This window comes from Leopardus geoffroyi, chromosome D1 (assembly GCF_018350155.1).
Source record: "Leopardus geoffroyi isolate Oge1 chromosome D1, O.geoffroyi_Oge1_pat1.0, whole genome shotgun sequence".
NCBI classification, from domain to species: domain Eukaryota; kingdom Metazoa; phylum Chordata; class Mammalia; order Carnivora; family Felidae; genus Leopardus; species Leopardus geoffroyi.
Genome location: NC_059329.1, coordinates 62556126 through 62628214, shown reverse-complemented (window position 1 = coordinate 62628214; position 72089 = coordinate 62556126). Strand labels below are relative to the sequence as shown.

At 36.7% G+C, this 72089-nt stretch overlaps 6 protein-coding genes across 6 annotated transcripts; all 6 read right to left on the bottom strand.

Moving 5' to 3' along the window:
* Window positions 1–3268: 3268 nt before the first annotated feature.
* On the bottom strand, window positions 3269–4234 carry LOC123600455 (olfactory receptor 52N4-like). Its single transcript, XM_045482509.1, has one exon. It carries the CDS (start codon window positions 4232–4234, stop codon window positions 3269–3271), a length of 966 nt encoding a protein of 321 aa, XP_045338465.1.
* Window positions 4235–15104: 10870 nt separating this feature from the next.
* LOC123602533 (olfactory receptor 52N4) lies at window positions 15105–16070 on the bottom strand. The gene has a single exon (XM_045487019.1). It carries the CDS (start codon window positions 16068–16070, stop codon window positions 15105–15107), a length of 966 nt encoding a protein of 321 aa, XP_045342975.1.
* Window positions 16071–25861: 9791 nt separating this feature from the next.
* LOC123600454 (olfactory receptor 56B1-like) lies at window positions 25862–26845 on the bottom strand. Its single transcript, XM_045482508.1, has one exon. The coding sequence runs from the start codon at window positions 26843–26845 to the stop codon at window positions 25862–25864; it is 984 nt and encodes a 327-aa protein (XP_045338464.1).
* A 12644-nt stretch (window positions 26846–39489) lies between these two features.
* Window positions 39490–40473, bottom strand: LOC123600453 (olfactory receptor 56B1-like). The gene has a single exon (XM_045482507.1). It carries the CDS (start codon window positions 40471–40473, stop codon window positions 39490–39492), a length of 984 nt encoding a protein of 327 aa, XP_045338463.1.
* Window positions 40474–51379: 10906 nt separating this feature from the next.
* LOC123602532 (olfactory receptor 52N4-like) lies at window positions 51380–52345 on the bottom strand. The gene has a single exon (XM_045487018.1). The coding sequence runs from the start codon at window positions 52343–52345 to the stop codon at window positions 51380–51382; it is 966 nt and encodes a 321-aa protein (XP_045342974.1).
* Window positions 52346–65230: 12885 nt separating this feature from the next.
* On the bottom strand, window positions 65231–66214 carry LOC123602531 (putative olfactory receptor 52P1). Its single transcript, XM_045487017.1, has one exon. It carries the CDS (start codon window positions 66194–66196, stop codon window positions 65231–65233), a length of 966 nt encoding a protein of 321 aa, XP_045342973.1. The 5' UTR covers window positions 66197–66214.
* Window positions 66215–72089: the final 5875 nt, after the last annotated feature.

Sequence of the window (72089 nt, the reverse complement as noted above, 5' to 3'; positions counted from 1 at the left end):
AAAAGGCCATCAGAATTTCTAGTCATTCATTCGTATGAGGACTTTAAGAGACAAAACAGATGAACCTAAGGGAAGGGAAACAAAAATAATATAAAAACAGGGAGGGGACAATACAGAAGAGACTCATAAATATGGAGAACAAACTGAGGGTTACAGGAGGGGTTGTGGGAGGGGGGATGGGCTAAATGGGTAAGGGACACTAAGGAATCTACTCCTGAAATCATTGTTGCACTATATGCTAACTAATTTGGATGTAAATTTTTAAAAACTAAAAATAAATTTTTAAAAAATTAATTACTTAATTTAAAAAAAAAGAATTTCTAGTCAGATGGTCAGTGAAGACCTTTCACTATACAAAGAAAATTCATGAAGACTAGGAAAAGTGGTTGCTTTTTCAAATGCGCAAATCACAACAACAACAACAACAACAACAAAAACAAAGCACAAGAACAAAATAAATCTTCAAAATCTGACCCTAAAGAAATGGAGATCTATGAATTACCTGACAAAGTATTCAAATTAATCATTGAAAGTAAACTCAATGCACTTCAAAAGAAGAGAAACACAACCAAACAAAATCAGGAAAAATGTGAAAATACAATAATATCAACAAAAAGAAACTATAAAAAAGAACCACAAAATATTGTGGAGTTGAAGAATACAATAATACAATTTAAAAACTCTATTACAAAGCATAAACATCAGTTTTGATCAATCAGAGAAAAGAAAGTGATCCCGAAGACAGGTCATTTGCTGTTATTAAGCCAGAAAAGAACAAAAAAGAAAAAGCAATAGGAAAAAAAGTAAGGAAAACCTCAGATATTTATAGGGAATAAGCAAGATAATCAGGGAGTCCTAGCAGGAGAAGAGGGAGAAAAAGGGACAGTGAGTTTGTTTGAAGAAATAATGGCCCAAATTTCCCAAATCTGAGGAAGAAAACAAAAACCTCTAACTTCAAGAAGCTTAAAGGACTCCAACTAAGATAAACCCAAAAGGGTCCAAAGACACATTACAAACAAATTTCCAGAAACCAAGACAAAGAGAAAATCTTAAAAGTGGCAAGAGAATCCATCATGTTCAAGTGAGCTTCCATAAAATTATCAGTTGATTTTCAGCAGAAATGTTATAGATCATAAAGGAGTCGGATGATATATCCAAAGTGCTGAAAGGAAAAAAAAACTGCTATCCGAGAATACTACCTGGCAAAGCTCTTTCAAAAATGAAATAGTAATAAAGACCTTCACAGATAAATGAAAGCTAAAGAAGTTCATCAATACTAGATCTCTCTTGCTAAGAATTGCTACAGGAACCCGAAGTTAAAAGGACACTAGACAGCAACATGAAATTATATGAAAATATAAAGCTCTTTGGTAAAGCATAGATAAATACAGAATCCTGTAATACTGTAGTAGCAGCACATAAATTACTTTTGATTCCAGTGTAGAATTTAAAAGATAAAAGCACAAAAAATAACTATGAGACTGTGCTAATGGTACAAAGTATAAAATAATGTAATCTGTGACATCAGTAACAGAAATTGGGGGTAGGAAAGATGTATAACAGTAACATTTGAATAGATTATTATAACAATATGTAATTTTATGCAGTTCCCCAATAGCCTCAAAGAAAATATCTATATAAGGTGCACAACAGAAATAGGAAAGAAATCAAAACATGCCACAACAAAGAAATTAATGAGACACAAAGAAAGGAAATAAGAGAGGAAAAGAACTAATTAAGGGACAAACAGAAAATAATTAACAAAATAAAAACGCTAAGTCCTTTCTACCATTAATACTTTAAATGTAAATGGAATAAATAAACATAATGACAAGACATGGAGTAATTGAATAGATTAAAAATGCAAGATCCAACTATATGCTGTATACAAAAGACTTTAGATATAAAGATATAAACAGGTTGAAGGGAAAAGGATGGTAAAAGATACTTTTGCAAATGGTAACCAAAAGAGAGCAATGAAGTCCATACTTGTATCTGACAAAATAAACTTTAAGTAAAACTGTCATAAAAGACAAAGAAAGATGTTAGATGATGATAACAGGGTCAAATAATCAGAAGGATCTAACATTTCTGCCATTTTGTAGGTCCTGAAAGTATTTTTAGAAGTCCATTTTTATTTATGTATAACGTTTTTACAGTGTATCTCTTTGCATAGATTCTTTAACGGTTATTCCACATTTTATATTTATATACATAGCATCTCAGCCTCCTGATGTCCTCATTTGACCAGTTTAAATGAAGTATAAAAACTTTACCTCCCTTTAAATTCTTTTGCCCCCCTGAAAAAAACTGTTAGAGAGGGAGGGAGCCAAACCATAAGAGACTCTTAAAAACTGAGAATAAACTGAGAGTTGATGGGGGGTATGAGGGAGGGGAAAGTGGGTGATGGGCACCTGTTGGGATGAGTACTGGGTGTTGTATGGAAACCAATTTGACAATAAATTTCATATTAAATAAATAAATAAATAATAAATTCGTTTGCCCAATATCATTTGTAATTACCATAAATATTTCTTTAACATAAATTTAGAACCATATCAACAAGGTTATAATTTCCCTCCAATACTCTAACATAATTTAGAAATTGAAGATGAGAATAAAAGATTACTGTATTTATCTTTTTTTCCCCCTTACTATGTGTTTTCTTCTTTCCAGATCCCGAGGTTTCTTCTTTTATGTAAATACTAGATTCTATAGGAGACATAGTCAGATGACTAACTTATTTCTGAATTACAGTCCAGAGGTTGAAATCTCATCAGACTAATGACATCATAGTATATTTACTAGTTTCTCCATCAGGAGGACAATACCAAGAAAATAGAGAAATTTTGGTAATGATGAGAAAAACATATCACATATTTTCCAGAGGAAAGTAACAAATGTCCTTCAAACTAGAAATTCCAATCACTATTTGAAAACAAGACAAAATGGCACCTGTCAGCAGAATATCTCTATGATTTATTCATTTCTTTTGATAATTTACTCAGCTTCCCATTGTTTTTTGCTCACGGGAACTTGGGTTAATGATGAGACTACTTCTTCACTGGGGTGAGAAGGTGAAAAATTCAGAGTGTGCAGGGCCATATCAGTGACTTTGGGATTCTGAAAACATTTACTGTCCTTCTCAGGTCCTACCCTGGTCAAGAACAAAATAGTATTCTTAAAAAGGCATCTTTAGACCATGACTACACAGCCAACAGAGTATTGTTTTCCTTCCCCTTAACCTCTTCTGTGAAAAATATCCCCTCTATGTGCTGTAGGATTTGATTTTCTTTGAACCTGAAAAGATCCTTATGACACAGTCTCGTATCTGCTTGGTTTTCACTCCATAGACAATAGGGTTCATAGTGGGAGGCAGGAGCAGATAAATATTGGCCACAATGATGTGGCAAGATGGAGGAATTGTGTGGCTCCCAAAACGATTAAAAAAGAAGCAGAAGAAGGCTGGACTGTAGGAGAAAACGATGGCACAGATGTGGGCAGTGCAGGTGCTGAAGGCCTTCTGCCGAGCATCTGCTGAGGAGAGGCTGACTACTGCCCGGAGGATCATGGTGTAGGAGACTGTGATGCACAGGATGTCAAAGCCCCCAATCAGGAAGGCAGCCACCAGACCATATATAACATTGGCCTTGATATTTCCACAGGATAACTTTGCTACCGATAGCTGGTCACAATAGGTATGGTGTATGATATTACCCTTGCAATAGGGTAGTCTCTTGGTGAGGAAAATCAAGGGAATGATGAGGAACACCGCTCTCAGGAAAGTAGCAAGCCCAACCTTTGCAATGACAGGATTGGTGAGGATAGTTGAATAGCGCAGAGGGTAACAGATGGCCACATAGCGATCCAGGGCCATAAGCATGAGCACCCCAGACTCCATCCCTGTGAAGGTATGGATGAAGAACATCTGGACTAGGCATTCTTCAAATCTAATTTCCTTGAGATGACACCAGAAGATGCTGAGAGCTTTAGGGATTGTACTAGAGCACATGACAAGGTCAGTAAGGGAAAGCATTGCCAAAAAATAATACATGGATCTATGCAGGGAGTCCTCATAGTAGATGAGGTAGAGGAGCCCACAATTCCCTACCATTGCCACAGCATACATGGAGCAGAATGGGAAGGAAATCCACATGTGCATGTCCTCCAGTCCTGGGATCCCATTAAGAATGAATGAGGCCGGTGTCACATCTGTTTGGTTCAGAATTATCATAATTAGGCTGGTATGATCATTAAGATGCTTGTAAGGTTGTAATTTGATTTTTGTTTTGTTTTGTTTTTTGACCCTCCAAGATTTGGAAAAAATAGAAAAAAAAAATCTTGGTTGTGCTCTCTCTCTCTGTCTCTTCTCTCTGTTAAATATTGTATTTTAATAACAAGAAAACACACATTTGGAATGTCAGGAACTGTTTGTTTAAACATTGTCTAAACTCGTTTAAGCCATTGTTAATTCATTAATTTATCAGTTCATTGAAAATACATACTTAACACCCACTATGCATCAGGTTTTATCACAGATATTGCATCTACATTACTTTAAAACAAAAGGGTATAGATACAATCCCTCTAAACTTATAATCAAGTGTAATTGTGTTACACTCATGATCTATGTCATTATGATCTTTCTGATTGATATCTGATATAATATCTCATTTGAATGTTAATTACTATACCCTCTCCAGTTTAGGTTATTTTCTTAAAGTAGAACTCATTGAATACCTTACCAATAACACAACGGATATGATTAAGATGCATTGTTATTCTTTCTTTTATATTTTCTTGTTTTATTTTTAATAATAATTTATATTTATGCCTACTATGTACCAGGTAAAGTTCTAAGAAGTTTATAAATATATTAACTCATTTTATCCTCATTAAAAGCCTAGAATGCATTTTTATTAATCTGCACGTTATTATTAAGTAAATGGTGGGTCTTTGTGGATGAGGTTTCTAAGGTCTGAATTTCAAAGACATTCTCAATCTCCTAGCTTACGGTATAGATAGTAAGAGGACCACTGATACTTTTTTACGTGAACTATTCTTTGCTTTTCTTCATTTATTTGTTTTTTGGTTCCGAAATATTTAAGAACATTTTTAAACTTCTATGCTTTCAAATTCAGTGGTAGAAGTTATGATGATAGAGATGTCCGTGTGCATGTCTTTTATTGTGCAGGCACTTTTTGGGCTTTTTGTGTCTGGAAATCTGCAACCTTTGGTTTTGGAAATTTTCTTGCATTAATTTTTGATATTATCTTCACAACCACATCCTTGTTATTTTACTACGGTTACTTTTAGTTAGATCTTCTGGGCTTATTCTCTTTTCTTTTTTCTCTCTTAAAACGTTTATATTGGGGCACCTGGGTGGCTCAGTAGGTTAAACATCCAACTTCAGGTCAGGTCATGATTTCACAGATTGTGGGTTTGAGCCCCACATCTGGCTCTATCCTGACAGCACAGAGCCTAGAGCCTGCTGCAGATTCTGTGTCTCCCTCTCTCTCTCTGTCCCTCCCTCACTCCTGTTCTGTCTCTCTCCTTCAAAAATTAATGTTTATATTGGATATATCTTTATAATCCATTTTCTAGAAAAATTCCTGAACTCTATATCCCAAATATCTTGGCATTGTTTGTTGTTGTCTAATATTACAAATTTCCAATATCACATTTTCTTCTGAATCTTGTGTATCTGGTGGTAATAAATATATATTTGAAGGTATACACATTACATATAATTTCCATATCATTTAAGTTTCAATTATTTATTTTTATATAGCTTTTTTACATTGGAGAAGTTTCTCACATATCTGGTAAATTTTGAATATTAAATCATACTGAAGAAAGAGGCTATAGAGGGGAGCACAGGTGACTGGCTCAGTTGGCTGAGTGTGGGCCTCTTGATTTCAGCTCAGGTCATGATTGCACAACTCATGAGATCAAGCCCTGCATCAGGCTCTGCACTGACAGCACAGAGCCTGCTTGGGATTTTCTTTCTCCGTCTCTCTTTGTCCTTCTGCCTCAAAATAAATAAACATTAAAACAAAAGAAGGAATGAGAATGAAGTTAACTTTGAGGCATATCAGAAAAGCTGCTAAGAGGAATGGGCAAATGTTTTTAAACATGAAGTGTGGTTAGGTTTATGACAGGCCAGATGGGCAGAGCAGTGTTCTCTCTTGTGCTTATAATTTCCTACTCAAATCATACTGATATTTTTAGCTTCATGATTTTGCAATCTTCTCTCCTTTTTGTGTTCTCCCATAACAGCCTCTAGTATAACACATTCCAGGAAGATTCAGCTCTCTCTTGGACAGTTTAGAAAGCCAACCTCTAAAGCCTCTTAATACAGTGTAATTAGCAAAATACCAGGCTTACAGTAAGGAATGGATATGTTGATGGAATCAATGTCTTTCACTATTTCAATATCATGGTATTATAAAAATCTTATTCTATTCTTGAATCATCCACAATTTAATAAAACCTTCACATTAAGACAGATTGTATTTTACACCTGCAGTCTATAGCAAGATGCTTAGTACATATTAAATGTCAATAATTTTGGAATAAATGAGCAGATTAATGAATTAATGAATCATAGTCTGTACTTGATTTTAAGCATTATTAAATTAAATGCTGTAATATAAATATTATTACTTGGAAAACAGAAAGGAACTACCAGAGGAAAAAAGCTCATAAATCACCAGAAACCATTAAGTTTAAATGAAATAGAGAAAACAAAGGAAATCCCAAGGAAGCAGGAAAAAAATAACGTCCTAAGTAAAATAAATATATTGGTTTGAAAAACAAAGATCAACTATTTGAACTACGCTACGAATTAGTCCTAATTCAGAGTGATTTTTAAAAACAATATTGTATAGTTTTGAAGAAGAGGTATATCGGAAAGTAGACCACACACAAAGTATGCACAAAGTTTTTGCTTTTTTGCTTGTTTGTTTTGTAAACATGAAACATACCAAGAAACAAAATATACCAAAAAATTTTGGATAAAATATTACTTTGAGATAATGCAGAAACAAAAACAAGAAAATATTGAGTCAATATCACTTTCGAGTAAAATAAAAGGCTTGACATGGGGAAATTAAAGCTGGTACACCAAAGTGTGTCACCCACCTCTAGCTCTGGCAAAGTTTTTCCACAACCAAACATTGTACAGTACTGAAATAATTCTCTGGTTCACTCTGTTAGTACACAGAAGTTTTAAATCGAGACACTGAAAAATAAAGAAGTGAAAAATAAAATGAGACACTTTAATTATATCACAGCTTATTAGCTCATCCTCCACTATTCATTTCAGGGTCATTCGTTTGGCCTTCAAGCGGGCTAACAAAAGCCTTACAATTTGCATTTTGGAAAAAGGAAAACTGTGGGTTCACAATATAAGTGTTGTGTTTCCACGAGTAACAAACTGCTATCAAGTTTCATTCTATCAGGCTTGTAAATGTGTACTTTACGCTTGAATAAAAAATATTTTTATGATTATTTTCACAGCTATCATTAAAGGATATTTTTTAAAGTATAAAATTCTTATGTATGTATGTAAGTGCATATATGTTTATCCATATATGCGCATGTTTGCCATTAAAATAGATATTGAAATTTATTTTTTATAAATACGTGGCTAGGGTATAATAAATTGTCATAAGTTGTTGAAAAAATAATATCACTACTTATTCCTCCTTAATACATTCAAATGTCAACTCAACTCTATGCAACAGAAGGAGATGCATTTAGGAAAAGTATCGGTACATGTAATTTAAAAATAGGCAATATATTTTGGAGATTACTTTTGCTGTGTTCTAGAGACTATCTTTCCTAAATATGAAGTAAATATCCTGCTTATATCTTGTGCTTTCTTTCTATAGATGTATCTTTAATTACTAAAAGTGACTTTCATGTTACACAATAATTTTAGGTCCCATGTTTAATATATTTGCAAAACTGTCAGAGATCCACACTTATACACAGGTAGTATACTATTAACCACAAAATAAGTAAGGAAATGTCCAAAACAGGTTTAAAATGATTTCGATATATCATAATCCAATTTTTCTAGCAAGGAAAATTAACTAATACTATGTCGTGGGTGTGGACAGGTATATTGGAAGAGTAACACAAGCACATATATGTTATTTTTAAAGTACAACTTTGATATCAACTTTTGTCTATTACCATTCCCAAACCCCATACACAATAAATTTGCTCTCTCGTTATGATAGTGGGTCCCTCTCAGCAAGTGTTGTTATCTAAAATGGATGAAATTCAGTCTCAACTAAGTGTCGCTAGATAATTAACAAGAAAAATTAGATTCTCTTTCTGAGAACAAGGGGAGGGCAGGTAAGAAGCAAGAGTGTTCTCACCATGACTGAGAACTCTTCTCTAGATGTCCCCCATTTCTTCTTGCCATAAGCATGATTCATACCTGACTTCCACTACAACAGAAACAATGATTCCTATTTGGTTATGGAAATGGCCTAGATATTCATAATCATGATGCAAAGTTATGCTGAATTGCAATCTGAGCATTGGGTAAACATTTTCTAACCTCCCAGCCTTCCACAACACTCTTGCCTGCAAACATGATGAATGAACTCAAATCTGTATTTCTGAGAATATCATAAACAATTCATATGCATTCAAAACCTCTACTTTATCTTTCTGCCTAAAAAATAATAATAAATCCTCTAGTCCCACTTTTATGTTCCTTTAATACCTTAGGTTCTAAAGAACAGACAGTGAGCTGAATGCAATCTGGTCCAGGTGTTCAGGATCGTAGTCAAAAAACATATGATATATATACATGCACAGCATTCAATTTCTGAATCCCATGGTATCTGTACTAGTGAAATGGGTCTTTAAGAAAAATGTCCTATCTATCCTAAAGGGATACTTCAAAACATTAGAGACACAGGTGTTTGTGTGGCAGTCAAGCTAACCTTTATGAGAGGAGGAAAAGAATGGAAGGTTTCCATTCTTACTGTATATGATGATACTGAATAAGTAAATTTTTCATGTGCATGTATGTTTGTGCACACCCATGTATTTAATGGAGAGGAATTAAAATGAGCACAAGTTTTAATAAAAGTGAGTTATTTTAATACTACTGCAGTGGTCTTTCTTTTTGTATGAGGTCTTGTAGATACATGGTAAAAGCACTTAGCACAGAATGTTTGTCACTCACATATCCATCCGTTTATTTCATTCACTTATTCGTTAATGTCTCTAATTAAACGACATCATTGAGTACTTAGACATCCCCAAGTCAGAGTAGTAGGTCTTAAAAAGGGGTCAAACAACATGAACCTTGGAAATTTTATGTTAGGTCAAAGATTTCAGAGACAGCCACATATTGTGTTATTCCCTTTATATGAAATATTAAGAATAGGCAAATCCATAGAATAGAAAGTAAATTTTTGGATACCAGCGGTATGGGGAAGGAGGTGGCTGCTTAAAATGTATAGGCTTTTTTGGGGAGATGACTAAAATATTCTGGAATTAGTGGTGATGGTTGCACAACACTAGGAATGTACTAAAAGCCACTGAATTGTACCTTTAACATAATTAAAATGGTAAATTTTGCATTATGTGACTTTTACCACAATTTTTAAAAAAGTCACAAAGCTTTCTTAGATTCTTCTACTTTTTAGGCTTAATTTATTATTATTTATTTTGGGGCACAGTGTAGTTTTAAAGAGTTTAGCATAAATCTATTCCCACAGGCTTCTACACATAAGTTTACAAACATTTATATCTTAATGAATGATGATGTTACTTGAAAGACACATTATACCCAATGTAGGTTCAGTGAGTTAAAAACAGGCTATTCCCATATGCTTCAACACATAAGTTTATATACACTTAGACCTTAATGAAAAAAGATGCTGGTTGAAAGATGGTTTATACACAGTATAGTTTAATGAGTTAAGCATATAGCTATTCCCATATACTTCTACACATATGTGTGCAAATGATTTATTTTTTATTTCTTTTTAATTTTTTAATTTGAATACAGTTGACACACAATGTTATATTAGTCTCAGGTGTACAACATAGTGATTCAACATCTCTATACATTATGCTATGCTCACCACAGATGTAGTTACCCTCTGTCACCATACATCAATTACAATATCATTGACTGTATTCCCTATGTTGTACCATTTACTCCCTATGTTGTCCCATGACTTACTCATTCCATAACTAGAAGACTATATCTCCCACTCTCCTTTACCCATTTGGTCCATCCTCCCACCTTCCTACCTTCTGGCAACTACCAATTTCTTTTCTGTATTTACGGGTCTGATTTTGCTTTTTGTTTGTTTATTCATTTGTTTTGTTTTGTTTTGTTTAAAGATTCCACACACGAGTGAAATCATACGTATTTGCCTTTCTCAGTCTGATTTATTTTACTTACCATAATACTGCCTAGATCCATCCATATGTCTCAAACGGCAAGACTTCATCCTTTTAATGGCTGCATATCTTATTGTGTGTATATACCACATCTTTATCTATTCACCTGTCAATGGGCACTGAGATTGCTTCCATATTTTGGCTATTGTAAATAATGCTGCAATAAACAGAGGAATGCATATACCTTTTCAAATTAGTGTTTCTGTTTTCATTGGATAAATACCCAGAAATGGAATTAATGGATCATATATTTTTATTTTTAATATTTTGAGGAAATTCCATACTGTTTTGCACAGTGGCCCAGCTATTTTTTTTATTAAGCATTCCCCTAATTGCTGAAAACTTTTAATTAGCATCAAGAAGGTGAGAAAGTTGATTTTAACAGGGTTTTTTTTTTTTTTGTAGTTTATCCATTGCTTGTATTAGGGACAAACTTTTAATGTTGTCATTTTGCCATTTTGATTCATGTCGCTCACAGTTTACTGCTTTTTTGTGTGTGAACCCAAGTATTTCTCTGGGATAAATGCTCAGGAGTGTAACTGCTAAGTTGTATGATAGCTCCAGTACTGTGTTTTTAAGACATTGTCAAAATGTTTTCCAGAATAGCTGCCCTTTTTTATATTGCTACCATCACTGTATTTGTGATTCTGTTTTTCCATATTCTTACCAGAATTTCATGTTTTTAGTATGCTTTATTTTATCTTATGTCATGGTTGTATAGTGATATTCTATTCCAATTTTAATTTTTATTTGTATATGGCTAATGATATCGAACATTTTTTTATATGTCTATTTGCCATTTGTATATCCTTATCAATGAAGTGTCTGGGCTTTTTTTGTTGTTGTTTGTTTTTTTTGTCTTTTCTAATTGGATTTTTTTTACCATTGAGTGTGTGTGTGTGTGTGTGTTGGATATGTCCTGAAAGTATTTTTCACAGTCTGTAGCTTGTCTTTTCATCCTCTTAGTAGGGTCTTTTGCAGAGCAAAATTAAAAAAAAATTATAATGTGGTTTAATTTTCATTTATTTTTTTTCTATTTTGAGTTGTGTTTTGGTGTCAAGTCTAAGAATTCTGCCTAGTTAGTCCTGGATCTTAAAGTTTTATCCTATAGTTTTTTTTTAAGTGTTTTAGAGCTTCAAATTTTACATTTAAGTTTATAATGCATTATTTTGAGTTAATTTGTGTATAAGGTATAATCAAGGTACAATCTTGATTTAGGTCAAGAGTGTTTTGGTTTTGTTTGCCTATCAATGCCTAATTATTCTAACAGACATTTTTTGAAAGGCCACATTTCCTTTATGGATTTCTTTTGTTTATTTGTCAAAAATCATTTGGGCGTATTTGTGGGGTTCTATTTCTAGGTACTCTATACTGTTCCATTGATCTATGTTCTATGATCTGCTAATACCACAGTCTTGATTATTGTAGCTATGTAAGTCTTGAAATTACAAAGACTACTTCCTCATTTCATTATATATTTTCAATTTTTTTAAGCTACTGTCATTCCTTTGATATTCCAAATAAATTTTAGAAAACAATTGTCTATATCAACAGAAAATTTTGCTGGGATTTTCATAGGAATTGCATCACACCTGTGTATCACTTTAGGAAAAACTGGTATCTTCTCATCCATGAACATTGTTTGTCTCTTCATTTAATTGGGTTTTTAAACATTTATTTTATTGGCAATGTGTAGTTTTATTAGTATATATTAATTATTATATTATCATAATATATCTTATTATAATATATAAAGATAATTACCATTCAACCTTCTACTTCTATAAGCTTAATTACATTAAAATGCCTATTTTAAATGGAATCATAAAACATTTGTTTTATGTCCTTGTGTGGTTGACTTATTTCACTTAGTATAATATATTCAAGGGCCATCCATGATATAGCATATGACAGCTTCCTTGTGTTTATGCCTGAATAATATTACACTATATGTATATACTATATTTCTTTACCTATTCATCTATTCATGGACCTTTAGGTTACTTGTATATCTTGGATGTTGTGAGTAATGCTGCAGTGAACATGAGAGTACATATATCTCATTGAGATCTTATTTTCAGTCCTTTTGGGTAAACTCTCAGAAGTGAGATTTTTGGATTATATGGTAATTCTATTTTTAACTTCTTGAGGAATTTCTATACTGTTTTTTATTGTGGCTGAACAAATTTGCATTTCCTCTGGCAGTGGGCATGGGTTCTAATTTTTCCACATCCTCACCAACAACTTTTTGTTTGATTTATTCTATAATTGACATCTTAATAGGATGTGAGATGATATCTCATTTTGGACTTGATTTGCATTTCTCTAATGATTAATGATATCGAGCATCTTTTCCTACCTGTTGGCCATTTAGTACATCTTCTTATTAAATAGGAGTGAAGAAAATCATACAATGTGTCATGCTTCTGAAGTAAAATAATGGAAATGTTTCAAGATATCATAAATACAGAATTTCATTTCATATTCCTAAGTCATACAGTTATATGAGCCCAGAGAGAGGCCTATTTAATTTCTTAAAATGGAAGACACGGGTGAAATTGCAAAAGCAATTTCAGGTGATGGATGTGATGACCAAAAGGCAAATTAGTGGGAAAATTATTTCAAGTTGAGAAAGTAAAAGGAAAGAAGATGACAACTTGTTCTTTGACTAGGTCTTCAAGATGGCATGACCCCAGGTTGATCTGAGCACTGGACCTAGGAAATTGTAGGCTCCTCATGCTCTTCCCTGTCCTTGGACTGTGCATTGTACTTGCCTTACCCACACCAGAAGCTCCCTTAAAGACATAGCCTCAATATGTAGCAATATGTTGTTGAGACTATCTGGATGGTATATGTGACTGAACCTAGTTAAGGTTTCCATATAAACTCTTAAGATTCTGGCAGGCAGGTGTGGAGACCTACTCATCTTGCAACCACCCAAGACAAGACTTGTGTGTATGATACCTTCTTATTAACCCTGTTGCCTACCAATCTGGAGTGGTCTGCCTCTCTCTTCAGTCTCTCTTTGCCCTCTGTTTACAAAAGCCACTCTATAACCAACACTTGTTAGTTATAACAAGTTGGTTACAACTTTTGAAATCAAGGTAAGCAAAGAAATAGGGTTAAAAAATGGAAGATGGTTATATATTAGGGGGTGGTGTGGTCTGTAAGATTTTAAAAAGTGAGATTGTATCTCATTATGGTTTTGGTTTGTATTTCCCTGATGATGAGTGATGTTGAGCATTTTTTCATGTGTCAGTTGGCCATCTGGATGTCTTCCTTGGAGAAGTGTCTATTCATGTCTTTCGCCCATTTCTTCATTGGGTTATTTGGTTTTTGGGTGTTGAGTTTGATAAGTTCTTTATATATTTTTGATACTAACCCTTTATCTGATATGTCATTTGCAAATATCTTCTCCCATTCTGTCAGTTGCCTTTTAGTTTTGCTGATTGTTTCCATCGCTGTGCAGAAGCTTTTTATTTTGATGAGGTCCCAGTAGTTCATTTTTGCTTTTGTTTCCCTTGCCTCTAACTAATTCAGATGTAAATTTTATAAATAAAAAATAAAAAAAATTTAATAAAAAATAAAAGAAAAAGAAAAAAAATAAAATGTGAAATTGTAAAAGACTAATTAAATCATTAAATGCAATTTGATTGGTATAGTTACCAAAATTGGGCAGAGACAATATGTCTTCTTTTAAATTGAACAAAAAGATATAAGAATAATAATTCAGTTTATTCTATATCCCTTAAATAATTGGCTTAGATCATGACACATTAATATAAAAACACCATTTCCACCAGTCTTTAATTTGTTCGTTAATTTAAAAGAATCTTGAATATTAGACAGAGATATTTCATTGTATTTATTAGATTCACAATTGCAGATAACAGGAAACAAGTTGATTTTGACCCCCTCTCATGCTGTTCTTATCAAAAATTATATTGTTTGTTACATTTGGTTAGAGAGATCTATCTACCCCAACCTCCAGATTGTGTGCTTTCAAAAGTCCTGTTGAAGAAAACTGCATCACAGATTAGTCTGTAGTGAAATAATGTGCCTGTCCTAGCTAGGAGAGATCTATGCAGCCACATTCTCTCAGATGCCCAGAGACTTAAAATTTATTACCTTAATGACTCCATACAAAGGATACTTTATAACTTCTCTTTCAGAAAGAAGTCATTGAAAAAGCATATTAAGCAGTGATTAAAAATATATAGCACATATTTTCCAGGGAAAAGCAACAACTGGCTCTCAACCTAGAAATCATAATAGGTATTCAGAATCAGAATCACCTACTTCTACTTTATTATTTATTTATTTATTTATTTATTTATTTATTTATTATTTTAAAATATAATTTATTGTCAAATTACTTCTACTTTGTTTTTTAATGAAATGGGCTAATCAGGCTTTGCTCAAGGATATGTATTAATTATTAGACTCATACTTCACAAGACTGAGAAGGAAAAAAATTCATGGAAATCTCAGTTGGCAGGCCAGTTGAGATTCTCAAAACATGTATTTAGAAATGCACCAATCAACAAGCTCCGTTTCCATGACCAAAATAGTACTTCCCAAAACATTTTACACCTCTTGACTAAACAGGAGCTCCTCTCTGTCATGAAAAATGTATTTTTTTTTTTTTTGGTAACTGTCCTTTATATGCTGTGGGATTTGATGTCCTTAGAACCTGAAAAGATCCTTATGACACAGTCGCGTATCTGTTTGGTTTTCACTCCATAGACAATAGGGTTCATAGTGGGAGGCAGGAGAAGATAAATATTGGCCACAATGATGTGGCAAGATGAAGGAATTGTGTGGCCCCCAAAGCGGTGGGAAAAGAAGGAGAAGAAGGCTGGACTGTAGGAGAAAACAATGGCACAGATGTGGGCAGTGCAGGTGCTGAAGGCCTTCTGCCGAGCATCTGCTGAGGAGAGGCTCACCACTGCCCGGAGGATCATGGTATAGGAGACTGTGATGCACAAGATATCAAAGCCCCCAATCAGGAGGGCAACCATCAGACCATAGATGACATTGACCTTGATATTTCCACAGGATAACTTGGCTACAGACATGTGGTCACAGTAGGTGTGAGGAATTATATTCCCTCTGCAGTAGGGCAGGCGCTTGGTAAGGAAAGTGAAGGGAATGATGAGGAACACCCCTCTCAGGAAAGTAGCAAGCCCAACCTTTGCAATGACAGGATTGGTGAGGATAGTTGAATAGCGCAGAGGGTAGCAGATGGCCACATAACGGTCCAGGGCCATAAGCATGAGCACCCCAGACTCCATCCCTGTGAAGGTGTGGACAAAGAACATCTGTACCAGACATTCATCAAAGCCAATTTCTTTGAGATGACACCAGAAGATGCTGAGAGCTTTAGGGATTGTACTAGAGCACATGACAATATCAGTTAGGGAAAGCATAGCTAAAAAGTAATACATGGGCCTGTGCAGGGAGTCCTCTAAGTGGATGAGGTAGAGGAGCCCACAATTCCCTACCATTGCCACAGCATACATGGAGCAGAATGGGAAAGAAATCCACAGGTGCATGTCTTCCAGTCCTGGGACTCCATTAAGAATGAATGAGGCTGGAGTCCAGTTTGTTTTATTCAGCATTAGCATGATCAATTAGGCTTAACATTCATGTGTGCTTTCCTAGAGTAGGCAAAAAAGAGAAGAAAAATATAGCTTATATATACTGCCTCCCTCTCACCTCAACATTTTAAAATTCCACAGTGCATTTTAATGATCAGTCAAAATTTCTAAGGTCCAAGGATTAGTTTTTATTGTCTATTTGTTTTGCATTGATTAAGTCACCTGTTCATCTAACAATTTCTTATTAAGCAACTCAAGTTCTCATCACCGACACTGAATCTTCATTATTTTTTAAATATTTCCATCCTCATAGATTTATAATTGAGTATAACTCTGTTAATGACTTCTCTAAAGAAATTTTTGTTAGAATACCTTACTTACCTATTAATAACTATATGCATCTCCCTATTTTTTCCTAACTTTTCCCCATTTTTTCCTAACTTTAGTAATGGGACACATTTCAGTTGGGTTCTAGTGGGAGACAACATAAATGGAAATTTAATATTTCTAATCACACATCAAATTCATTTCTCATCCAAGAGAAAAATTAATTAATCCAAATTCCCTACTTACAATTAAACTTCATTTTCAAGTTAACTAAATATTTGGGGTAGATAAATGGCATCTCCTTCTTTCATTAATCTCTTCATTTCTCATAAATATTTACTGAGCTCTTACAATGTGATCCTGTGGAGAATAAGACACAATTTCATCCTTTAAAGAATTGAGAGTTTAATGGAGAGACCAACTGCACAGAAATAATCACAGTAAACGTAATAATTACAGTAAACATAAAAAACTGAAATAGAAGTATGTACATTGTCTTAAATAAGCAGTATATTATTAAAATGGATGTGTGTTTTTGTTGGTGGGGTGTTCGGAGGAGGGATTGGTGATTGTCAAGAAGGACCATGTTGAAGAGAAGGCGTTTGGTATGTATTTTGAAGGAAGACAAGTTGTAAGGGAGATACATTTGTAAAAGAAATTCCAGAGGAAAAAGTCAATAAGTACAAGTATAGAAATCAAAACAAACACATAAAGAAATCAATAAAAAGAAATCAAAACGATCAAGTCTATGAGAATTCACTTGTATGAAAGGAACAAATGATAACCTGGACATTTGCCCAGGAGCTAGATCATAAAGAATCTTGTAATAATAATACCGAATTCCTTGATAATGGAAAGTAAATACTAAAGAACTCACAAGAATCCAAAGGGTCAGGAATTTACTCCAAGGTGCTTTAAAAACTTATTAAGCAACGAGAAAATCAGAATCTTCCTCCTACCCCTCATGTGAATACTCTCTACCTCTACCACCACCACCCTATCCCCAGCAATGAGGGCAGAAGAAGGATATGAAAAACTTTGAGATATTGTGGTCTTTGCTCAATAGGTAAGCAAAATAAGAATTAATGGAAGATTGAAGCTGATTAAACTTGCAGGTAATCATTTATTTAGCAGACTCCACAAACAAGCAATTTATGTAAAATTTCTGTTTCCTGAAAGGAAAGGACCTCTGGCCAAAGTTGCCAAACAACCTGATTGGTTTTCTTTAATCACCTTCCCAGTAACTCTATAATAACTAGAAATAGGAAAAGGTGCATATGATTTTCTATAGAAAATTGTCAACTAATATGGTAGAAATTTCACCAATTTATTAGGCAGAACACTTGGACCCCAGAGCTGATTTTTGTAATTCACTTAATCTCCTTGAGGTGTTTTTGATCTTTCAATGTCTCTAAGATCATGTCAGTACAATAAAAGTAGGGTCTTGGTGAAATACATGGATTTTAACCCCATCTTTCCAATGGGTATACCTTTGGAATACCCATTTGTGGGTATTCCACAAATGTGGAATATACTTTACACATGTAAAGGTATACATGTGGACAATTTATGTAACTTCCTTACAAATAGATTACCTATCCTTTTAAATACTGATAAAAATATTATTGTAAGAAATACAGAGTCCAGAAACCAAATACTGAAACACACATTAAGCCACCTAATTAATGACAGAGGAAACAGATTAAGAACAAAAATGGCATTTTCAAGGGTCATCTGGCTAGCTCAGTCGGTAGAGGTTGAGAGTCTTGATCTCAGAGTCGAGAGTTCAAGCCCCATGGTGGGACTAGAACTTACTTTAAAAAAAGGTATTTTCAGTATTATATTTTCAATATTATTGAGTCAATGGATGTGTGTTGAGAGAAAAAAGAAACACACCTTGTTCCCTAAATCATGTCATACACAAAAACAGGTTTAGAAAAATATAAGAGCTAAATGTGAAATGTAAAATACACATCCTCTTTGGTATTTGGAGTAGGGAAAAATTTGAAAACAACACAGCTGACCACTGCCAGCATGAAGCCTGCTTGGGATTTTCTCTTTCCCTCTCTCTGCCCCTCCCTCTCTTTCTCAAAATAAATAAATAAACATTAAAAAAAATATGTACCACTAAATTGAAAACTGAAAATATTTTTATGGGATTACAATTGCACTTTTTGGAAAGATGTATTTTTAAAAAATAGTAGATAAGCATTCCTTTGATAAGCATTCCTTTTATACTCCTCAATCTCCTTTTTATCTGTATAGCTGTAGTCACTAAAACTGGCTTTATACTCACACAATAACTAGTTCCCATTTTCAATATATTTGCAAAACTCTTCAAGATCCAAATTAAATACTTAAGTATTAACTACAAATTTAAGCAGCTTTATTATTCAATCAAAATAATTTTGATACAACCGAATTCAGTTTCTTCCACAAGGAAATTTGACTTATGCTGGCTTATAGACAGGATTACTGGAATAGTAATATTAATACATGACTATCACCAAACTCATAAAATGTAGTTGATATTACCTGTAGTATATCCTCATTCTTCAACCCTATAGGTAAGAAAATTTGTTTTTATATCCATGTTTTTCTTTTCATATGAGAGTTGTTTGCTCCATGTGGCTTTTACTACCCGGACACAATGGAATAAAGTCATAGCTCAGTCTCACTAGAAAATAATAAAAGAAAATTGCACTCTGATTTTGAGAAACAGGGGCAGGACAGGTAAGAAGCAGGAGCAATCTGGTCATTGATCTAATGGTGGAGAACTATTTTCTAACTGTTCTTCCATTTCTCATTGTCATGAGAGTGATTCATGCCCAACTTCCACCACCACTGAAATAAAGATTCCTATTTATATAGAGATATAACACAGAAAATCATAATCACAATAGCATTATGCTGAATCTTAATGCCATAGTTTGAAAAATACATATTTAATAAAAACATCCAATCCCACACAATATTTCTGCATTCAAATTGTGTGAATGAAATCAAAGATTTATTTCTGGAAAAATAATAAGCAGTTGATATATACACAAACCCTTCTCCACTTTATCTTACTGACAATCAGAAAGACAGAAACAAATACGGACAGGAAGAAAAAAAGAAAGAAAGACAAAAGGAAGGAAAGAAAGAAAGAAAGAAAGAGGAATGAAAGAAAGAAAGAAAGAAAGAAAGAAAGAAAGAAAGAAAGAAATCTTGTTACTAGCCCCTCTTTTGTATGTCTTAAATACCTTAGTTCCTGGATAGCGAAACAATGGGCTGAATGCAGTCTAGTCCAGGCATTTAAGATCTTGTTAAAATAAATCGCAATCCTAGAATGACTGTGCATGTGCAGCAGCCTATCTTCAACTTCCTTGATATCTGTACTATTGAACCAACACTTTAAAGGAAAATGTGTGTTATGTGTCCCAAGGGACCATGTCAGAGTATTGGAGACACAAGTGTTGGTGTGGGGATCAAGCCATCCTCTGTGGGAGGAAGAAAAAGAGCTATAACTTTCCATTATTAGTGCCCAAATATTGATACATAAATAAGTGAATAATCTCATATGTGTGTGTTTGTGTGTTAGCATGTATGTACAGGAAGGTAGAGACTGAAAATGAGCACGTTATTTTTACATAAAACTAGGACTTGATATTTATCACACATTTATATTTTCTTTTCCCCCCTCATTGTCCTATGGAAAAATAGATCAAAAGCACTTAAGCAGAGAAGTTTTTCATTCACACACTAATTCATTTTATAATTTCTTCTTTTATTCATGTATTATTTCATCTTTCCTTTTGATGACTGTTTATTGAAAACTTTCTATTTTCTAAGCTATGGTAGGAAATATGTAAACATGATCCCTGGTTTATTTTTTGTTTGTTTCAAGATTTTATTTAAACTCTAGTTAGTTAACATATAGTGTAATATTGGCTTCAGGAATAGAATTTACTGATTCATCACTTACATATAAGTGATGGCCCCTGGTTTAAAAGCTTACTTTTAAGGGAGACAAATGATGACTGTTATGGCAATATAAAAAAGAAAGTCACCAAAAGATTAGGCTTATTACACCCACATATTAAGTTAGGAAAATTAGATCAATATAAAACCCTGAAATAATCATGACGGTAGTGATAATTTTTAAAAACATAACTAGTTTTAATTTTTTATCTATTTAAAATAGATAAAAGTGGGGCGCCTGGGTGGCGCAGTCGGTTAAGCGTCCGACTTCAGCCAGGTCACGATCTCGCGGTCCGTGAGTTCGAGCCCCGCGTCGGGCTCTGGGCTGATGGCTCGGAGCCTGGAGCCTGTTTCCGATTCTGTGTCTCCCTCTCTCTCTGCCCCTCCCCCGTTCATGCTCTGTCTCTCTCTGTCCCAAAAATAAATAAACGTTGAAAAAAAAAAATAGATAAAAGTAATAACAGCATACATTGAATAATTTGGCAAAATCGAAGGTGTTTTAAAGGAGATCAAAAAGCACTTATAGTTCGACAACCTAGATGAATCTGGTATATTTTTATCCTGATTTTAAAACTACATATATGTAAATGTATTGATATGCATGTATTATGTATGTTTTAACAAAAAAATGATGATAATATACTATAACATAGGCTGGTATTTTTATCTAATATTATATAATTAGTCATTCCAAAATTGAGTTATTTTGATTTAATAAAAGGTCATCCAACAAAACTAAAAGGCAACCACAGAATGAGAGAAGATATTTGCAAATGATGTAACTGATAAGGGTTAGTATCCAAAGTCTATAAAGGACTTTTCAAACTCAACCCCCAAAAAACAAATAATCCTGTAAAAAAAAATGGAAAGAATTGGACTTTCTGGTGGTGTTCTCTGGTCCTTTCTAGTCTTTGTTGCTTTTGGTCTTTTTTTATATTGTTTTGTCTGTTCTCCCGTCACAGAGTCCCCCTTAAAATTTGTAGCAGGACTGGTTTAGTGGTCATGAGCTCTTTTAGTTTCTGTTTGTCTGGGAAACTCTGATCTTTCCTTCTATTTTGAATGACGGCCTTGCTGGATAAAGAATTCTTGGTTGCAGATTTTTCTGATTCAGCACGTTGAATATATCCTGCCACTCCTACAGCTTAAGTTTCTGTGGACACATCTGCTGCTAACCTGATCTGTCTTCCCTTATAGGGTAAGGACTTTTTTTTCTCTTGCTGTTTTCATGATTCTTTCCTTGTCTGTGTATTTTGTGAATTTGACTATAATATCCCTTGTTGATGGTCGGTTTTTGTTGAATCTAATGGGAGTTCTCTGAACTTCTTGGATTTTGATGTCTGTGTCCTTCCCCAGATTAGGACATTTTTTCCACTATAATTTGCTCATATAAACCTTCCCCCTTTTTTTTCTCTCTTCATCTTCTGGGACTCCTATGATTCAGATACTATGCCTTTTTATAGGTAACTGAGTTCTCTAAGTCTTGTATCATGCTCTTTTGTTTTTCTTTCCCTCTTTTTTTTTCTGCTTCATTATTCTTCATAATTTTGTCTTCTATATTTCTCATTCACTGCTCTGCTTCATCCTTCCTTGCCATCATGGCATACATTTGAGATTGCATCTCGGTATAGCATTTTTAATTCTTTTAACTCTGTAGAAAGAGATTTAATGCTTTTTTCAACTGTAGCTAATATTCTTATTATCATGGTTCTAAATTCTAATTCATACATTTTGCTTACATCTGTGTTGATTAAGCTGCTGGCTGTCATTTGTTCCTGTTCTTTCTTTTGGAGTGAATTCCTTCATTTTGTAGGAAGAAAAAATTAACAAAATAAAAAAATACAATTAAAAAATTAAAAATAGGGCACCTGGGTGGCTCAGTTGGTTGGGTATCCGACTTTAGCTCAGGTCATGATCTCATGGTTTGTGGGTTCAGGCCCCACAAGGGCTGTTCTGACAGCTCAGAGCCTGGAGCCTGCTTCAGGTTCTGTGTCTCCCTCTCTCTCTGCCCTTGCCCTGCTCATGCTCTGTCTCTCTATCTCAAAAATAAAATAAACATTAAAAAAGTAAAAACAAACCATAACATCAAATAAAGGAAGCTACATCCTAGTAGCGTTTTGGTTTTCTTGTTGAAAGAAGCTTGATAGAATAGAGAAAAAGGGGAAAGAGAAGGAAGAAAGGAAAAAAAGAAAAAAATTTTAATTAAAAAATTGTATAATAAAATAGAATAAAATGGGGCTCCTGGGTGGCTCAGTTGATTAAGCGACCAACTTCGGCTCAGGTCACAATCTTGCAGTTTGTGAGTTTGAGCCCCATGTCAGGCTCTGTGCTGACAGCTCGGAGCCTGGAGCCTACTTCAGATTCTATTTCTACCCCTCTCTCTCTACTCCTCCCCTGCTCACGCTCTGTGTCTCTCTCTCAATAATAAATAAATGTTTAAAAAAATAGAATAAAATGAAATAAAGAAAATGAAATGGAATAAAAAATTCAAAAAATAAAAATAAAGTAAAAAATAATAAAAAATTAAAATTTAAAAAAGAAAATAAAAATAAAATTTTCTATTTCTGTATCCAAGAAAAAGAAAAGAAAGGGAAAAAACAATTTAAACCAAAACAGAAGCAAAAAAAAAAAAACCCAAGAAAACAAATGAACCAGCAAACAGAATGAAACCTAAATAAAGTTAAATTCAGTTTCCCCTAGAATTGAAACTATGAAGCTCTCTATAGTTCATATATCAAGCAGGTGGAGGGACTTGTGCATGTTTTCTGGATGTCTTGGAGGGCACAGTTGGATGGGGCTTGGATAAACAGCTCAGTTCTCCACTAGATGGTTCTGCTTAGCTTCCTGGGATAGATCAGTGTGGTGCACATGCCCATGCATGTGCATGTGCGTGCATGTGTACATGGGAAAGGTGGAAGTGGCTTCTCCCAACTCCCTAGTCTCTGGCATGGGAACTTCCTGCTCTCATCAACCCACCATAAAGCAGCCCTTCTTTGTGTCAGGACTCCATCCACTCCCCAACTCTATCCTATTCCTGTCCAAGCCATCTGCCTACCAGGTGGCACCTCCAGAGTTTTATCTCAGATGGTGTTGTGTTTCAAAACTCCATACTTCAGAGACCCCTGCAGCTTAGACCCATGCTGGTTCTCCAGGGGAGGGTCTTGCTGAGCAATGTCTTGTGCTGTTGCCCAGTGGTAAAGGGTCAGAGATTATGGCATAGCACAACACACAGTCGGTGCCTGGTTTCACCACACTCTGGCTTCTTCGTCCCAATTCCAGCAAACCTGGCTGCTTTCAGGGGTGCCCTGGGACTTTTGCCTGTGGGGAGGCCATATGGCCTCAACCAAATTCACTCCAAGCAGGAAAACCACTCCTCCCTTCATGGCAAGTGGACCCCTCACACCACACAAACTGGAACCTGAGGATTCACCCTACTTCCTCACCAGAGCACTGCCAGACACTGAATTCTAAAACTTCAGACTCTGCACTCCTGGGAGAAGTGAAATCCCCTCCTTTCTCCCCATCAGTGGCTTTGGGGAACAGATCTCTTGTTCAATCACCTGCAAGTGTTTTCACTTGTTCTCTTTCTTTCTCTCCAACTAATTTCAGGGAGTGTTTTTTCTACACTCTCCTGATGCACCACACTCTTCCCCATTCTCTGTCCTCTCTTCCCCAAAACACCTCCCTACCTCTGTGGCTTTTCTCTCCCTCAGTTTGCCTCTCCACACCATGCACTTCCAAGCTCTGTGGCTCAAGTTATGCAGATTTTTGTGCTATCCTCAGATCAATTTCCTAGGTGTACAAAATTGTTTTGTGTGAATCTAGGTAATTTTCAGGGACAAAACAACCTGAGGGTCTCCATGCTGCTCTGTCATCTTAACCATAAAGAAAGTAGTTTTATGAGTCCTCTGGAAATTGGGTATTTTTTTCCATCAGCATTTAAATGAAAATAAATAAATTCAAGTTTATGTGGGAAGCCAGAATTTACTTTTAATATTTAACTGTAAGATGAGTGACAGTATATGGTATGGAATAGAAATATTAACAGGTGGTAGGCCTGTGCCCCAAACTAATCCTCAATTTTTATGAGATAATCCATAAAATATGCCAGGTACTTAATGATACTCTAATAACAGGATCAGTGGAAACAAGCCCAGATCATAATGAGATTCATGACATATTAAGGTAAGCCTTATTTTTGCTCTTCATTGGTTTTAGCATCATGGAAAAGAGAAGAATATTTCCAGGGAAAGGTTTTTCACTGGGATAAATATCCTGCACCTGCCTGTTGCCTTACAGACTTCTTTATTTCTATCTGTAGATCTGCTTCTCACCTCCTTATGCTGCCTACATCCTATTAGTCATGGCAGAGGAGTAGTTGCAGTAGATGTGGTGGTGGTTTAAGTAAAGCTCATGAGTCATTCAGAGTCTCAGCAAGAGACAAAAGGTACACACAAATGAGAGTCTCAGGAGAATTAAATGAAGTTGCCATTAACTGGCTTGTAGTTGGGGTGAAGGAAACAAAAATGGATGTTGAAAAAAATAGTGGAGACCAACATAATGACTTGATTGTGTTCTTGTCCAACATAAGGGAGAGAAGATTTTAAAAATATTCTTGGGTAAAACCATACAAGTTATAGCTATTGCAGATGGGCTACGTGGCAAATGCTTCATTGGCACATCCAGCCAGAACCCCAATGTCAAAGTGGGCTAGGAGAAGAATAAATAACTGAAACTCTCTTCTTGCACTCAAATCTCCTGCCAGTGATTCCCATTGGTACAACCTAAACTGGTGCTGGGAAAAAAGGAGCCCAGGTTACACAGTATATGAGCTTAAGACCTTTAGGGTATAGAACACTGCAGAAAGGGTGGATAGATATGGAAAGGCAAATGGAACAAAAGATAGATTCTTGTGTGCATCTATATTTCTCTTTCTCTCACTCTCTCTCTGTCTCTCATTCTCTCTCTCTGTCTCTGTCTCTGTCTGTCTCTGTCTGTCTCTCTCTCTCTCCTCCTCATATCTGCCTACTCATCTGTATCCTTTGAGTTATGTTTATCCAGGTTTGGTCATATGGCCCTGTTCTATCCCAAGCCGCATCATAGACTGATTGGGCTTTGCTCATCTGAAGTATTTTCTATTCCTCCCTCTGCAGGCACATTCTTGGAATGACACCTGTTCACACAGACAGACGTTGCTCCTAAGGAATGGTTATCAATAAACAAACATGATCTATAACTCAAGTTATAGATCATTTATTTCTTTGGTTGTGTGTGAGTGTGCTTTTGTTATTATATTACATTTTAATTTAGGAGAGAGATATAAATATTCTAGTTTTTATTCCATTTGATTGTTTTGGTAGAAAGTCTTTCCTATTCTCAAATTTATCCAGCTCTTATCAATATTTTGGAGCTACTGTGAATATTTTTGTTGTTGTTGTTGTTGTTTTCAGATGGTTTTACAATGTGAAAAAGATATCTTAAAGGCATTCACTTTTCCCATCATATTTGAAATTAGCTGAAGTTCATGTACATCATGGAGAAGGTCTCTGGTGCTTTGTTTTCTTTTCTAAGCTCAAACAAAACACCTTTTGGAAGCCTGCCCTAAGTTCTTTAGTCCTAAGTGCATAAACCATAGGGTTGAGGGAAGGGGGGATGATGTTGTGCAGCACATTGAGTAGAACTGGAACCAAAGGGACCTTAGTTTCTGCCAGATGAGTTACTGAAATCACTACAACAACAGTGTAGAAGAATAGGATAAGGATCAGATGGGAGCTACAAGTGCTCAGAGCTTTGGAGGCAGCTTCAGCAGAATTCAGTTTAAGTACAGAGCGCAGAATCAAAGTGTATGACAATATTATAAGAACTAGGTCACTCCCCATTACAAGCCATGCCACAACCAATTGGCAGATGCTGTTTGGCCTCCAGTCGTCACAAGCCAGGCTGGTGACCCCAAGGTTAGAGCACAGGCAGTGCTCAATCTCGTTCCTGGAACAATAATTACGCTGGGCTGCTAGCACTGGCACTGGAAGGGAAAACAAACAGTTTCTTAGTACCATGAGCACAGTAGCTCTTAAGATTAAGGCCTTGGTGACAATTGATGGGTAGCGAAGAGGGTGACAAATAGCTATGTATCTATCAAAAGCCATGCAGAGGAAGATACCGGACTCCATGCTCACAAAGCAGTGAATGGCATAGATCTGAGCAAAACACTCAGGAAGGCTGATGACCTTGGCATCAAACCAGAAGATGGCCAGGATCTTGGGCATGATGGTGGTGGCCAGGCCCATGTCCACCACAGAGAGGATGCCTAGGAAAGAGTACATAGGCTGCTGAAGAGCAGGGTCCTGGCAGATGGTGACGAGGATGAGGACATTAGCACCAATTGCTGAGAGGTAGAGTATTGCCAATGGTAAGGAGAGCCAGTGTTGCCAGCTGTGAATGCCTGGGAGTCCCATCAGGATGAACTCAGACACCTGGAACTTGGAGCTATTAGAGCCTTTCAGAGATGCAGACATTGTTTCCTAAGAGAAAAAAAAAGATGGGTTTCAACGTTGCTTTCTTTGAGCCATATTATCATCAAACATTATTTTTAATCTATCTCCACGTAGCTTGGTTGGTGCTGTAACCAAATGAACTCTGTTGTACATCCCTTACTGTAATTTAAGGTAAAGTGCCATGAAGTTCTGGGGGTTTTATAGTAGAAATTAAACTTATAAGGAGCAATTATCACGGTTGACTATTGAGGGACAATTCAGCATGCATCTCAAATCTCTATTTGCCTTATCCTTATTTATTTCAATTCGGGACCATCACAGCATTAAGGAGGGCACTTGTTGGGATGAGCACTGGAGGTTATATGTAAGTAATGAATTACTAAATTCTACTCATGAAACCATAGTTACACTATGTTAACTAATCTGGATTTAAATAAAATTAAAAGAAAAGAGAAGAAAAGAAAAAAAAAAAGAAAAGAAAAGGAAGGAAAGGCAAGGAAAAGAAAAGGAAAGAGAAAAGAAAAAGAAAAGAAAATGGGACCATCACATAAATAAGATTCTAGTTTTTTTTCTTTTGAACTTTCTTCATCTCTTCAGAAATTTTGTGGAATCAAGTGGATATGTGTTGTCTTCCTATTGTCTCAATACTACTTCAGATTTTTATTAACTGACAACAAGGAGACTTTTTAAATGCAGAATGATCGAAGATAAAATTTTGTAGTTTCAACATTCCTAGTTGTTATAGATGTCCATTAAGGTTTTATGTAGCCTCCACAAATTTTATATCACAGACTTCAAGGATTTTCAAACATAAGTATGATGCAAATTAGAAGAGGAATAACTTTTTTTAATATTTGACTTTATATCGACTTCTAAGAAGATCACAAAAGACTAGCTTGAAAAATTAAGTGATCATGACTGAATTTGTTGATTTAAAGAGTGATTTAATAGAGACAAATCTTAGAAATTTGTTTCTAGTTTAGTCCTAGAGAATCTACAAAGGCATATAAATACAGGAATTAGACACAGGTAGTATAATTTTGATTTTATTAACAAACAAGAATTACTTGCCCATATATTGAAGAAACTGTCATTGTATATTCAGATTCATCATGGTCGAAACTAGACTCATCTTTCTTCCTGCTGGTGTTTTTCATGTACTTTTTATTCTATTCAGGATCCCAACCAGCCAAGCCTGAAAATAACAAACCAGCCTTTTCTTTTGGCCAACAATTGCTCCCTTCTCCTGTGGTTTCTTCCTCTTACTTCATCATGCAGCCCGTCTCCTGAGTGTTGCTGCTTCTGAGTCTTACCTGCTCACTCGTGCCTCATGCTTCTTTCCTTTGCTCAGCCATCTGAAATTTCTAAAACTGGTATTCTCTTGCTTAGAATAATCCATGCCCTCACCCTTTCTTTCAAATAGTTTAAATTCCTTATAGCACATAAGGCAGTTATGGATTTATTTTGGATATAATTACTTTTAAATATAGAAAAACAAATCTGAAGAAATATTAAAATTCTCTCATATTATCACCAACCAAAGAAGATTCATGTTAACAACTAGATGTATTTTTTTTCTCAGAAATGTCTTGCCTCCTGTTTAGATAAACATGTACCGCCTAATTATGGGGAAATCATCCTTCTTTAACGGTAATGTAATTTGGTGAACACGAAAATTATCTGTATGTATTCGCAAGAGATTTTAACCAAACAGACAGAAAGAGGCTTGGAGGTGAAACTAGTTTGACTCTGGACTTTTAGGTCCGAACTCCTGAGGAGTTCAACTTCACAGCTCCATCTCGAGAACTTGGACGTATGTGACCCACTTGACTGTATGGGGTCTGGTATATTTGTCAAATACTCACTTATTATTATATATCATCATATCAAAGACACAGCCTTGTATCTTTGATGTTTTCTCTTGGTTGATATTAGTGTGATACAGTTAAGAGAAGGAGCAGATTTGAGTTCACAGAAAAGAAATAAGTGTTTTCCATTTTTTTTTAGCACTTAAAGGTTGGCAAGACATGGAGTGTGATCCTGCTATGTAAGACAGTTAATATATTCATCCTGAAGACAATCTAGCAGCTGTTTTAAAAATGAGGTCACTTCTAAATCACCACACAAACCCTATCTTCTCTAATTCTAGCCCCAATCCCTTTGAAAAGCTTCTCCAAGCCTTTATTTCCTCCTAGGACAGAGAAAAGAGTAAATCCCTTGTACAAAATATTGCCAAAACAACATAAGAAAAGATTAAGGATGAGCCATTGGAATAAACTTAAAAACATTTTTTTAAAAAAAGGGTACCAGGGTGGCTTAATTGGTTCAGCATCTGACTCGGTTTCAGCTCAGGTCATGATCTCATGGTTTCATGGGTTCAAACCCCGCCCCCCCATTGGGTTCTGTGCTGGCAGCACATATCCTGCTTCAGATTCTCTCACTTCCTTTCTCTCTGCCCCGCCCCCCATCATGATGTCTCTGTCTCTCTCAAAATTAATAAATAAATTTAAAAATAAGTTGTTGTTTTTTAAAAAGATTTTCCATGGGATGCTTTGGGATTTAGCCAGTGTGAACATGCCAAGGTTTTAGTACTTAACTATGGTCAGGGGCAGAGACTCATAGTCTGATGTCCTGGCAATGGCAGGAGTTTTTCACTGGGAAAGGTTTCCTACCTGGAGCCTGCTTGAGATTCTCTGTGTCCCTTTTCTCTGTCCCTACCCCATCATTCTCTCTCTCTCTCTCTCTCTCTCTCCCTCTTTCTCTCTCTCTCTCCATCCTCAAAATAAATAAATAAACATTAAAAAATGATTAAGATATTACTGGGATGCCTGGGTGGCTCAGTTGGTTAAGCATCCTACTCTTGATTTCGACTCAGGTCATGATCTCATGGTTCATGAGATCGAGCCCTGTGTTGGGATCTGTGTTGACAGTGCAGAGCTTGCTCAGGATTCTCTCTCTCTACTCATCCCCCACTTGTGCACTCTCTCTCTTTCTCTCTCTCTCTTAGAAACTAATACACATTTAAAAAATGAATAATAGATGGACAAATGAATGCACAAATAAATAAACAAATAACATTTACACTTGCATTTTATAATTAGTAGCTATAATCTAAATATTATTACTTGGAAGGCATAAAAGTAACTACTATAGGAAAAGCAATAAAGAACAACTTACTGAAGACTATTAGGAAAGACAAATAAATAAAGCATTCCCATGATAAACTATGGAAATAAAGGAAATACAAAGAATGTGCAAAGAAAAAAAAAGATGACAAAAGTGGAAGAGACATATTGGTTTGTCAGTAAATATAAATTATTTGAATTACCCATTAATTTAATTATAACTCTAATTAACTTTAAAACTTATATATGCATTACAAAAAAGTATATCAGAATGAAAGCTATACACAAAAGTTTAAAATCTGTATTCTTTTTAGGTAAACAAGATACCAAAGAATTGCGGAGAATATATTAATGTCAGTAAAAGAGAATTCAAAGCAAAACATGTTGGTCAATATCACTTTGGGAAAATAGAAATCTTGACAGTGTGTAATTAAAGTTAATTGTATCAGATTATTTCATTTCCAGGTTTGATAAGGTTTCTTTACAACCCACACCATAAAAACAATTAAATTCACTTTCTCAGTTTATTAATACAAAGGGAAAGTTTTAAAATGAGGGCTTCTCAAACTTACACTTAAATCATATGTCAGCTTGTTAAAGTGACTTTCAATTTTCTGTTTAAGAGAAATGTTTTGTTCATCATTTAAAATTTTAGCTTTGGAATTTCAAGGAATGTATTAATTTTCGTTTGTATAAAAACCAATAACGACTTTTGCAATTTAAAAAAACGTTTCTCTGAAGAACAGAACTGCCAAGAAGCTTTTATCTTTAGACTTAGTAAATTTATAATTTATATTTATAGTTAACATTATATACTCCAAGTTTTGTTACACATATGTCATTAAGAAAAATATAAATTTAATTTTTTAATGTTTATTTATTTTTGAGAGAGAGTGAGACAGAGTGTGAGTAGGGGAGTGGCAGAGTGAGAGGGAGACACAGAATCTGAAGCAGGCTCCAGGTTCCGAGCTGTCAGCACAGAGCCCAACACCAGGCTCAAAACCAGGTACCATGAGATCATGACCTGAGCCAAATTCAGACACTTAACCACTTGAGTCACCCAGATGCCCCAAGAAAAATATAAATTTAAAACAAATTATACACACACAATTACACTTGTAATCAAAAAAAGATTTATAAAATTATCTTTGAATAACTTATTAAAATTGAGTGTAAACTAGTCTATAAGGATCACTATTCTTTTCTCCCTCTATCCCATTTTAATACATTGGACAGTCTCTCTTGAATGATTGAACTGTGATGTTCAGTCATTGGTTACTATACTTGTATTGTAAATAGCAGGTGCACAATGCAATATTACAGCTTTTGAAGTTAGAGTCTCATAACAAGAGTGAACGATATTAGTTCAGTGTCTTGATTTCTACCCAGAAAGAACTGCTTGGGTTGGAGAAAAAGTTACTATGTTTTTTTATCCAAGTATATTTCCTTACATCTATTGCATTTTAACTATGTATCTGTGTATAAGAGGCAGGTAGAGAAAACAAGAAAAACATAAGTACCACTAGGTCTATCTGGGTGGCTCAGTAGGTTGAGCGTCCAACCTTTGATATCAGCTCAAGTCCTAAACTCTCAGTCCTGAGGTCAGGCTGGAAGAGAGGGTCTGCACTGATGGCTGATTGCTCACAGCATGAAGGCTGGTTGGGATTTTCTCTCCCTGCCTCTCTCTCTCTCTCTCTCTGTCTCGCTGTCTCTCAAAATAAATAAATATTTTAAAAACTCATAAGTAACACTAAGTTGAAAACTAACAATATTTTTCTGGGATTACAGATGCACTCTTTGGAAGGATGTATTTTATAAAAAATGCTAAACATTCTCTTTACACTCCTCAATTTCCTTTTTATCTGCATAGCTTTAGTCACTAAAACTGGCTTTATGCTTACACAATAATTTGGGTCCCAACTTCAATATATTTGCAAAACTCTCCAAGATCTAAGTTAAAGAACTAAGTATTAACTACAAATTTAAGCAGTTTTCTTTTCTCTAAACAAATTTAAAAAATTTTTGATACATCAGAATTCAACTTCTTCCACAAGGACATTTGACTTATATTATGCTGGCCTGTAGACAGGGTTACTGGAATGGTAATATTAACACATGACTCTCACCAAACTTACAAAATGTAGTTTTGATATCACCTGCTGTCTCATTCTTCAACCCTAGGTAAGAAAATTTGTTTTTCCACGAGACCATCTTTAATTCTTACATCCATGTTTTTCTTTGTCTATGAGGGTGTGGCAAAGGCACACCCATGTGCTTTTTGCTACCCAAAAACAATGAAGTAAAGCCATAGCTCAGTCTCTCTAGAAAATAATAAAGGAAAATTGCACTCTGATTTTGAGGAACAGCGGCAGGACAGGTAAGAAGCCAGAGTGAGCGGGTCATTGATCTAATGGTGGAGAACTATGTTCTAACTGTTCTTCCATTTCTCCTTGTCATGAGAGTGATTCATGTCCAACTTCCACGACCACTGACATAAAGATTCCTATTTAGATAGAGATGTAACATAGATGACCATAATCAATAGTTGTACTGAATTTTAATGCCATATTTGGAAAAACACATATTTAATAAAAACACTCAAATCCACACAATATTTCTGCATTCAAATTATGTGAATGAAATTGAAGATTTATTTCTGGAAAAATAATAAGCAATTGATATATACCCAAACCCCTCTCTGCCTTATCTTACTGCCTATTGAAAAAAAAAAGGAAAGAAATAGAGAGAGAGAGAGAGAGAGAGAAAGAAAATTCTGTCACTAGCCCCTCTTTTGTATGTCTTAATACCTTAGTTCCTGGATAGCAAAACAGTGGGCTGAATGCAGTCTAGTCCAGGTATTTAGGATCTTGTTAAAAAAATCACAATCCTAGAATGACTGTGCATGTGTAGCAGCCAATCTTCAACTTCCTTGATATCTGTACTATTGAACCAACACTTTAAAGGAAAATGTGTGTCATGTGTCCCAAGGGACCATGTCAGAATATTGGAGACACAAGTGTTGGTGTGGGGATCAAGCTAAACCTCTGCGGGAGGAAGAAAAAGAGCTATAACTGTCCATTCTTAGTGCCCAAATATTTATACATAAATAAGTGAATAATTTCATATGGGTGTGTTTGTGTGTTAGCATATATGTACAGGAAAGTAGAGAATGAAATTGAACCCAAGTTATTTTTTTAATTTATTTTTTAATGTGTATTCTTGCCAGAGAGGGAGACAGAGCACAAGTGGGGGAGGGTCAGAGAGAGGGAGACACAGAATCTGAAGCAGGCTCCAGGCTCTGATCTGTCAGCCCAGAGCCCAACGCAGGGCTCTAACTCATGAACTGTGAAATAATGACCTGAGCTGAAGTCAAAGCTTAACCAACTGAACCACCCAGGCACCCCAAACACAAGTTATTTTTAATTAAAACTAGGACTCGATGTTCAGCACACATTTATGTTTCCTTTTTCTCCCCTGTCCAGTGGAAAAATAGATCAAAAGCACTTAAGCAGAGAAGTTTTTTTCTCATTCACACACAAATTCTTTTTCTAATTTCTTCTTTTATTCGTGTATTATTTCATCTTTCCATTTGATGGCTATTTATTTAAAACTTTCTACTCTCTAAGCTATGCTAAGAAAGATGTAAACATGGTCCTTAGTTTAGTTTTATTTTTGTTTCAAGAATTTATTTAAACTCTAGTTAGTTAACACATAGTGTAATATTGGTTTCAAGAGTAGATTTTAAGAGAAGAAAAGACGACAATTATGTCAATCTAAAAAATACGGGGAACAAAAGTTTAGACTTATTACACCTACATATTAAGTTAGGAAAAAAATAGATCAATATAAAACCCTGAAATAATCATGATGATAGCAATAATTTTTGAAAAATTACTGATTTTAATTTTTTATCTGTTTAAAACAGGAAAAAAAGTAATACCATCATACGTTAAAAACCTGAGAAAAAAGAATGGAGATCAAAAAGCACTTATAGTTCTCCAATTCAGAAGGAATCTGTTATATTTTTATCCTGATTTTAGAATTACATATATGTAAATGTGCTGATATGCATGTATTATATATGTTTTAACGAAAATGATGATAATGTACTGCAACATATACTGATATTTTCATCTAATATTATATAATTAATCATTCCAAAATAGGGTTATTATGATTGAATAAAACGTCATTCAATGAAACTAAAAGCAAAGAATGGAATGAAAGAAAATATTTGCAAATGACGTGTTGGATAAAGGGTTAGTATCCAATGTCTGTAAAGAACTTATGAAACTCAGCACCCATAAAACAAATAATCCAGTGAAGAAATGGGCAGAAGAGATGAATAGACACTTTTCTACGGAAGACATCCATATGACCAACAGACACATGAAAAGATGCTCAACATCACTCCTCATCAGGGAAATACAAATCAAAACCACAAAGATACCACTTCACAGCTGTCAGAATGGCTAAAATGAACAACTCAGGAAACAACAGATGTTGGTAAAGATGTGGAGAAAGGAGAACCCTTTTGCACTGCTGGTGGAAATACAAACTGGTGCAGCCACTGTGGAAAACAGCATGCAGGTTTCTCAAAAAATTAAAAGTAGAACTACCCTACAGCCCAGCAATTGCACTACTATGTATTTAGTAGGATACAAAAATGCTGATTCGAAGGGGCATATGCACCCCAATGTTTATAGCACCCCTATCAACAATAGAAAATTTATGGAAATAGACCAAATGTCCATCAACTGATGAATGGATAAAGATGAGGTGGTATACTACTCAGCGATGAAAAAGAATGAAATATTGCCATTTGGAACAACATGGGTGGAACCAGGGTATGTTATGCTAGCCAAATAAATCAGTCAGAGAAAGACAAATATCATATGAATTTACTCACAGGTGGAATTTAAGAAACAAAACAGATGAACACAGGGGAAGGGAAGGACAAATAAGATAAAAACAGAGAGGGAGCAAACCATCAGAAACTCTTAAATACAGAGAACAAACTGAGGGTTACTAGAGGGGAAGTGGGTGGGGGATGGCCTAAATGGGTGATGGGTATTAAGGAGGGCACTTGTTGGGATGAGCACTGGGTGTTATATGTAAGTGATGAATCGCTGGGTTCTACTTCGGAAGCCAAGACTGTACTTTATGCTAACTAACTTGAATTTCATTAAAAAATAAATAAATAAATGAACTGTGAGATCATGACCTGAGCCCAAATCAAGAGCCAGATCCTTAACCGAATGAGCTATCCAGATGCCCCTTCTCCTATGCTCTCATGTCTTATGTTCTGGTTTCCTCGATCAAGCACCCTTAAATTCCAATATCTTGACTCCTGTTAAGACATACTATCTTTCCCTTGCAACTCACTCATAGTATAATCACAACGAGATTTAACCTTAGTTACCAGCTTGGAAACCTTGAGAAGGTAATAACCGTACCAGGAGACACACATCTTCATTGAGGTGTCTTTGTTCACCTTCCCGCATTAAGGTAGCACTAGCTCTTACAAATAAAGGGGTAGACCAAACTCTTTAACGATTCAGAGATATGCAGAGCCAAATCCTCAATGGGCATCCATCCAGAATCCACATCCCATTTTTCAGAATCCCAGGTTTTCCAGACCAAGAACAAGTCCTTAGTATAAGATGCCTGTCTTGCTGAGCATTAAATGACTATTGAGTTTTGCAATTCCATTTTCAAGGCCAAATTTACTCCTCAGCTATGTTCTTTTTTTTAAATATTTTTTTAAGTGTATTCATTTATTTTGAGAGAAAGAACACAAGCAGGGAGGAACACAGAGAGAGGGAGAGAGAAAGGATCTCAAGCAAGGTCTGCACTGTCAGCACAGAGCCCAAGGTCAGGCTCAAACTCACAAACTGTGAGATCATGACTTTAGCCAAAATCAGGAGTTGGACGCTTAACTACTTGAGCCCCCCAGGCACCCCAGCTGTGTTCTTTTTAATTCAGGGTATAAGAGTCTCTGCAAACACTTTGAAATCTATCACACTCAAATTTACCCTCTGTTAACTGTCTTTGTCTTCTCATCATTGCTTAACACGGTCTTCAACTTCTACAATAATAATAAATGGGGTGGGATGGGACAGATTACTTACACTTTTCACAAAAGAGGAGCAAAAAGGTACCACTAAACATGGAAATAGGCACCAACTTCTCTGGTCATTAGGAAAATGAATGGAAATTGAGTCTCTCATGACATAGCAATGCATATCAAACTAAATCACTGAGATGAAAAAAGACTAATAATACCAAGCATTGATGAAAACATGGAACAACTGTGGGTAGGAGTGTAGATTTAAATTATTTTTGGCCTATCTGCTAATGATGAATATATGTATGACCATCAGGTCCATTCCTGACAAAAATGCGTACGTAGTTTTATGAAAACACATCCATAAGAATGTTCTTTGTAGCATAATTGTAATATATTAGTAATCTAAAACTGGAAAATGCGTAAATGTCCATTATTGCTAGAATGGGTAAATAAAACCCCACAATGAAATTCTAGATAACAATGAGAATAAATCATCTACAACCACCTGCACATATGGCTAATGTAGAGAGCTCTTGTGAAGTGCTGTGAATATTCTTTTTCCATATATAGTCAACAGGTATGTGAATTCCGGGTTGTTAAGATTCCTCAAACTGCAACTGTGAAATTGTACCTGTATGTTATAATTTATCAAGAACAAAATGAAATATATTGCTGAGAAAATGAAGGAGATAGTATGGTAAAACATGCTACAACATTTCAAATACTCAATACCTATATTTGTATATTCTTTCAGACTGACTGCAATTTTGGCATGTTTTCAAAAGTAAATGCCATGGAAAGCAACTGAGTTTGCCACTAAACAAATTCTCTTCTATGTGCCATCAGAGGAAATATTAATTCTACCCTCCATCAAAAAAATCTGACTATTTTAAGATCATCAAATAGGGGAAATAGTCACATGGAAATTCTGCATCATGTATGATGCCAAGAGAGGACAGATGAGATTTGCCAAAGATAACATGATTTGGAATAGCAAGGAAACACAAGTTGGACATGTGATGAGTATGGTCTTCAAGGGCCTCTTCTCATGTCGTTGCAATCTTGAAGTTATACTTGGTGGCATAGGAGCACGTGGGTATCCAGGCTCATCTCAGGAGAAGCTTCTAAGAGAAAAGAACAAGTACTCTTAGACCTGAAGCATTAACAGGATTCTGAAGGATTGAAACGAAAATGACAGTGTTGCCTCTTGTTGCTATTTACTATTTCCTACTCACATCTCACTGATACCCTTGGTTTTGGGACACAAGGTCCTCTGTCCTTTTGTTGCTCCCTGCCGGTCCCCCTTCAATGTAGGTAATTCCTATTCATTCTTCAAGGAAAACCTTCAGAAAGACTCAAATGTCCCTTGGATGTGATAATAGTGACACATCCTCTAAATCATCTTTAAATAATGTAGTTACAAAAACAGCCATGATTAGAGGTAAGGAATTGATTTGTTTGAAGAATTATTCTTTCATCTTATTTACCTCATGATACTACAAAAATCAATATAAATGTAGAGATTTCCAAGATTCAATGAAACTTGATATTGAGGGCATTTTGTACTTATAATTACATCCTCAGTGTCTAGCAAACCATATTGAACATATAAGATACTCAATACATTTTTTAAAATAAATAATAGATGGAGGGCACAGGGTGGCTCAATTGGTTAAGTGAGTGACTCTTGAATTCAGCTCAGGTCAAGATCTCATGGTTGTGAGATCCAGTCCCGCCATCAGTCTCTGCCATGAGCATGGAGCCTGCTTGGGATACTCTCTCTCTCTCTCTCTCTCGCTCTCTCTCTGCCCCTCCTCCGTTCATTCTCTCTGACTCTCTCTCCCTCTCTCGAAATAAATAAATAAATAAACACAAATTAAAAGATTCAGATATTACTGGGGTGCATGGGTAACTCAGTTAAGCATCCTACTCCCGATTTTGACTCAGGTCATGATCTCATGGTTCATGAGATCGAGCCCCTCATGGGCAGGGTAGAGCCTGCTTGGGATTCTCTCTCTCCTTCTCTTTCTGCCCCTGCTCCACTCTCTGTCTCTTAAAAATAAGTACATAAACATTAAAAAAATAACTAATAGATGGATAAATAAATAAATAAATAAATGACATTTTAAACTTGAATTTTATAACTAGTAAATTATCACCAAAATATTATTACTTGGAAGGCATAAAAAAACTATTACAGGAAAAAGCAATACAGGACATCTACCTCAAGATTACTAGAATAGAAAAATGAATAAAGAATTCCAATGATAAAGTAGGTAAGAAAATGCAAAGAAAGTGCAAAGAAACAGTAAGATGACAAAAGTGGAACAAATATATTGATTTGTCAGTAAATATAAATGATATAAAGTGCACATTATTTTAAATATAATTCTAATTAAGTTCTAAAATATATATGTAGTACACAAGAGTATATCAGAATGAAAACTATATACAAAAGTTTAAAAACTGCCACACACACACACACACTCATTTATTTTAGGTAAACAGAATACCAAACAATTGGGGAAAATATATTAAGATCAGAAAAAGAGAATTCTAACAAAACTCTTAGGTCAAGATCACTCTGGGGAAATAAAAAGCTTGATAGTGTGTACTAAGCTAATTGTGTCATATTGTTTCATTTCCAGCTTTGATAAGGTGTCTTTACAACACAAACCATAAAAACAATTATTCACTTTCTCAGTTTATTAATACAAAAGGAAAGTTTTAAAATGAGAGTTTCTCAAATTTACACTTAAATCATATGGCAACTAGCTAAAATGACTTTTCCATTTTCTGTTTAAAGTAAATGGTTTATTCATAATTTAAAATTTTAGCTTTGGAATTTCAAGGAGCGTATTAATATTCAGTGTGTATAAAAGCATCAAATATGACCTTAGAATTTAAAAAACATTTTTCATTGAAAGCCAGAATTGCCAGTAGGCTTTTATCTTTAGACTTAGTAAATCTATCTGTATCTTTTGGGTTTTCTGTTTATCGAAGTCTGGTCATCTTGCCCTATTCCATCCCAAGCGCCATCATAGACTGATTTGGCTTTGTTCATCTGAAGTATTTTCTATTCCTCCCTCTGTAGACACATTACTGGAATGACACTTGTTCAGTCAGACAGACATTGTTCCCAAGGTACAGCTATCTATAAACAAGCATGATCTATAACTCATGTCCCAATCACTTATTTCTTGGTTGTGTTTTTGTTATGTTAATTTTTATTTGCGGGGAGAGATATAAATCATAAATTCTAGGTTTTATTCCATTTGGTTTGGTAGAAAATACTTCTCCTCCAATATATTCAGCTCTTGTCAATATTTTGGAGCTAATTGGAATGTTTTTGTGGTTGTTGTCTCCAGATGCTTTTACAATGTGAAAAAGATATCTCAAAGGCAATTCACTTCCCCCTTCATATTTGAAATTCTACTATCCGTCTTAGAAGGAACTGAAGTTCATGTACATCATGGAGAAGGTCTCTGGTGCTTTGTTTTCTTTTCTAAGCTCAAACAAAACACCTTTTGGAAGCCTGCCCTAAGTTCTTTAGTCCTAAGTGCATAAACCATAGGGTTGAGGGAAGGGGGGATGGTGTTGTGCAACACATTGAGTAGAACTGGAACCAAAGGGACCTTAGTTTCTGCCAGATGAGTTACTGAAATCACTACAACAACAGTGTAGAAGAATAGGATAAGGATCAGATGGGAGCTACAAGTGCTCAGAGCTTTGGAGGCAGCTTCAGCAGAATTCAGTTTAAGTACAGAGCGCAGAATCAAAATGTATGACAATATTATAAGACCTAGGTCACTCCCCATTACAAGCCATGCCAGAACCAATTGGCAGATGCTGTTTGGCCTCCTGTCATCACAAGCCAGGCTGGTGACCCCAAGATTAGAGCACAGGCAGTGCTCAATCTCGTTCCTGGAACAATAATTACGCTGGGCTGCTAGCACTGGCACTGGAAGGGAAAGCAAACCGTTTCTTAGTACCACGAGCACAGTAGCTCTTAAGATTAAGGCCTTGGTGACAATTGATGGGTAGCGAAGAGGGTGACAAATAGCTATGTATCTATCAAAAGCCATGCAGAGGAAGATACCAGACTCCATGCCCACAAAGCAGTGGATGGCATAGATCTGAGCAAAACACTCAGGAAGGCTGATGACCTTGGCATCAAACCAGAAGATGGCCAGGATCTTGGGCATGATGGTGGTGGCCAGGCCCATGTCCACCACAGAGAGGATGCCTAGGAAAGAGTACATAGGCTGCTGAAGAGCAGGGTCCTGGCAGATGGTGACGAGGATGAGGATATTAGCACCAATTGCTGAGAGGTAGAGTATTGCCAATGGTAAGGAGAGCCAGTGTTGCCAGCTGTGAATGCCTGGGAGTCCCATCAGGATGAACTCAGACACCTGGAACTTGGAGCTATTAGAGCCTTTCAGAGATGCAGACATTGTTTCCTAAGAGAAAAAAAAAAGATGGGTTTCAACGTTGCTTTCTTTGAGCCATATTATCATCAAACATTTTTTTTAACCTATCTCCACGTAGCATAGTTGGTGCTGTAACCAAATGAACTCTGTTGTACATCCCTTACTGTAATTTACGATAAAGTACCATGAAGTTCTGGGGGTTTTATAGTAGAAATTAAACTTATAAGGAGCAATTATCACGGTTGACTATTGAGGGACAATGCAGCATGCGTCTCACGTCTCCACTTGCCTTATCCCCAGTTATCTCAATTTGGGACCATCACATACATAGGATTCTACTTTTTTTCTTTTTGAATTTTCTTTATTTCTTCAAAAATTTTGTGGGATCAAGTGAATGTGTTTGTTTTCTTCATATTTGTCTCAATATTACTTCAGGTTTTTATTAATTAACAACACGGAAAATTTTTAAAATACAGAAATTTGGAGATGAAATTTTCTAGCTGTACTATTCAGGTTGTTATAGAAGTCCATTTATGTTTTATATAGCCTCCTCAAATTTTATACCACAGACTATAAAGATTTTCACGTGTAAGTATGGTGCAAATTGGAAGAGAAATAACTTTAAAAACTTTTTAATGTTTATTGATTATTTTGAGAAAGACAGACAGAGTGTGAGCAGGGAAGGGGCAGAGAGAGAGTGAGACAGAGAATCCGAAGAAGGCTCCAGACTCTGAACTGTCAGCACAGAGTCCAATGCTGGGCCCGGACTCACTACCCGCAAGATCCTGACCTGAGCTGAAGTTGGATGCTTAACCGACTGAGACACCCAGGCACCCCTAACTATTTTTTTATATTCTGATTTGTATGGACTTCTGAAAAATTCAGAAAAGGATAGCTTGGAAAGTTAAATGATCATGACTGAATTTGTTGATTTAAGGAGTAACTTAATAGAGACAAACCATAGATTCTTTTTCTAGTGTAGTCCTAAAGAATCTATAAAGGCATATAAATACAAGAGTTAGGCACTGGTAGTAAGATGATTTTGATATTATTAACAAACAAGAATTACTTGCCCATATGTTGAAGAAACTGCCATTGTATATTCAGATTCATGTTCAAAACTAGACTCATCTTTCTTCAGAAGCTCGTGTTTTTCACGTACTTTTTATTCTGTTCAGAAGCCCAACCAGACAAGCCTTAAAATAACAAGCAAGCCTTTCCTTTTGGCCAACAATTGCTCCCTTGTCCTGTGGTTTCTTCCCCTACTTCATCATGCAGCCTTTCTCCTCAGCAATGCTACTTCTGAGTCTTACCTGGTCACTTGTGCCTCTACTCATGCTTCCTTCTTTTGCTCAGCCATCTGATCTTCCTAAAACTGGTATTCCCTTGCTTAGAATGATCCATGCCTTCACCCTTTCTTTCAAATAGTTTAAATTCCTTTATAGCACAAAAGGCAGTTGTGGATTTATTCTTCATATAATTACCTTTAAATATAGAAGGACATATCTGAAAGAAATTAAAATTCTCTTGTGTTAACACCAACAAGAGAAGATCATGTCAGCAACTAGATGTATTTTTTCTTCAGAAATGTGTTGCCACCTGTAAGTTTGGGTAAACATGTACCCCTTAATCTTGGGGAAAATCTTCCTTCTTTAACAGTAACGTAATTTGGTGAACACTAAAATCATCTACATGTGTTCACAGCAAATTTTAACCAAACAAACACAAAAGAGGCTTGAAGACGAAGGTACTTTGACTCTGGACTTTTAGATCAGAACTCCTGAGGAGTTCAGCTTCACAGCTCCATCTTGAGAATTTGGACGTGTGACCCACTTGACTGTATGGGGTCTGGTATTTTTGCCAAATATTTATTATTATATATCCTCATATCAAAGACACAGCCTTGTATCTTTGATGTTTTCTCCTGATAGATATTAGTGTGATACAGTTAAGAGAAGGAGCAGATTTGAGTTTACAGAAAGGAAATAAGTGTTTTCAATTTCTTTTAGCACTTAAAGGTTAGCAGGACATGGAGTGTGATCCTGGTACGTAAGACAGTTAATATATTCATCCTGAAGACAATCCAGCAGTTGTTTTATAAATGAGATCACTTCTGGATCGTCACACAAACCTTACATTCTCTAATTCTAGCCTTAATCCCCTTGAACAGCTTCTCTAAGCCTTCATTTCCTCATAGCACAGAAGAAAGAGTTGATCTATCGTGCAAAACAACATAAGAAAAGGTTAAGGATCAGCCTCCATTGGATGCTCTGGGATTTAGCCAATGTGACCATGCCAAGGTTTTAGTACTTAACTGTGGTTAGGAGCAGAGTCTCACAGTCTGAGGTCCTGGCAATGGCAGGGGTTTCCTACCCGGAAAGAAGACACAACTCTTTGAGAATGAAGCTTTCACATGAGGTGAGGATGTGTTTTCAGCTCACACATGGCATAGAAATTATGAGATTCTGGATTTTATGGGGAGTAGTAAACAGCTCAGTGATCTAAAGATAATAGATTTCCCTTGGAGACATGAAGAGAGAACAGCCCATAGAGAAAGCAGAATTCCTAAGATATTAAATCCCAAAAGGTTGGAAGGGAGATTGATTCAGAGACACACTTCCTATTGATGTAAACTGAGAACTTACATAAGCAGAAAAATGTCTTCATTTATGAAATCAAAATAGCCCTATACAAAGTGGGCAACTTTATTAGTGTTTAAATTGTTCTTAAGCACAAAATTTCAGGGGATTTTAAATTCTGTGGTTATGTTGTTATGCTTAAAAATTAAACTGTTAAAAGAGAAAGTATTTATTCACCCCATATATATCTATTCCTACTGTGTTTACAAAATATGGCAGGCATAAAATCGTCAATAAAACTGCCATGGTCCCTGTTCTCATGGAAACAGTGGCCTAGTTGGGGCAAGGGGGTAAAACACTAAATAAAGAATCTAGGGGCGCCTGGGTGGCTCAGTTGGTTGGGCGTCCGACTTCAGCTCAGGTCACGATCTCAGGGTTCATGAGTTCGAGCCCCGCATCAGGCTCTGTGCTGATGGCTCAGAGCCTGGAGCCTGCTTCCAATTCTGTGTCTCCCTCTCTCTCTGCCCCTCCCCCGTTCATGCTCTGTCTCTCTCTGTCCCAAAAATAAATAAACGTTAAAAAAAAATTTTAAAAAGAATCTAACAAATCTACGTATAGACTGGGAGAAGTGCTTTGAAGCAAAAGCCCCCAGAAATATGAGAGCATATAATGGGGAGAATTAATTTAGTCTTGGTGTCAGAGAGGGATTTCCAGAAGAAACACCGGTTTGTGTCAAGGCCACGTGTTTGAGAAGGACTTAACTATGGTGTGGATTTGGTAATGGGGAGGAGGGGGAGGCAAAGGAGCCCAAGAACTTTAAGCTGCTGAAGTGAGGGGATCATGTGAAATTCAAGTAATAAAAGAGGATAAATGTGGCTGAAGCACTAAGAAGTGACAGAAATGAGATATGGTGTGAAACAGAGTTGAGCTGACAGAGGCCAGAGACTTGTAAGCAAATTTATGCAGGGTTATAAGAGACCACTGAAAACTTTTAAGGAGAATTAAGACCTCGCAGCAATGTGGACACCAGATTAAGTGTGGCAAGGGTAAATATAAGTAAATCAGTTGAGTAACAGTAATCCCAAAGGAGAGATGACTTTATCTTGCACTAGGATAGGGGCAGGGAAGATAGAGAAAAGTGAATAGATTTAGAAGGTATGTTGAAGATAAAATTGATCACTTTTATGACCAAAGAACAATTTTTTTATTTTTTTTTAACTTTTTTCTTTAAAAATTTTTTTTCTCTCTTTTTTTCCTTGAGTATAGTTGATAGAAATGTTACATTAGGCTCAAGTGTACAACATAATGATTCAACAAGTTTATACATTGTATTATGCTCACCAGAGTGTAGCTACCATCTGTCACCATACAGGGCTATTACTACACCTCTGACTATATTCCCTATGCTGTACATTTCATCCCCATAACTTATTCATTCCGTAACTGAAAGGTGTACCTACCTTCACTTTCACTGTTACTCCTCCCCTACCCCCCGCTGCTGGCAACCATTAGTTTGTTCTCTGTATTTATAGGTTTGAATCTCTTTTTTATTTGTTTATTCATGTGTTTTGTTTTTTAATGTTAAAAAATATTTAAAATATTTAAAAACATTTTTTAATGTTCATTTAATCTGAGAGAGAGAGAGAGAGAGAGAGAGAGAGAGAGAGAGAAGATCCTAAGCAGGCTCATGCTAACAGCAGAGTCAATGTGGGGTTTGAAACCACAAACCGTGAAATCATGACCTGAGGCAAAGTTGGACCTTTAGCCAACTCAACCACCCAAGTGCCCCTGTTTTGTTTTTTAGATTCCACATATATGTGAAATCATATAATATTTGTTTTTTCTTTGTCTAACTTATTTCACTTTCACACGTTGTAGCAAATGGCAAGATCGCATTCTTTTTTGAGGCTAATATTCCATTACATATATATTTTTATTATAATATTATTCATTATATATATGTATATATATATATATATATTTATTTACTTCTTTATCTATTTGTAATAGATGGACACAGGTTGCTTCCATATCTTGGGTATTATAAATAATGCTTCAATAAACATAGGGATATGTATATATTTTAGACTAGAATTTTCATTTTCTTCATATAAATACCCAATAACAGAATTATTGGATCATATAGTATTTCCATTTTTAATTCTCTTCATAAATATCCAGTAGCAGAATTATTGGACCATATGGTATTCCTATTTTTAATTATTTAAGAAAGATCCATACTCTTTTCCACAGTGGCTATACCAGTTTGCATTCCCAAAAACAGTGCACATTTTTTTCCACATTCTCATCACCACTTATTGTTTCTTGCCTTTTAGAGTCTAACCATTATGATAGCAATATCTCATAGCGGTTTTAAATTTCCTTTCCCTGATGGTTAGTGATGCTATGATCTTTTCATGTATTTGTTGACCCACTCTATGTCATCTTTGGAAACATGTCTATTCAAGTCCTCTGTTCATTTTTAAATTGGGTTATTTGGGGGATTTTGGTGTTCAGTTGTGTAAGTTCTTTACATATTTTGGATATTAACCCCTTATTGGATAGATCACTTGGCGAATATCTTCTCCCATTCAGTGCGTTGCCTTTTTGTTCTGTTGATGGCTTCCTTCACTATGCAGGTTTTTAGTTTGGTTTAGTATAGTTTCTTTTTGCTCTTGTTTCCCTTGACTTAGAAGACATATCACGAAAACTGTTGCTGTGGCTGATGGCAAAGGAATGACTGCTTATGTTCTCTTCTAAGGGCTTTATGGTTTCAAGGTCTCATATTTAGATGACCAAAGAACAATTCTTTCTTTTTTTTAATGTTTATTTTTGAGAGAGAGCATGAGTGGGGGAGGGGCAGAGAGAGAAGGAGACACAGAATCCGAAGCAGGGTCCAGGCTCTGAGCTGTCAGCACAGAGCCTGACATGGGGCTCGAATTCGCAAACTGCGAGACCATGACCTGAGCCAAAGTCAGATGCTTAACCCACTGAGCCACCCAGGCGCCGCAACCAAAGAACAATTCTAGTGTTTGGTATATGCAGTGGGATGGCACCTGATGTTATTCACATTCTTAAGGAAGATTGGAGAAAGACCAGGTTATAGGAGGAGAGAATAAATTCAGATTAGGTCATGACAAGCATATGGTACATCTGAAGCATGCATGTAAAGATTGTTTATCAGCACATAGAAAAGTAGTTGAGAGCAAAATAGCAATTTTTTAAACTATTTTACATCCCTACCAGCAGTGTCTGAGGGTTCCAATTTTTCTACATTCTTGCTAACGTGATTGTTACTGGGTTTTTTTAGTATAATTATTCTCTTGGATGTGAACAGTATCTCATTATAATTTTGTTTTACATTTCTTTAATGACTAATAACGTTGAGCACCTCTTCATGTTCCTTACTGACTTATTTCTATCTTCTCTGGAGAAAGATCTATTCATACCCTTTGCTTGGTTTTTAACTGGTTTATCTTTTTATGACTGAGTTTTAAGAGTTCTTAATATATTTTGTACACAGTTCCCGAAATAGCATTTTGAGGGAAAAAATTGGAGGGACCAATATATTAACTGACAATTGTTGTAATATAGAATATATTCTCCTGGATTATTTGTTGACATATAATTTTCATAGTAATCTCTAACAATCACATGTGTTTTGTATGGTATCAGTTGTAATGTCTCCTCTTTCATTTCTGGCTTTGTTTATTTGCTACCTCTTTCTTTTTTTCTTAGTAAGTTCAGCTAAAGGTTTGCCAATTTGTTTATCTTTACAAAAACCTAGGCCTCACTTTCATTGATATTTGCGATTGTTTTTGTGGTCTCCATTTTATTTAGCTCTACCTTTTGTGATTTCTTTCCTTCTCCTTGTTTTGGTCTTCATTTGTTCTTTTTCTAGTTCCTTGTGGAATAAAGTTGCTTTTGAGATCTTTCTTTTTTCTTAATATATGCATTTAGTGTTAGAAAGTTTCCATCTAACCAATTTGACAATAAATTTCATATTAAAAAAATAAAAATAATTTAAAAAAATAAAGTTTCCGTCTAGAAATTGCTTTGGCAGCACCCCCTAGTGTTTGTGTCTTACGTTTTCCATTTTCAAATGAAAAGGAAGAGTCTTTTGACTCTTTTCAATATTAATGCCTTTTTCACTCTTTTAATTTTATTCTACTGCTTGGACCTCTAGTACAATGTTGGATAGAAGTGGGAATGGTTGACATCTTTGTCTTGCTATTATCCTAAGGGAGACATATTTTCATATTTCATCATTAATTGGGATATTAGCTGTAGGTTTTTTTGTGCATGCCTTTTATCAAATTAAAATTTCCTTCTAAATTTAGATTTTGCTGTGTTTTAATCATGAATGGATATTTAATTAAAACAAATTTTTTCTTACTCTATTGTAGTAATCTTATGATTTTTTTCCTATTTAAATCTATTTCATCATATTTAAGTTGATTACTTGTGTGTGTTCTCAGCCAACCTGCTTTGAGTTCCTGGAATAAATCCCACTTGGTCATAATGTATTACCATATAACCTCCAACACTCATATTCACACATGTATGCACATGCTCATGGAAATTTTAGGTAACTGATTTCTTTCTTTCTTTTTTTAAATGTTTTATCTTTTATTGAGAGAGAGATTATAAGCAGGGAGGGGCAGAGAGATAAAGGGGCAGAGAATCCAAAAGGGCTCCATGCTGACAGCAGCAAGCCCAATGTGGGACTTGAACTCATGAACTGCGAGATCATGACCTGAGGCGAAGTCTGACACTCAACCAACTGAGCCACCCATGTGCCCCATGATTCATTTTCTTAATAGATGTATGACTACTATAACCTTATATTTCTTCTTAGATCCCTTGAAGTGTTTTTAATACACGTCTGTCTCATCAACATTTTCAAATCTATTGGGATAAGGTTGCTCTTGACACCTTCTTTTTGTTTATTTTGGTAAATGTTTTATATTTGCTTGAGAAATAAAACTATGCTTGAAGCTGGTGGATGTTGTTTACTTAACAGGGCAATTGGCTTAATTTGCTTATGTTCAGATATTCTGTACTATTTAGATTTTTCTAATTCTCTACGTTTCAGTTGCTGCAACTATGATTTCACTGTGGATTTGTCAGTTTCCCCTTCTAGTATTATCCACCTCTTTGTCTGTATATATTGTTATGTATCTATAATGATATTAAGCATATACAAAGTTAGGTATATTTCCTGTTGGATTGCTACTGTAATCATGGTATTACGGAACCAGGCTGGAACGCTGGCAGAAAAACCAAGCTGCACTCGGAGATCTTGGTGGATTGAAGATTTATTTACACCGGAGGGCTCAGAGGAGACCGTTTCTCCAAAGATCTGAGCGCCCAATGCAAGCGGGAAGGGTAATTTATAGTTGTCAGCCTCCATATTCGTGGGGGGCGGTTCGTTTGCCCTGGCAAACAGGGCAAAAAGAACCCAGAAGAGGGGACTCCAAGCTAGAGACCAGAGCATGTTTTAGTCCCGTCAGCTATCTTATGGTGTAAAACTTTATTTATTTTCCCAACAACGGAATGTTGCATTTTATCACTCCTAACATTTATTGTGTTAAAATCTACTTTGTCTGGTCTAGCTATTTATTTTCCCAACAACGGAATGTTGCATTTTATCACTCCTAACATTTATTGTGTTAAAATCTACTTTGTCTGGTCTAGCCACACAAGCTTTTTCTCATTTTATATATGTGTGTGGATGTTTAATGTCTTTTAACAATACTAAGTTTTTAAGGATATTGTCTTAATTTTCATTTCACTTCCTTTCATTGACTTGCTTTGTCAACTCATACTAATGTAATACTGCCATCATTTTTGTCAAGTTTTCCATGTTCCTATTGTCTTTTGTATCATGTTCCATCTGTTCTTTTCTTTGTTCCTCTTGCCATTTTTGGAACAATAAAATAGGTGTTATTACTGTCATTATTGTATTTTTCTTCAGTGTTAGTTTTGTTATGCATTCCAATATTTTGTTCTGAGCTTCCATCAGGTAATCATTATTCTAAATTCTGAATAACATACTTACTTTAGTATTTCCTCTCAGCTTTAGTTTATATGAATAGGTATTTATGCTATCTTTTTTTTGAAGGATTTTTCATTAGAATTCTGATTTGTAAGTATTTTTTCAGCACTTCCAAAATATCATTTGTCTTTTGGCTTCCATTGTTTCCACTGAAAAGTTGCCCAGCAGTCTAAAGGCTGCTTAATCAAAGGTAGTGTCCAGAGATTATGACTCTGCAAACACACTCCACTGTGTATATTCAGAATAAAATATCCCCAGTTCCATAAGGGCCAGGGTGTGTGTACGTGTGCATGTGAGTAAAGATGCTCAGCATAGTGTTATTTGTGGTGACAGAGACTGAAAAAACTTAGAAATCCATAATCAGGGAATGATTAAGAAAGTAGTGTTGGTTGCATGCTAGGAAAGTCTATAAAATAATCACAAGCAAGATTTGAAGCATAAATAATTTTATTAAAAATACATTTTTAAAAATAATTGAGTTAAAAGTAAGCAATGTAATATTTTAGCACAATGAAACAGATGTAAGTTCCTAAAATAAACATTCAGTAAATGACCTCATAGTCACATGTTTAACAATATATGTCAAACACATAGAGAATGTCACTGGATGATAGGCCTGAAGATTAGGAATGAAATAAGATCAAAGTAAAAACAAAAAGTAAAACAAGAAAAAGACCTAGAAATGACAGTGTGACATTAAGAAAAAAGGTATAAGGAAGTTTATCACTTTGAACTTGCACCAGAGTTTCCGTGAATCCATTAATGAGTTAATAGTCTGGCAGCCATTAGCCTAGAATGGCATTTATGGCTATGTATGCTGGAATGCCCGGGGAATGAGTGCTAAAAGAAGAGATTTGAACCCAAGGATATGCTAATATAAAGAAATCCAGAGGACAAGAGAAAACAAATGGAACTATAGGAAGTGTTCTGTGAGAAGGAAGAACGACTTCTAATGTCTGATGTGTTGCAGCATTCAAGAAAAGGGAGGGTTTCTAGATGAAGGGACTAATCAGTTATATTCATATTGTTGAGAGTTAGGGCAAGATGGGCATGGAGAAGGACTTTTTGGCTTTAGTGACATGAAAATCATCTGTAAATTGACAAAAGTAATTTCAGTGAAACGATGAGATGGAGGATATTCTAAAGAAAAAGCCAGAAGTGGTTAAGCATTACTTCAAGATGTGTATGTAAGTAGAAGTCATAAATACTGGTAACCTTTAAAGAAGATTTGCTATCAAGGTGGACAAAGAAATAAAATATGAAAAGAGGGTGATTTTGTGATAAAAGTTTATTTGTCTTATGCCTTTATAAAATGAAAAATACTGAGGTTAAATACAAACTAATGGAAATTAATGAGCATCAGAGGAAAGTAATTCTTGGAAGTTGGGCAGGAAAAATCGACTTTGCAATCTTCTCTATGTGCTCTGTGACAATGCTATAAAACTATTATTATCTGTAGCTTCTTACTTCATGTTAATTTAGAAAGAACTTGAACATCACACAGAAAATATTCGAGCCATTCTCTTAATTATCAGCTCAAAATAAGAAAAATAACTATTGTTCCCCAGAACGCTGTACTTCTAGAAATACATTTATTATATTTTATAACTGTCATTATTATTATATTTCATATTGTCCTATCATTCATAACTCCTTCCAAACTGTGCATTCATTGAAAACCATCTTGAAGAAAACAGACAACCCACTAGTTGGGAAGGAAGGAATTATGTGAATGTCTCATTCTAGGAGAGATCCAGTCAGATACTAGGTCACCAAGTTTCTCATAGGACCCCAGGATCTTACACTTTGTTATACTAATGACCTCATAGAACACTTTCCAGTTTCATATTTTATAAGTGACTGAGAAAACAGAGCACTTTTGTGAATAATGAGAATGTATAATACATTTTTTCCAAGGTTTAATTATAATGATCAAACTGGAAATTTCATTTACAAGTAAAAAACAGAACATTTTGAGTCATCTAAGCCCAGATCATTAGTATCATGTGATTCAATTTTCTGGATAATTGGCCCAGCTTCTCATTAGTATTTTTCTTTCTTGGAACCTAATAGTACCAAGACCTCAGCTACACAGAAAACCTGCAGGTAAAAAGCTCATAGGGGGTAATGTGGCATGAAAAATTACTTTGGTATTCTGCAGAAAATGTAATGGGAAAAATTATCCATCATGCTTACCTGGAAAAATTATATATCTATTCTGGGAAATTCTCCTGCCTAAACAGCAGAGAGTAGCATTCTTTCCCTTTTCACCCAACCCAGACTAATATTCCTTTCATATGCTGTGGGATTTGAGGTCCTTAGAACCTGAAAGGATCCTGATGACACAGTCGCGTATTTGCTTGGTTTTCACCCCATAGACAATGGGATTCATCATGGGAGGCAAAAGCAGATAAATATTGGCCACAATGATGTGGCAAGATGGAGGGATTGTGTGGCCCCCAAAGCGGTGGGAAAAGAAGGAGAAGAAGGCTGGACTGTAGGAGAAAACAATGGCACAGATGTGGGCAGTGCAGGTGCTGAAGGCCTTCTGCTGAGCATCTGCTGAAGAGAGGCTGACCACTGCCCGGAGGATCATGGTGTAGGAGATTATGATGCACAAGATGTCAAAGCCCCCAATCAAGAGGGCAACCATCAGACCATAGATGACATTGACCTTGATATTTCCACAGGATAACTTGGCTACAGACATGTGGTCACAGTAGGTGTGAGGAATTATATTCCCTCTGCAGTAGGGCAGGCACTTGATAAGGAAAGTGAAGGGAATGATGAGGAACACCCCTCTCAGGAAAGTAGCAAGCCCAACCTTTGCAATGACAGGATTGGTGAGGATAGTTGAGTAGTGCAGAGGGTAACAGATGGCCACGTAGCGATCCAGGGCCATAAGCATGAGCACCCCAGACTCCATCCCTGTGAAGGTGTGGACAAAGAACATTTGGACCAGACATCCATCAAAGCTGATTTCCTTGAGATGGAACCAGAATATGCTGAGGACTTTAGGGATTGCACTAGAGCATATGAAAATGTCAGTTAGGGAAAGCATGGCTAAAAAGTAATACATGGGCCTGTGCAGGGAGTCTTGATAGCAGATGAGGTAGAGGAGCCCACAATTCCCTACCATTGCCACAGCATACATGGAGCAGAATGGGAAGGAAATCCACATGTGCCTGTCCTCCAGTCCTGGGATCCCATTAAGAATGAATGAAGCTGGGGTCAGGTCTGTTTGGTTTAACATTAGCATCATCAACCTAGGATGATCATCAATCATCTTATAGAATTTGTGGGTCCTCCTAGATAGAGATAAGAGAAGAAAACATCTTGATCATAGTCACTGTCTTCATTTCTTTTGCCCTTTTACCCCAAGATACATTTCAGTGGCCAAACAACCAATTTTTCTGACTTCCAGGGAATATGAATATAAACATTATTTAAACCAAATAGATTATATCTGTGCATTTTTTAATTCATTCATCACTGTAGGCAACAAATACTTTTTATTGCTTAATAGTTGCCTAGTTCATTAATAGACAAATGGCATCCATTTATAAAGGACAAAGTTTGGTTATTATTTTTTCTGAAGCTATTTTTGTTTAAATATATTATTTAAATATTGATAACTGTACATATACTCCAGAAAACTAAACACGAAAAATAATTGGACTTGAAATAAATCATATTTTGAGAAAAAATATAGTAAAAGCTTTTGCATGTGGGCATTAGGAAGTTGGAGATGGGGCTAGAAACAGGGCCCAATCATGACACACTCTATCAATTTCTGAATAGGAGGATTCTTCTAAGGAAATAGCCTGAGGGTCACCCTGTTTCTCAGATATCATATTGAAAAGTACAAGTGCCAGAATTCTTTAAAAATTACTGAAATATATTTTAATTACTATTATTTGGAAAATACAAAAGGAACCTCCAACAATAAAAGCAGAATGTAAATGCATAAATCACTGTAAAAATACTACCTAAACAAAGCATTCCCATTATGAAACAGAAGGCAAAATTTCCTAAATAAATCAATAAAATGTTAATGTGACAAAAGACAGATAAAATACATTGATTTAGGGGCGCCTGGGTGGCGCAGTCGTTGAGCGTCCGACTTCAGCCAGGTCACGATCTCGCGGTCCGTGAGTTCGAGCCCCGCGTCAGGCTCTGGGCTGATGGCTCAGAGCCTGGAGCCTGTTTCCGATTCTGTGTCTCCCTCTCTCTCTGCCCCTCCCCCGTTCATGCTCTGTCTCTCTCTGTCCCAAAAAAAAAAAAAAAAAAAATACATTGATTTGGACTATTAGGATAAATTATTTAAACTGCCCTATATAAGTGGACATAAATCTGTTAATTTTATAACAATGTATATAGGCAGTACAGAAGGTCATATGATAAAGAAAACCAAACAACAAAGTAAATTAATGTACAATCATCAGAGAAATACATACAAAATTTGGAGTAGACCTGTTAATTTCACATGAAGTAGTAATTAAAGCAAGAAAAATTGGTTCAGAATTTTTTCAGAAATTCTAGGTAGTTCTAATCATAGGATGACTTTAATGTTGATTAAATTGAAGTTGATTGTTTTAAGCATGGCACTTCTATTCCATCTTTGACAAAATATCCATAACTTAAATCATGGGATGCACAGAAATCCTCTTATGTAACTTATTAGTATATAGTTGGTATTAATATGAAAACTTCCCAAATTAACACTTAAATCTGATGAAAGTGCCAGTTTTCAAGTTAATGCCAATGATTTGGTTTTAAGCTAATATTTTTGCTTTATTAATCTCCACTTAGACAAACAGTCAAAATATGATGGTCTTGATTACAGACAGACTAGGATATCTAGGTCCTCTAGGACTAAAACTACAACCCTGAGTTTACCAGTGTTGTAAATGCATTTAGAAAATTGTTTACAATGGGTTTACAACATTCAAAGAACTGTTGTATGTTATTTACCAAAATAAAAATGTAAATATATGTAGCACAGATAAATATGTTACAATATTGGGAACATATCCCTTAGAGGGCATGTTTTAGAACAACTTCTGGCACTTTTGTACTACTATTCTCATAAAAAAATACATTTAGTCTATAAAATTATAAACTCTTACTATTATGGTCATCTGTTTGCCTCAGTCTGTATCTCCTTGTGCCTCTAAATACTAACCCACGTTTGCAGCTTCGTCTTTAATATAAGCCAATCTTGGCAATTCTGGACAATGCTTAATTCTAGGTCTTAATATTTCCCCTATAGCTTATTATAAAGTAAACTTCTGTATGTGTTTTCCCATAAAGATCACTTTAATCATTTAGGAATGGCTTTATTTTTACAGTAAATTTTAGGTTCATTTCATTTGCAAAATGCCCTGTTAGTGATATGTTTAAATGAAAGCAACCCAGTATCAATCACAAAGTTAATTTGTTGCCTTAAAACAAATTTAAATTTGTTCCCAACAGTCTAATTCAATACCTCTTTCCAGAGAAAGTTACTGATATTTAGCTCTGGGTGTATAGCCAGTGTTTCTGGACATTGCTACACCTTTCTCACCTTTCATAAAGTACTACTTTATCTACCACTTATTGTCAATCCTCATTTCCAGAAATTATAGGCAGTGATTTTTTTTTTCTCCCTGTTTTGTGCTGATCTCAGCCTATGGATAACCAGTATTGTGGCTGAACTGGTCCTTGGGATTCTTATGATGCCTGCAAGATGCCTTCAGCAAAAACCAACAGAAAACTTTGCAAGACACAAGGTTTATTACTTACAAGTCCTAGAAATCATGGGGCACCTGGGGCCACACAGAGAAGTCAAGGCAGGGGTGGGAGAAGCGGTGGGCCTGGTGTTCTAACTTTTATTGGAGTTGAGGGTGCCACCGAGGGTATCTCAGGCTCACTCTTTATCAGTGAATTTAAAACCTAAGAATGGGAATTTAAGGCACAGGGAAAGAGAAAGAAAATTTAAAAGGTGGTCCAAAAGGTCAGTTATCAGCATCAACCAAGATCTGTAAAACAAAGGAGGTGCGGGATTATCCAGTCAAGTGGCTGGCAAGACGTTTATCTGAGATAACATCTTGGAAGTGGGTGCCTCTTTGAAATGGATGCCTTGGCAATCAAAACTTAGCATTACAAAAAAGAAAAGCCAACTGTCAGGGCTCACACTACATCCTCCATTAAAGCATTCTCAATTCTTAGGACATGACAATAGGTTTCTCCTGGTAAATAAAACTACAAAATATATATTGGCCTAAAATATATTTTGGCATAAGTAAGAATTTACGGAGTCTACCTCAAGTAAAATCAGACACTCGTAAGGAAAAAAAGGAAGGCAGGTAAGCAGCAAGGGAAATTTGAATATAACTCTCATGACCTAGAATTGCTCTCTCTATATTTCCCATTATTCCATGACCTGGCAGTGGTCCATTCTTGGCATGTATTCCTGTATGGTTAAAAGAGTTGTTTATATAGATGCGTGGGCATTATGAACACCTAAATGGATTTTTAAGCCAAAGGTGAGAAATAAATATTTCCACCAGCCCCCACATCATTGTCTTGCACCACCTTCTGACTTGAACCTAGGTCAATAGAATAAAACATTTATATCTGTGGGGAGGAAAAAAGCATTTAGTATCAATCTTAAATCCTTTTTCCTCTTTACATCTATGTCTAAAATGAAAATCATCCTGTCACTAACCCCTATATTGTAATAGTTAAATACCTTAAGTTTTGAAAGGAAAAACAAGAAGATAAAATATTTCTGGTTCGATTTTCCAGGAACTTGGTGGTCTAAACATCACAGTCTCTGGGCAAGTTTTTAACTCTGGATTTATTGATATGAAAACTATTGACCTAAGCCTGAAGAAAAATGAATGTTATATACCCAAGTACCTCAAGGGAACATTTCAAAACATCACAGACACACTGCTGGAACTGGAATCGAGCTAACCTCCAGGGGGCCCAAATGGTTTTAGTTATTGATAAATAACTAAACATGTATATGTGTGTATGTGTGAATATATGTGCACATGTGTATGTCTATATCTGAACATGTGTGTATGCATGTAAATAGACAGCCGGATATAGATCAGAAATGAGATATTTTAGTAGAACCTAATGATTTCACTCCTGCAGGGATTTGGCTCCTTTCCCTATGAAGTTTTGCAAAGACCCCAAGGGAATCAAGTTGAATATATTTAAATTATGTGATTTAAACTTTTTAAAATATAACTTTTTAAATTTTTTGAAAAAATTTTAAAATTCCATTTTGAAACATACTTGTCTCTCCATCGAAGTAACATTTACCAGCGTTTAGTTTTTTTTTAATGTTTTTAATGTTTACTTATTTTTGAGAGAGACCCAGAACACAAGCAGGGGAGGGGCAGAGAAAGAGAGAGAGACACAGAATCTGAAGCAGGCTTCAGGCTCTGAGCTGTCAGCACAGAGCCTCATCAGAGCTCTAACTCATGAACCATGGATCATGACCTGAGCCAAAGTCCGATGCTTAACTGACCGAGCCACCAAATTTTTAAATTTATTAATATGAGCATATGCCCAGGTAGTGCTTTAATAAGAAATGGGAAATTACATCATTACACATATATTGCTATTTTTATAATTAAGTGTGTACAAGTAGCATATTACATGTTCTTCCAAAGGAAGGTTTCTAAGACTGTAGTGTTTATTAAATACATTAGTAGAATTTATTTATTTTTTTATCATTTGATATCCAGGGTTTTTTATTTAATAAAAGTGCTACAATATATATAATGTTCATGAATCATAAATCGTCTTATTATTTATCTGAAACAAATTTCTTTTTTTTTTTTTTTATTTTTTTTTTTTATTTTTTATTTTTTATACTATATGAAATTTATTGTCCAAATTGGTTTCCATAAAACACCCAGTGCTCATCCCAAAAGGTGCCCTCCTCAATACCCATCACCCACCCTCTGCTCCCTCCCACCCCCCATCAACCCTCAGTTTGTTCTCAGTTTTTAACAGTCTCTTATGCTTTGGCTCTCTCCCACTCTAACCTCTTTTTTTTTTTCTTTTTTCCTCCCCCTCCCCCATGGGTTCCTGTTACGTTTCTCAGGATCCACATAAGAGTGAAACCATATGGTATCTGTCTTTCTCTGTATGGCTTATTTCACTTAGCATCACACTCTCCAGTTCCATCCACGTTGCTACAAAAGGCCATATTTCATTTTTTCTCATTGCCACGTAGTATTCCATTGTGTATATAAACCACAATTTCTTTATCCATTCATCAGTTGATGGACATTTAGGCTCTTTCCATAATTTGGCTATTGTTGAGAGTGCTGCTATGAACATTGGGGTACAAGTGCCCCTATGCATCAGTGCTCCTGTATCCCTTGGATAAATTCCTAGCAGTGCTATTGCTGGGTCATAGGGTAGGTCTATTTTTAATTTTCTGAGGAACCTCCACACTGCTTTCCAGAGTGGCTGCACCAATTTGCATTCCCACCAACAGTGCAAGAGGGTTCCCGTTTCTCCACATCCTCGCCAGCATCTATAGTCTCCTGATTTGTTCATTTTGGCCACTCTGACTGGCGTGAGGTGATACCTGAGTGTGGTTTTGATTTGTATTTCCCTGATAAGGAGCGACGCTGAACATCTTTTCATGTGCCTGTTGGCCATCCGGATGTCTTCTTGAGAGAAGTGTCTATTCATGTTTTCTGCCCATTTCTTCGCTGGGTTATTTGTTTTTCGGGTGTGGAGTTTGGTGAGCTCTTTATAGATTCTGGATACTAGCCCTTTGTCCGATATGTCATTTGCAAATATCTTTTCCCATTCCGTTGGTTGCCTTTTAGTTTTGTTGGTTGTTTCCTTTGCTGTGCAGAAGCTTTTTATCTTCATAAGGTCCCAGTAATTCACTTTTGCTTTTAATTCCCTTGCCTTTGGGGATGTGTCGAGTAAGAGATTGCTACGGCTGAGGTCAGAGAGGTCTTTTCCTGCTTTCTCCTCTAAGGTTTTGATGGTTTCCTGTCTCACATTCAGGTCCTTTATCCATTTTGAGTTTATTTTTGTGAATGGTGTGAGAAAGTGGTCTAGTTTCAACCGTCTGCATGTTGCTGTCCAGTTCTCCCAGCACCATTTGTTAAAGAGGCTGTCTTTTTTCCATTGGATGTTCTTTCCTGCTTTGTCAAAGATGAGTTGGCCATACGTTTGTGGGTCTAGTTCTGGGGTTTCTATTCTATTCCATTGGTCTATGTGTCTGTTTTTGTGCCAATACCATGCTGTCTTGATAATGACAACTTTGTAGTAGAGGCTAAAGTCTGGGATTGTGATGCCTCCTGCTTTGGTCTTCTTCTTCAAAATTCCTTTGGCTATTCGGGGTCTTTTGTGATTCCATATGAATTTTAGGATTGTTTGTTCTAGTTTCGAGAAGAATGCTGGTGCAATTTTGATTGGGATTGCATTGAATGTGTAGATAGCTTTGGGTAGTATTGACATTTTGACAATATTTATTTTTCCAATCCATGAGCAGGGAATGTCTTTCCATTTCTTTAAATCTTCTTCAATTTCCTTCGTAAGCTTTCTATAGTTTTCAGCATACAGATCCTTTACATCTTTGGTTAGATTTATTCCTAGGTATTTTATGCTTCTTGGTGCAATTGTGAATGGGATCAGTTTCTTTATTTGTCTTTCTGTTGCTTCATTGTTAGTGTATAAGAATGCAACTGATTTCTGTACATTGATTTTGTATCCTGCAACTTTGCTGAATTCATGTATCAATTCTAGCAGACTTTTGGTGGAGTCTATCGGATTTTCCATGTATAATATCATGTCATCTGCAAAAAGCGAAAGCTTGACTTCATCTTTGCCAATTTTGATGCCTTTGATTTCCTTTTGTTGTCTGATTGCTGATGCTAGAACTTCCAGCACTATGTTAAACAACAGCGGTGAGAGTGGGCATCCCTGTCGTGTTCCTGATCTCAGGGAAAAAGCTCTCAGTTTTTCCCCGTTGAGGATGATGTTAGCTGTGGGCTTTTCATAAATGGCTTTTATGATCTTTAAGTATGTTCCTTCTATGCCGACTTTCTCAAGGGTTTTTATTAAGAAAGGGTGCTGGATTTTGTCAAAGGCCTTTTCTGCATCGATTGACAGGATCATATGGTTCTTCTCTCTTTTTTTGTTAATGTGATGTATCACGTTGATTGATTTGCGAATGTTGAACCAGCCCTGCATCCCAGGAATGAATCCCACTTGATCATGGTGAATAATTCTTTTTATATGCCGTTGAATTCGATTTGCTAGTATCTTATTGAGAATTTTTGCATCCATATTCATCAGGGATATTGGCTGGTAGTTCTCTTTTTTTACTGGGTCTCTGTCTGGTTTAGGAATCAAAGTAATACTGGCTTCATAGAATGAGTCTGGAAGTTTTCCTTCCCTTTCTATTTCTTGGAATAGCTTGAGAAGGATAGGTATTATCTCTGCTTTAAACGTCTGGTAGAACTCCCCTGGGAAGCCATCTGGTCCTGGACTCTTATTTGGTGGGAGATTTTTGATAACTGATTCAATTTCTTCGCTGGTTATGGGTCTGTTCAAGCTTTCTATTTCCTCCTGATTGAGTTTTGGAAGAGTGTGGGTGTTCAGGAATTTGTCCATTTCTTCCAGATTGTCCAATTTGTTGGCATATAATTTTTCATAGTATTCCCTGATAATTGTTTGTATCTCTGAGGGATTGGTTGTAATCATTCCATTTTCATTCATGATTTTATCTATTTGGGTCATCTCCCTTTTCTTTTTGAGAAGCCTGGCTAGAGGTTTGTCAATTTTGTTTATTTTTTCAAAAAAACCAACTCTTGGTTTCGTTGATCTGCTCTACAGTTTTTTTAGACTCTATATTGTTTATTTCTGCTCTGATCTTTATTATTTCTCTTCTTCTGCTGGGTTTGGGGTGTCTTTGCTGTTCTGCTTCTATTTCCTTTAGGTGTGCTGTTAGATTTTGTATTTGGGATTTTTCTTGTTTCTTGAGATAGGCCTGGATTGCAATGTATTTTCCTCTCAGGACTGCCTTCGCTGCGTCCCAAAGCGTTTGGATTGTTGTATTTTCATTTTCGTTTGTTTCCATATATTTTTTTATTTCTTCTCTAATTGCCTGGTTGACCCACTCATTCGTTAGTAGGGTGTTCTTTAACCTCCATGCTTTTGGAGGTTTTCCAGACTTTTTTCTGTGGTTGATTTCAAGCTTCATAGCATTGTGGTCTGAAAGTATGCATGGTATAATTTCAATTCTGGTAAACTTATGGAGGGCTGTTTTGTGACCCAGTATATGATCTATCTTGGAGAATGTTCCATGTGCACTCGAGAAGAAAGTATATTCTGTTGCTTTGGGATGCAGAGTTCTAAATACATCTGTCAAGTCCATCTGATCCAATGTCTCAGTCAGGGCCCTTGTTTCTTTATTGAGCGTGTGTCTAGATGATCTATCCATTTCTGTAAGTGGGGTGTTAAAGTCCCCTGCAATTACCACATTCTTATCAATAAGGTTGCTTATGTTTATGAGTAGTTGTTTTATATATTTGGGGGCTCCGGTATTCGGCGCATAGACATTTATAATTGTTAGCTCTTCCTGATGGATAGACCCTGTAACTATTATATAATGTCCTTCTTCATCTCTTGTTACAGCCTTTAATTTAAAGTCTAGTTTGTCTGATATAAGTATGGCTACTCCAGCTTTCTTTTGGCTTCCAGTAGCATGATAAATAGTTCTCCATCCCCTCACTCTCAATCTAAAGGTGTCCTCAGGTCTAAAATGAGTCTCTTGTAGACAGCAAATAGATGGGTCTTGTTTTTTTATCCATTCTGATACCCTATGTCTTTTGGTTGGCGCATTTAATCCATTTACATTCAGTGTGATTATAGAAAGATACGGGTTTAGAGTCATTGTGATGTCTGTATGTTTTATGCTTGTAGTGATGTCTCTGGTATTTGTCTCACAGGGTCCCCCTTAGGATCTCTTGTAGGGCTGGTTTAGTGGTGACAAATTCCTTCAGTTTTTGTTTGTTTGGGAAGACCTTTATCTCTCCTTCTATTCTAAATGACAGACTTGCTGGATAAAGGATTCTCGGCTGCATATTTTTTCTGTCCAGCACACTGAAAATCTCGTGCCAATTCTTTCTGGCCTGCCAAGTTTCAAAAGAGAGATCAGTCACGAGTCTTATAGGTCTCCCTTTATATGTGAGGGCACGTTTACCCCTTGCTGCTTTCAGAATTTTCTCTTTATCCTTGTATTTTGCCAGTTTCACTATGATATGTCGTGCAGAAGATCGATTCAAGTTCCGTCTGAAGGGAGTTCTCTGTGCCTCTTGGATTTCAATGCCTTTTTCCTTCCCCAGTTCAGGGAAGTTCTCAGCTATTATTTCTTCAAGTACCCCTTCAGCACCTTTCCCTCTCTCTTCCTCCTCTGGGATACCAATTATGCGTATATTATTTCTTTTTAGTGTATCACTTAGTTCTCTAATTTTCCCCTCATACTCCTGGATTTTTTTTTCTCTCTTTCTCTCAGCTTCCTCTTTTTCCATAACTTTATCTTCTAGTTCACCTATTCTCTCCTCTGCCTCTTCAATCCGAGCTGTGGTGGTTTCCATTTTGTTTTGCATTTCATTTAAAGCGTTTTTCAGCTCCTCATGACTGTTCCTTAATCCCTTGATCTCTGTAGCAAGGGATTCTCTGCTGTCCTGTATACTGTTTTCAAGCCCGGCGATTAATTTTATGACTATTATTCTAAATTCACTTTCTGTTATATTATTTAAGTCCTTTTTGATCAGCTCATTAGCTGTTGTTATTTCCTGGAGATTCTTCTGAGGGGAATTCTTCCGCTTGGTCATTTTGGATAGTCCCTGGCGTGGTGAGGACCTGCAGGGCACTTCCCCTGTGCTGTGGTGTATAACTGGAGTTGGTGGGCGGAGCCGCAGTCAGACCTGATGTCTGCCCCCAGCCCACCGCTGGGGCCACAGTCAAACTGGTGTGTGCCTTCTCTTCCCCTCTCCTAGGGGCAGGATTCACTGTGGGGTGGTGTGGCCCGTCTGGGCTATTTGCACACTGCCAGGCTTGTGATGCTGGGGATCTGGCGTATTAGCTGGGGTGGGTAGGCAAGGTGCACAGGGGCAGGAGGGGCAGGCTTAGCTCGCTTCTCCTTAGGTGATCCACTTCAGGAGGGGCCCTGTGGCAGCGGGAGGGAGTCAGATCCGCTGCCGGAGGTTTGGCTCCGCAGAAGCACAGAGTTGGGTGTTTGCGCGGAGCGAGGAAGTTCCCTGGCAGGAACTGGTTCTCTTTGGGATTTTGGCTGGGGGATGGGCGGGGGAGATGGCGCTGGTGAGCGCCTTTGTTCCCCACCCACCAAACTGAGCTCTGTCGTCCGGGGGCTCAGCAGCTCTCCCTCCCTTTGTCCTCCAGCCTTCCCGCTTTCCGAGCAGAGCTGTTAACTTATGACCTCCCAGACGCTAAGTCGCGCTTGCTGTCGGAACACAGTCCGTCAGGTCCCTCCGCTTTTGCAGGCCAGACTCCGGGGCTCTGCTTGGCCGGCGAGCCGCCCCTCCGCCCCGGCTCCCTCCCGCCAGTCCGTGGAGCATGCACCGCCTCGCCGCCCTTCCTACCCTCTTCCGTGGGCCTCTCGTCTGCGCTTGGCTCCGGCGACTCCGTTCTGCTAATCCTCTGGCGGTTTTCTGGGTTATTTAGGCAGGTGTAGGTGGAATCTAATTGATCAGCAGGACGCGCGGTGAGCCCAGCGTCCTCCTACGCCGCCATCTTCTGAAACAAATTTCTAGTAGTGTATGAGTTTTCATTCTATCATGCCAAGAGCAAGTTTATCTTCTGAATATCCATACTAATTTTATTGAAGAAATTGATATGTCAATGGCATGTGAATTTACAGTTGCTGAAGAGCTAAAGATATTGACATTTGATTTTCAGTTTCTAACCTTATTGTGCTCAGTTTTGAATTTTTAAAATTTTTTTTAAATGTTTTATTTATTTTTGAGAAAGAGAACACAACCAGGGGGAAGGGCAGAGATAGAAAGGGACAAAGTATCCATCCAAAGTGCGTTCTTCATTGACAGCAGTGAGCTCCATGCATGGCTCAAACTCATGAACCATGATATCATGACCTGAGTTGAAGTCAGATGTTCTGCAGACTGAGCCACCCAGCTGCCTCTCAGTTTTGATTTTTTTAAATTATTTCTTCCTTATGGACCTTCCTCTTTGACCTAATATAATTTCTTTAAGAACAAGAAAGAAAACATCATTGGCATAGAAGAAGAACTAGGATTGTGTGATATCACAGAGGTCACAGCACAGAGATTCTGGAGAAGAATATATGGTCAATAATACAGCTTGCTGTAAGGAGGTCCATTAGAAAAGATTACCAGTGGCTTTGATGGTATATGCTTCACTGGAAACTTTAACTTGTGGTTGAAATCAGATTATAATGTAGGAAGGAATAGGAATCAAGAAAGCAGAAATAATTAGTTCCAAAAAAATATTTTCCAGACACTTGCATAAAAAGGTCACTAAGGTCAAGGGAAATTTTGCTATTGGGTCATGTACCAAGAAATTTGAAGAGGTGGTGAAAACAAAAAAGGAGTGAGTGATAATCTGAGCTCCAAAGAGCATATTTTGAGAAGCTTGCTTGATCAGAAAAAGGAATTCGTAATAAATACATACAGTAATAAAGGAGGAAACAATGGCTATAGATGCCAAAAGTTCATGTGAGATTTGGGTTGGAGGTAGTTTAGTTCTAAAGCTTCATTTTTTTCTTTATGGAAAAAAAATCTTTCTTATAGGAACACAGAAACATCCTATGTTTCTTACGGGAACATAAAACACAGAGTACAGAATTGTCCCAGAGTTGGGGTATAGGTTTGTATGCAGGTACAATTGTAAATGCGAAGCATGAAATTGAAAGTCAGCTGGTGTTTAGACTTGTATAAAGATCTTTAAAATCTGTTAAGTATATCTCAGTTTGAGGGTTAGAATGATAGCATAATTAAAATCATTGCCACCCATGCATTGACAATCCTCCTATAGAACAATGTAATGATTTCCTTTCCTTTGAAAAATAGACAGTTTTCAGCATATTGTATTGAAGTCTAATATTTACAAACTATTTATCCCCACCTATGAGAAGTATCATTCATATTTTGAGGAAGGGAAGCTTTAGAAACCTGTTCCTTAGTGTTTAGCTCTCAGGACTGATAATCTCCAAAGATTGGAGGGCCTATGAATTTCCAGCTGGGGTTTTGTGTCTCCTCTACCTAACATTGTGGGATGGCTTTCTTTTCCTTCTAAATAAATGAATGCGTTAATAGCTAAGACTTCATAATCTGATTGGTTTGTATATGTGACTGTCTTTTATAAGTTTAGAGATAGAAGTCAACAACCTCTGGAGGGCCTTGTAAGACTATGTAAGAATATTTGGACATTGATTTTCAGGGAATAATACCCAGGTCAATTGGAATTAAGATGGTTTCCTAGAGGGTGAAGACAAGAATATATCTGTGGAATTAATATTAGGAGTTTAGGAATGAAGGGCTCCTCCTCACCTATCCTTTACTCTCATCCATAGAGGTCCTAGTGTTCTGTACCAGAGCATTCTAAGTGTCAGGCCCTGGCTCTTCCGCTTGCTAATATTGCAGGTATTAGTGAGTCCCTTTCCTCCTCTTGGTTTCAATTTCTAATGGAGAAAATATAAGATTCATCCAAAAGCTTGTAAGTCCCTGGCAGGTCTAATTTCTTTAGCTGTGTATCCTATTTTCTTATCCTTGCAGATGGTAACACACAACTATAACCTGAAGTATGAGGTTAGAAATCCCTGCCTGATGTATTAGGAGACGGCCAGAAGGTAAGGGAAGTTCCTATGACTAGGCAGAGGCTCTTGTAACCTAAAGTGGAAGAACCTCCCCAGATTATACTTCCCTGGATGGCAGTTAGGAATGCTGAACCAACTGACCTCCTCTCTGATTTATTATTCTTTGAAATGGTATAAAAGTTACTGTGGAGGATATCAGTGCCGTATTAAAACCTCTTACCAGTCTCAAATATTGAAGGCTGTTTCTTCTTGAAAATCTTTTCTTCTGGATGAAGTCCCTTCTATACTACTGGATCACTCAGGTACCTTGACCCCAATTCCCTGACCCCTTTGAAACACTCTGACAACCCTTTCCCGGATTTCTTTGGTCTTAACTCCATATACTATAGGGTTAAGAGCAGGTGGGAAGAGTAGATAGACATTGGCCAAAAGAATGTGAATATGGAGTGGAACGTGGTGGCCAAAGCGATGGGTAAAGAAGGAGAAGAGGGCTGGTGTATAAGAGATTAGGATGACACAGACATGGGAACCACAAGTCCCCAGGGCCTTGGACCGAGCTTCATGGGATGAGAGACGAAGGACAGATCTTGCAATAAAGACATAGGAGAGACCAATGCAGAACAAGTCAACCCCAATGACCAAAAGTGCTGCTGTCAGCCCATACACACGGTTAGGCCTGGTGTCTCCACATGCTAGCTTCACAACAGCCATGTGTTCACAGTATGTATGTGGAATGACATGGCTTTGGCAGAAGCTCAAACGCCCAATGAGGAAGGGACATGGGAGCATGAGCATGGAGCCTCGCACCATAGCTACCACTCCAATGCGGGCAATGATGGTGTCAGTGAGAATAGTGGCATAGCGGAGTGGGTGACAAATGGCCACATAGCGATCAAAGGCCATGGCCAACAGCACAGTGGACTCCATCATGCAGAAAGCATGAATGAAGAACATCTGTGCAAGGCAAGCAGAGGCTGAGATGTGTCCAGCTGCACACCAGAGGATGGCCAGTAGTTTGGGAACTGTGGAGAAGGAGGCAGCCAAGTCAATGGTTGACAGCATGCACAGGAACAGGTACACAGGCTTGTGCAGGGCTGGCTCGGTGGCAACAACAACCAAGATGGTGATGTTGCCCACAACTGTGGCTGTGCTCAGGCAGCACACAGGGAGTGAGAGCCAGAGGTGGAACTGTTCCAGACCTGGGATGCCCAAGAGGAAGAAAACAGAAGGGTCCAGGTTAGTGTGATTAGGAGACTCCATGGTCTGGACAAAAGTTCTGGGCACCTTCTCTGGTCAGAAACCCCACACAGTATCACATTGCCTGAAGAGACAACAGAGAGCAGAGATATGAATGAGTTTTGAGTGACACCAACTATATAATGCTAGGCAAGCATCATCATCTGTAAATGGGGATAAGAGTAATAACCCCTAGAGTTCTTAAAAGAATTGTATTGGTTAATATTTGTACAGAACTTTGAATAGTATTTGATACATAATACTTGTTAAATTAAATAAATGAATATGGAAAAAGGCTTCAAACAAGCATTTAAATAAATCAGAATTATCTTCTCATTAAAGACTATTGTCAGGGATGCCTGGATGGTTCAGTCAGTTAAGTGTCAGACTCTAGACATGGGTTCAAGCCCCACATCGAGTTCCATGCTGACAGTGTGGAGCCTACTTGGAATTCTCTCTCTCTTTCTCTCTCTCTCTCTCTCTCTCTCTCTCCCTCTGCCCCTCCCACACACACTCTCTCTAAATAAATAAAAAAATAAATAAACTTAAAAAATACTATTGTTGACAAAAGGTATGGACGTCATTCATTTTTCTCAGCAATATAACACACACACACACATACACACATACACACACTCACTCACACTCTTTTCTGAAATATGTAAAAAGATATGGTGGGACTATCAGTCCAGAACACAAACTGCCAACACAGTTAACCGGATAAAGTTGGGTATGTTTATTGTTTAACTTAGAAGGGATTCTGGTTTGGGACCTATGGTAATTATTTCTTGGTAATTATATCTTGATAATTATTTCTAATCTTAATATTATCATAGTTGTTTCCACTCTTTTCATTAACCAAGAGAGAGTTTCACATACTCCTGATCAACCTACATTTGTAATTCTGTAGGATGCTCTATCCACCCTCTTATGTCTAGTTTCCATTTCCCAAGATGTTCAAGCTAACCCTTTTTGGACTTCATCCTATTTCTGAAACAAAAACTTCCAAACTTTTACAGTCCATTCCACTCTTGGGTTAATCCTTCATTCACATTCTACCTGTGGTTCTTGTTGATTTCAAAGAAAGGATGCAGCCAAATCCTCAATTTCACTCTTCCACAATGTCAAGAAGTGATTTTGTAAGACTACTTTGACTCATGCCTGATGATGACTTATCCCTTGTTGGGAAAAAATCCTATACTACTTTCCTTTTTCCCACCTTTCCCACACCTCCCCTCCCTAAGAGTACATAGCCTACAGTGGGGAGTACTTAAGCTCAGAACATGTGAAATCATGATGGGATCAAAACAAAAGTCTTGTCATTAAGATAAAAGCTGGGAAATGCTTTTCACTGGAAGCTTTCAAAATGGGAATAAGAACTTTACTGGCCAGAAATTTGTTCTATGTATTCAACTACAAATATTTAATGTGAACCTCTTCTTTAACTAGACCTATGCTATACACTGTATAATCAGTTACTGTAATAACCAGTATAAAAAAGCCACTGATTCTAGGAAATTTATGGAGTTAGAAAATAGTATCAAAGAGGAATCAACTCTTTGTTACAACTCTTTCTTGCTCCTGGTGTGTGTCTGTCAGATGAGAATAGAAAAAACTCTCCCATTCCTTAATGGACCAAATATTTCTCCATCTTCTGCACAGACTATCCTTCACTACCATTTAGGTGTGTTTAAGAGGACCCTCCCCCACAAAAAAAATTTAGAAATCACCAGATAGCCCAAACATGTTGGTAAACAAAATCAACTATTTGTTTTCTGAAATAAGGACTAACAGAAGGAGAGGAAGCTGGTGACAAATGCCATGCTAATCACAGATCAGGGCCAATAAACCACATGACCTCTACAGAAGAAAGATAAATGTGGCTTGTACCAGCAGGAGGATACAAAGAGTCTTATTGGTCACAAAGCTCTGTGAGCTTCTGCCTAGGAGAACAGAGACAGCAAAGATCTAATTTTCTAATCAATTTGACCAAGGGTCTTATCTTCCCTAAGGGAAAATACATCAAGGTGAAAGTTTGGACTTGTGTAAAAATATGACTATTATTAATGTTGATTTGAGATCTCCACCTAATATTCAGGCAAGACTACAGTCCGATCTCATGCTTGTCTTGACATATTTTTTGAAGAGGTAGGATATTTTAGAAGTGTAGGACCTTGGAGTTTTTAAAGCAGAAAGATGTGGTGGTAGAAAAAAATTGTGGACATTGGAATTCATGAAACTTCTTTGTATTTACCTCTTACTTCCAGTGCTTCCTTGGACAAGTCAATTTTCTTCTAAGATCCTATCGTTTTCTCGTCTGTTTTTTTGTAATGACAGTTTCAAGATTATTTAAAAATGTATAAAGTACCTAGTACAGTTTTTAGCCCAAAGAAGGTATCATTAAACACCATTTACTATTATCATTGCCTTTGTTTTAATACAAAAGTGATCTCATCTCCAATACAGAATTCTCACACAGTTTCCTAAACCATCTGAAATCTAGTGTTAGCTTGAACATTTATGTAATAAGAACTGTTCAATTGTAGAACAAGCTAGCTGATAAAATAAATGTTTTTTACAATTTTTATCTATATGTTTTCTGGGGTCACATGGCAATCATTAGGGGACTGGAAAATAGCTCCCCTGGGTGCTCTCAGCTAGACTGGATGTACCCAGTGCTGGTTTTTATGACACAGATTTGCTTGAGGAGCTAAAGTGGATCTCTGCTCAGTTAACTGTCTCAATAAAAATAATGAAGCTGGAGTCAGATGCAGAAGCAACAAAGCCTTGCTCACTACACTACCCAACCACTTAGTTTATGCCAGACATTCCTACAGTTTCAATTGTCTCACAAATTCACTCACCCATAGCCAGGAGGCTTAACTTGATGATTCTTCAATGAGCTTCCTTCCTGTGTTTTAGGTCTCAGACCCTATGCTTTGTGACTTTTCTCTTGTGAAAGCTGGACTGGACACAGATTGCCACATTTCACTTGACTAGATTGGCTCCTAGGTGATTGATGTATGTGAACATCACTTGCAGTTCTTGTGGTTTCTTTCAAAGGATCCTGACTTTACACATACCAGCCCCTTCATAGGACAGTGCACTCTTAGCAACTTACCCATGTTCATCACTGCCCCCATCCATTTCATAGGAATGAGTCTGTAGACTCACAGCATCTCTTGTATAAAATAATTTATGATGTTGATAACTATGTATGATCATTCTCACACGTCAGTGTGAACCTGTCCCTCTGACTCAATCTGTAATCCAATTCTTATTGTGACATTAAAGCCAATGCCTTTAGTAAGATAAAAGTCCCAACATCACGATTCAGGGGGAAGACTAGAAATGGAGAAGACTGTCCATGCCTGAAACCACACCACAGACAAAAGGCTGTCCCTGTTGAAAGGAACAATCCAAATGACAGCCCTACCTTAGTTTAAAGCTAGGTTCTCTTTTCTGCTTATTATGGACCTTTGATAAGAAATACAATTGCTGAGAAGTCTGTTTTGCTTGCTGTTTGCTACGAGCATTGTGAGACCTTTCCTGAATGTAACCCGCTGTGTAGTAGAATGGGTTGTAAACCTTCCTAAATGTAGCCTGATATGTAATGGAATGAGTGATTGTACATAAACTAACCGGCATTTCTCGATTCTGTAAACCTGCTTGCTTAGCACATTCCTCACCTACCCCCTTCCCCCTTTTTCCTCCCGCCACAAGTAATGGACAAAGCCTTCCCGCCAAAGGACAGACAAAGGACGCCCAGAGAACAACAAATGTCCTTACTTTAAAATCAACTAATCAGGCCCCTCATAATTTGAAACCTCCCCTGTGCTATTTGTCTCTGTCTATAAAAACGCTGTACCAACCCTGATCGAGGCCTCTTAGCGTCACCGGCAACGAGTGCGCAGAGGTCCAGGTTCGAACCTGCAATAAACGACCCTTGCCGCTTGGCTTTGACTTACGACTCTGGTGGTCTTTTGTGGGAGGTTTTGGAACTTCAGGCATTACACTGTGTCTGCACAAGAGCATGGCTAAGTGTGGGCTACTTCTGCCCATTGTGAAAAAGCTCAAGGCCATGAAAAAGCTCAAGGTAATTGTTTTAGAACCCTAGACCATGAACAAGTTTAAGGTAATCATTAAGGTCCAGCTAATTCCCCTGCCCAATTTCTTGCTGTTGATACAGTGTCTATCTATTTCACACACATTTCCCTCATATGCTTAGTGGGTAATTATTTCCTGTTAGTAATTTCAGGAATATCACAGTAAATGTCTTGAATTTTCTTCACAATGCCTCTCATTTCCCTGGTCTGGCTAACATATCACTTGCTTCTTCCTTCGCTGGCAGCTCCCCCACTCTGTTCCTCATTCCAGCTATTTGGCCTAATGCCAAACTAAAACTTCTGTTGTAGGAATCCTATTAACTGAGTGTCTAAATCAGACCACACAAGGATGTTATTCAGCAAAATCCCCTTTCCCAGTCTCTAAATATTCTCCCTGCTTTGAAGCAAACTTCTCATCACCAGTTGTATAGATAAACTTCTCTTAAGGGCTAAGAAATGTCTTTTCTAGACTCTTTCCTTAGCCCAGACTCACATGACTCCAGGAGAGCTGAAATGAAAAGGTATTTGGAAGGTGGTTTGGAAGCATCCTCAGAAGATTTAAAGAACATTACTTGTCTCCCACCCTCAACTATCTGAATGCTGGGCTGAGAGGCTGTTATAATGATGAAACCTATCTTAAAGCACCCCAGAGATTTCAGTAGCTTGCACTGGGTTTATGCCTGGAACCATCTAGGGAATTTCTATGTTCCATAGGAAATTGAGTATCTAAGCTTTTGTCTTTTGGTTGACCAGATGAGAATATGGAAGTGAAGGCAGAGGCTTTTGTTAAAGAGGCAAGGAAGGAGTATTTGTAGTCTACTCTCTTGGGATTCTTTCTCTATTTTTGTTTTGTTTTGGTTTTAATTCAACACATATTAGTGTTGGCACTATTTATCTAAGGGCACCTAACATTTTAGAGGCACTGAGGCTACAGGGACTGTGGGTATCTGATCTGGATCCCTCTCTGTTGCCAATGTGGACCCATTCCCCAAGGATCACAGGACATGCTTTTTTTCCTGTTCCCCTCAGTGATTATCCCTGGCCCATTCTCTATGTTTACTCCTTCCTGGGACTCCACTATCAGAAAAAGTTTACTGTGTATGTCACAGACTAGCCATTGTCACACAGCTGCAAAGCGACTGGCTTTGTGAGATGTCTTGTCATATATATATGTATATATATATAACCCGTGCAAGATGTAGCAAGCTGGTAATGGAACTCAGTAGGAAATTACACTCATATGTAGAAGATATGAAGGCAGTTTCTTACCATATGAAGCGATTTTATTGAGAAGATTTATACATGAAACATTCCCAAACCTCTGTCTCCTGGTGTCCTTTGCTGAGAATCTATATTCATTGTGTTTATCTCAGTAAACTGTGTTGTCAAGGAGCTTCTTTGCATCAAATCCACAATCCAGTTTTCTCTGTGTCTAATTCATTCTTGGCCAGGACTTCCATACACAGTGAATTTATCTGGTATAGCCTCACCACTCATATACTTTACTCCATCGTGCCTCACAAACTTCTTTTAGATCATAAACAAGTGTCTTAAACTCCTCTATCCAGAAAACCAGCCCAGCCATCATTTAGGACTCCAAATTATGGAGGGAGACTTCCAAAAATTGTCTTCGCAAAACTATGGTCTCTGTCCACAATTTACTGCAGGACTTGGCCTCTTCTTCATCTTTCCAAATACTCCCCTGGTTATTTTCTCCTCTAACCACCTCATATTTAAATGGATCTATCTTTCCTATGGGCAGTTCCCACAACTGGACCAGATTTAAATTCTGGCCGGCTGCATACTATTGA

Bases quoted from the DNA above. Each gene is read 5' to 3' on its own strand.
- LOC123600455 (XM_045482509.1), bottom strand. From the start codon at position 4,234: ATGATAATTCTGAACCAAACAGATGTGACACCGGCCTCATTCATTCTT.
- LOC123602533 (XM_045487019.1), bottom strand. From the start codon at position 16,070: ATGCTAATGCTGAATAAAACAAACTGGACTCCAGCCTCATTCATTCTT.
- LOC123600454 (XM_045482508.1), bottom strand. From the start codon at position 26,845: ATGTCTGCATCTCTGAAAGGCTCTAATAGCTCCAAGTTCCAGGTGTCT.
- LOC123600453 (XM_045482507.1), bottom strand. From the start codon at position 40,473: ATGTCTGCATCTCTGAAAGGCTCTAATAGCTCCAAGTTCCAGGTGTCT.
- LOC123602532 (XM_045487018.1), bottom strand. From the start codon at position 52,345: ATGCTAATGTTAAACCAAACAGACCTGACCCCAGCTTCATTCATTCTT.
- LOC123602531 (XM_045487017.1), bottom strand. From the start codon at position 66,196: ATGGAGTCTCCTAATCACACTAACCTGGACCCTTCTGTTTTCTTCCTC.